Here is a 72,089-nt window from a genome sequence, read left to right on the forward strand (position 1 = left end):
GCACTTAATTCCCATTTAGGCTCTACTTTGAAGGCTGAATAGAGATGCAGGAGGAGTATATACTCCTCCTGCTGGCACTCTGCACAGGGGAAAACATCACTCAGTCTTATTGATTTCACAGAGTTGGGTACTACTCACTGTAAGTGAGGGTGATAGAACTGGGACCTTTAGCTTTTTTTTACTGACCCATTTAAAAATCCTGCTGAGATTTAGGTACATTATCTGTTCACGAGTGTGTAACAGCTGATTTGAACCCAAAAATCATACTCTGATTAGCTGGCTTAGTTTAGATCCACATTCCTTTTGAAAGGACAGCTTTACAAAAATGGCTATTGCATTTTATATTTTCAATCCATCTCTTGTGAGGAAAAACAGCACGGCGGGAAAAAAACAAATACTGGAAGCGGACCCAGGGCAAGCGGTTAGAGGAAGGGGAAGGGAGTCCAGGAGAGCTGGCTGTATTTCAAGGAATCCCTGTTGAGGTTACAGGGACAAACCATCCCGATGAGTCGAAAGAATAGTAAACATGGCAAGCGACCAGCTTGGCTTAATGGTGAAATCCTAGCGGATCTTAAACATAAAAAAGAAGCTTACAAGAAGTGGAAGGTTGGACATATGACCAGGGAAGAGTATAAAAATATTGCTCGGGCATGTAGGAAAGATATAAGGAGGGCCAAATCGCACCTGGAGCTGCAGCTAGCAAGAGATATCAAGAGTAACAAGAAGGGTTTCTTCAGGTATGTTGGCAACAAGAAGAAAGCCAAGGAAAGTGTGGGCCCCTTACTGAATGAGGGAGGCAACCTAGTGACAGAGGATGTGGAAAAAGCTAATGTACTCAATGCTTTTTTTGCCTCTGTTTTCACTAACAAGGTCAGCTCCCAGACTGCTGCGCTGGGCATCACAGAATGGGGAAGAGATGGCCAGCCCTCTGTGGAGATAGAGGTGGTTAGGGACTATTTAGAAAAGTTGGACGTGCACAAGTCCATGGGGCCGGACGAGTTACATCCGAGAGTGCTGAAGGAATTGGCGGCTGTGATTGCAGAGCCCTTGGCCATTATCTTTGAAAACTCGTGGCGAACGGGGGAAGTCCCGGATGACTGGAAAAAGGCTAATGTAGTGCCAATCTTTAAAAAAGGGAAGAAGGAGGATCCTGGGAACTACAGGCCAGTCAGCCTCACCTCAGTCCCTGGAAAAATCATGGAGCAGGTCCTCAAGGAATCAATCCTGAAGCACTTACATGAGAGGAAAGTGATCAGGAACAGTCAGCATGGATTCACCAAGGGAAGGTCATGCCTGACTAATCTAATCGCCTTTTATGATGAGATTACTGGTTCTGTGGATGAAGGGAAAGCAGTGGATGTATTGTTTCTTGACTTTAGCAAAGCTTTTGACACGGTCTCCCACAGTATTCTTGTCAGCAAGTTAAAGAAGTATGGGCTGGATGAATGCACTATAAGGTGGGTAGAAAGCTGGCTAGATTGTCGGGCTCAACGGGTAGTGATAAATGGCTCCATGTCTAGTTGGCAGCCGGTGTCAAGTGGAGTGCCCCAGGGGTTGGTCCTGGGGCCGGTTTTGTTCAATATCTTCATAAATGATCTGGAGGATGGTGTGGATTGCACTCTCAGCAAATTTACAGATGATACTAAACTGGGAGGAGTGGTAGATACGCTGGAGGGGAGGGATAGGATACAGAAGGACCTAGACAAATTGGAGGATTGGGCCAAAAGAAATCTGATGAGGTTCAATAAGGATAAGTGCAGGGTCCTGCACTTAGGATGGAAGAATCCAATGCACCGCTACAGACTAGGGACCGAATGGCTAGGCAGCAGTTCTGCGGAAAAGGACCTAGGGGTGACAGTGGACGAGAAGCTGGATATGAGTCAACAGTGTGCCCTTGTTGCCAAGAAGGCCAATGGCATTTTGGGATGTATAAGTAGGGGCATAGCCAGCAGATCGAGGGATGTGATCGTTCCCCTCTATTCGACACTGGTGAGGCCTCATCTGGAGTACTGTGTCCAGTTTTGGGCCCCACACTACAAGAAGGATGTGGATAAATTGGAGAGAGTCCAGCGAAGGGCAACAAAAATGATTAGGGGTCTAGAGCACATGACTTATGAGGAGAGGCTGAGGGAGCTGGGATTGTTTAGTCTGCAGAAGAGAAGAATGAGGGGGGATTTGATAGCTGCTTTCAACTACCTGAAAGGGGGTTCCAAAGAGGATGGCTCTAGACTGTTCTCAATGGTGGCAGATGACAGAACGAGGAGTAATGGTCTCAAGTTGCAATGGGGGAGGTTTAGATTGGATATTAGGAAAAACTTTTTCACTAAGAGGGTGGTGAAACACTGGAATGCGTTACCTATGGAGGTGGTAGAATCTCCTTCCTTAGAGGTTTTTAAGGTCAGGCTTGACAAAGCCCTGGCTGGGATGATTTAACTGGGAATTGGTCCTGCTTCGAGCAGGGGGTTGGACTAGATGACCTTCTGGGGTCCCTTCCAACCCTGATATTCTATGATTCTATGAAGGATGGTGCTGAAGGACACAGGGCTAATGGTAAAAGGATTGTTTTCACAATGTAATATTAGAAGGGGCCGGATTATTAGCTGGAGGAAAAAGGCGCCTAGGGACTGAGCTGCTAGATGGAAGCTGGAGGAAACTCGTATCAACAAGGAAGCTTGAGGGTTCCCAAGGCAGCAGGCTTGTGGCAGAGGTAGCCTTTCTTTGTAGGATGCTGGATGGGACCAAAAGCCAGATTGCTTGGAGGATCTCAGTACAGAAGACAAACTAGAAAGAGTCTGAGGATCAAAGAGTCACGTTAGTTCCCCTGCCCCAAGCTTTTAAAGAATCTTTTTTATATTGGCCATGGGCGTGGATATTGTAGTTACATTATTGAAGCTCTCTTTAGCTACAGGCTAGATATTCCGGTTACATTAACCATGTCCTCTTGATTGCGAGCTACTCTTTAGGCTTTCATTATAATCCTTTTTTTTTGTTTTGTTTCAGTTTTTCATCAAATCTAAAATATATAGGGACACATTCTGCTCTCAGCTGCCTAAGTGTAAATCTAGAGCAATGCCACTGATCTAAATGGAGTCAGTCCACATTTACCAGATGGTAGATAGAGTAGAACACCTGTCCAGATTAATTAACACACAGAGAATGGAGGAGAAATGACAAAGGACTAGACCTTTCCCTGGGGGAAGCTCATTGAAGTCAAGGGAGAAAACCAGGAATTAATTTTGTCCAAGGTCCATAAATCCAAAACAAATGGAAGCTGTATAGAGCCCAGTCCAAAGCCTCTTGAAGTCAATGGACAGACTCATTAACTTTGCAGGGCTTCATATCAGGCCCATAGTGAATTCAGGATGTACAATTGAGGAGTCAGTTAAAAATGACAGTAACAATGAAGCTGTAAATCTATCCTCTACCCACATAAGTCAGGGGCTAAATCTTGCTCTTACCTGCTTAATCCATATTGCAAAGTGCTGGTATGGTGCTAGTCGGGTGGTGTTTCCCAGAAGCCCAGGGAGCCTCAGGCAGATAGAAGAAATTATATGGGGCCCAGACAACTGGTCCTTCGAAAAGAGGAGTATTATCTGCTCCCAGATAATGGGTTAGTTCTTTGGGAGCTTGAGAGGCACCCCAGGTATGTGGTTACTTTCCACACTTGCAAGCTAGGTAGATATCCTCTTCTGCTACTGTGTGAGTGTACTGGGGGTAGGAAGAAGAGGATTCTTCTAACTTTCCCCGCCAAATGACCTGAGCATCCCTGTTTTGGTACAAGATCTACCATTAGGTAAGGGGTGTGTGTGTGTTTGTGTGTGTGTGTGTGTGTCAATGGCCAAGTTCCATTATGTTCTGTGAAGAACAAGAGCTGGCCAATGCACATGGTCTTGTATTGGGCTGCAGCATACAACAGGTAATGCCACAATCCAAGACTCGGAATTTGCCTCCCTGGCCAATCTGACAGTGTCACTGTGAAACAGTTATGCACCTTTACTCTGAACATAAAGATCTTCAAATCCTGCATCTATAAAAGACTAGAACAGAGCACAATATATTAAATGTGGGCTGGCGCTACTGTGTATTATTAAGGTTGCTCAACACATCTCATTATAAGAACCTGTTTTCAGTTGCTTATAACTTTGCCAGACTACCATTTGAGTAGACATTTTCCATGCTGGGTCACTTTTTCAGGCTGAACGTTTTGGGAAGATTTCGACTAAAACAGTTCAGCTGTTTTCTGAGAACAAGATGGGGGGGAAAATACATTGGTTTGCGTATGTTTAAAAAATTCTGGCAACCTTTCCTTTGAGAAGCTCTAGTGTTCCCATACTTTGAATCAGGGAGTAGAAATCTAACAGGAGGGTGGCCTTTGTATCAGGGATGTGTCTTTTGCTGTCTTCGTGAAAATCTACCCAAATTTGGCCAAATCAGCCTTTGAAAAATGAGTTTGCATATGCTCAGTTGAGACTTAGATTTTAGCAGCTAAATTCCCTTAAGATTCTGTCTGCACTGAGCATGCTTCTGCCTGAGGCTATGCAAAACTTTTCCTGCCATTACAGCTCTGGACTGCTGTGCACTATGCTGGGTCTAGGCACCTGAATTGAGAGCAGGGACCATTTCTCTCCTGTGCTGTCAGTGACTCTCCTGCCAGATGTAGGCAGCCTTGAGGAGGAAGCTGCCCAATGTGTATTACAGAGGCAGCACAAGCCAGACCTGAGGAAGAGTGAGGGGAGTAGACTGGGACATGAAGCTTGGGGGAGACTGGGACTTGGAGGCTACCCGGTGGAGGGGAGAGAGAAACTGGGACTAGAAGTTGTGGGTGAAGGGGGAGATAACCGGTAATGGGAGCCAGGCGATGGAGCTGGGACTGAGAGTGAAAAGAGATTGGGGTGAGGGACTTGGGAGCACTTTCTGAGTTCTGACTGCTTGATTTTGTAACCATAATGTTGTTTAACATAGTGCTTTGGGTGTAATTCACTAACCAAAGCAAGGTCTAACGCTCAACATGAGGGCATGTCTCCGTCTGTAACGTGATAACTTTGGAACATTGCATCTGATCAATTCCAAAGTTTCAGGGAATGTTCTAGTCATTAAAGGGCACAACCCTGTTGATTTTGGTGAAAATCCGAACCTCAGAAAAATCTGAATCACTGAAAAATTTAGGGTCCCCAGATTGCCTGGTTCTACAGGCAGAGGAATCTCTCAGCCATTTTTGCTGATGGCTACTCATAGCAGAGGCCACAGTCTGACTTGCTGTTTAGGGATTTATGCCACAGATTAATTTGACCCCTTGTCATTTCTTCATGTTTGCATTCTTTTCCCCCTCCAAGTGTTGTTTATTATGGGCTGGATTTTACTCTCCTCTACACTAGGATAAATCCAGAGGAATTCTGTTGAATTCAGTTGAGTTACTCCAGACTGATTCTGGTATAGTTGAGAACTGCCCACATATATTTTAGATTCAATTAAAAGTTTGAACACAGAAAAGATTTCTACATGTCATTATAAGAGTGGTCAGTTTTTTAAAAAAATTGCCTAACAATCTCAATTCAAGGATTCTTGTGCCCTTTTTCCCCAAGGAGCGCTTTCATTTTTCGCAGCGGGGAGAAAGCCCTTGGGCTAAGGAAGTGCCTTTTCTTCCATGAAATTCCCTTCAGGTTTAGCTGGGTTATAAACTGTTAAGTCACTTTTCCCTTCTGTTGCTTGCATTCCTCAGGAAGATTTTGGAGCCTGCCAAAGTAATACCTGAAACACAAACATCTTAAAGAACCAGACCTACACTACCACCAAAGCAGCAACAGCAGTATATACTGTGCTGGGGCCTGCAAGAGAGGCTGGAGCAACAGGGGTAGAGGGCAGATAGGCCAGGTTCCCCAACAAACACCCACCTCCCTACCCCCGATTCAGCACATAGTCCCAACAGCCCATCCCCGTCACCTTCACCTCCTACCAGCTGCACACTTAATCCTGTTCTTTGAGTGGTAGGTGTCTGTACTGCATTACTGGAGGCTCCGGGTTCAAACCCTGCTGTGGATTTTGTTAGTCAAACATAACAGAAATTGTACGTACCTGTTTCTTCAACCTAGGAAATTACATACAAAAATCTATGCTAAAGGAAGGTATTTAGATTGCAAAGGTAAGCACGTGAAAGTTAGGAAACAGCAGCTTTATGGTTTTCTGTGCAACTCCCTTTGCTTCTCTCGCTACACAGGCTGGATGGATGCACAAGGGGACAGAATGAAGGTTACACAGGCAACTGTAAATATGCCACTTGCTAGCTTTGGAGCACTTGACTTTGCAATCTAAACACCTTTCTTTTAACTTAGGATGTAACTACCTACTAACCGGGAGATGTGGTTCCCGGTATGGGTAGACATACAGGCGCTAGCTCTGCTTGAGCTAACATGCTAAAATAGCAATGTGACTGTGGCCACACTGCTAATTTTAAGTTCTAGCTCAAGCAGAGCTATGATGTGTGTGTCTACCCACACAGGCTATTCTACTTCCCAGCGGTTGTGTAGACAGTCTAGCCCATAGAATACTATGTACAGTCAGTGACTTCAGATGGAGATGAAGATCATCCAATGACTATTATACATTTCATATACTCTGTGGACCTGATTTTCATGTACAGAAAGGCTGCTATACATTGCTCTGGCAATGCAAAGGGGCCTTAGCACAATGGAGAATCAGGCATTGTATATTCCATGGAACTATGCCAGTCAACACCAATTGAGAATCTGGTCCTGTATTTCTTAGTTGTCGGTTTCTACTTTCTCCAGTTTCTAGAGATTTCCTTCAATCATAGGAAAGTGTTTGTGGGGTAAAGAAAATACATATTACCGATTGTTGCAGCCCTACAATTTAGACTGAACACAAAAGACCAACACATCGCACCTTGTAGCATAGAATCGTTTATGCTAAATTTAAGCCCACACTGAATGCTAATGGCCAATTTATAGCATATTTGACAATGGGTTTAGAATGGAAATGATGACACCTCCTAAATGTGGTGAGGCTATTCGTGCCAGGGTAATTATGTGGAATGTTGAAGCTAAACAAAAAGAATGAGCAATAGTTGACAAAGGGATGTCAGTTTTAATCCGCTTTGCTCCAGATTAAAAAAAACACAGTACATTTTCACCAGTGCTAAAATGTACCTTTTTATTGTTTAAGTCAATTAGGGCTATTGAGATCAATGGCCGCATCAGACAAAGAGTTAATCAGAAATTGATGTGCTAATAGATGGCTTTGTGACAGAGGAGCTCAGGGTAACAAATGTGCTGGGATTTCTGTGCCTGAGAATAGTTGCTGAGAGCTGAGCTCGACAGATAGATTGATTCAATTACTAAGAAGGCTGCTGGGCAGCAGGAGAACTGAAAAATTCTTTTAAAGTCTTTCTTTTAAAAACCCCCACAAATTTTTCAGCACAGTGGGATAGATAACTGATGGCAGAAGATGCTTGTTCTGTGTAAGAGCCAGGCAGTTTCAATGTGACCAGAATATTCTTGCTTGCACTACATGTAAAGATTAAATCAACTAACATTTAACTAATTCCTTCAAGCTCGTATTTTTTCCTTGGCATTTTAAAAGATGGGGGAAGGAGGCTCTGAGGTTTTTAAATTGCCTGCACTACTTGTGAAGGCTTATATTAAATTGTACTGCAGTATGCAGGGTATTTTTGTGATGTATATTTGTTATGTCAAATATGCCTAAAGCAGATGGGTGGACAGGTGCCCTTCTTAGCACATACATACATCTAAATAAATAAAAATAAGTAGTGACAGAAGAGGAGGAAATGACAGATTTGAATCTGGTATATTCCCGCCCCCCACGCCTGAAAATATCCATAAAAGTGGAATCTCTCTACAAACATTTTCAATTTTGAAATATTAACAAAACTTTGCAGATGGTCATGATTTTCTTGCCAGCACCTTCAGTATGTCACATGGCTTCCAGCTTTGCTCACATCCTGACTTGGAAAAAGCTGTTTTCACCTGGCGAAACTGCAAACCCATACTGGCAAAATATCAAAGAGCAGATCTATTACAGATACACAGTCACTTCTGTATGGAGAGTTATTACTGGTTCCAGTGTGATTTTAAATGTAGGGAACATCTCTGAAATCCATAGTCTTTCTCAAAATGGAAGACACTTTTAAGATAGCAATTCTATTTTTGAAATATTTGTACATATGGTTACAGAGCTAGCTACACCTCTTGCCCCTTTCTGGTCTTTCTGAATGCACCCAGTTCAGGTGCTAGGCCTCTAGCCTCAGGGTAGAATCATGTGATTCTATCACTCTTAGGCCATGTCTACACTCTGGGCACTGCAACAGAACAGATACAGCTCTGCACCTAGGGTTGCCAACTTTGTAATATTTAAAAATCAGACACTCCAGCAGGAGTGCCGGAACCTCCTGTTCACTCCTCTCCCCTCCTCTTCTGCCTGGGTCAGGAGGGATTTGCCTGTGGAGCTGGGGCAGGGAGCCGCAGCTGCCTGAGGTAGCCCCGACTGAATAGGGGCTGGCGCGGGTGATGACCCAGTGCCTCCTCCACCTACAGTAACTGGACTTTGGGTGTCTGATCTGCGGATCTGACTGGACACTGTCAGGTTCCATGTTCAACCAGAGTTCCTGGTTGAAAACCGGACCCCTGGCCACCCTGTTTGCAGCTGTACTGCAGTAGTGTAGGTGTTTCTTACAGCAATGTAAGGGGTGTTTTATGACTGTAGTTAATCCATCTCTCCAAGCAGCGGTAGCTAGGTCAATGGAATAAATGGAAGATACTATACAGAGTTGTACTGTAATGACTGTATCTCAATTGATTTTTTTTTCTGCCCTCCTGATTCATATGCAGGCATATCCCAACTTCAGTATTGCTCTTGCGGCGTTTGTTACAGGCTGGATTCTCAGCTGGAGTAAATCAGTGTAGCTACATCAAAGTCAATGGAGCTACACCAATTTCCAGTAGTTGTGGAATGGCCCATCATCTCTAATATCCGCATCTGCAGTTCACACAGGAACCCACTATTCCCAGAGGATGAATTGCTGCTGGATTAACAGTAGTTTTAGATCAATAGTACACTTTTTTAATGTTAACGTTATTCTTTCATAGTGCTTGAATATATATGTATATTAAATCTATTTAAAAAATGAATTAAATTACATCATTAATATATTCATATGTGCAATCTACTTGAAATTATATTGAAAATGTACTGCATGAGGCATACAAGTTCTGTGAGGAAAATTTTCCCTTTCAAGGTAAAAGTTAGCTGGCAGCAGTTCATTATTGGTAAACTCCACGCTGAACAAGACCATCCATGCTTCACACAGAACATTTTAATAATGATTACTGCATTTATTTAGGGCTTGATTGTTCACCCATTAAATATTACCATTGTTTCCAATGGCTGAAAATTCAAGCCCTTATAAAGCACTAAAATTCATTTGGCACTTTATATGAAGTTGAAGGATATACACAGCTCCTCAGCAGGTGTAAATTGAGGTAGTTTCACTCAGGTCAATAGAGCTACACAGATTTATATCTATTGAGCATCTGGCCCAAGATTCTTTCTCTTAGAGATTACGATCTAGAGATGCAACTACAAAGCACATGCTTAACTTTCCTCACATGGTAGTGGGACTACTCATATGAATAAAGCTATACCTGTGTGCTAATTTTTGTGTGCACAAGATCTGGTTCTAAACAGCCCAAACGCGCTTATTGTTGCTTTGGGTTTTTTTCACCCAAGGACACAAGAACAAAGTGTCTGGCAAACACTTTCTTAGTTCTAAAGGCTCTTTTTGGTTGTTATTGACTCTTATTATTAATGTGTTTCTCAAGAAGAGCCAGTCTATTGGAAGTTACCACAGATGAGTGTCAGAAAACTCACATCACTTTACAGACTCTACTGTAATGTTGAGAAGACAACCTGAAGAACTTCCTGCCAGCTCACTGATTTGAAAGAGACCGAGAATGAGGCTGGTCAGGACCTATCCTTTATGCAAGAGAGGAAGCGATTGGAGAAGAATCCAAGATGGTTTGAAAATGGACTATTTGCACACTGGCAAAAGATCCACATTAACTGGGATGAGGCATGAATAGCAATGAGTATCGGGTCAAAGTGGTGCCACCCAGTTAGATAAACAGCTATGATAAGAAGAAAGTGCAGATGGGTATTGCAGATTCTGGGAATAGAACAGAATCAGGTCTAAGGTGCCATGATGGAGATAGCAGCAAATTCTGAGACAGTATGTCGAGTGACTCTAATTAGTGGTAGAAATTCTATATTTCCTAGAATGACCATCTGCTGATAGTACAGTACTTTTATCTTGAAAGGAACCTGCTCTAAGCCATTTTCTCATCTCAGTGCAAGTATATCAAGGTTCTGTTTGCACTGTTGGCCATTTAGCTGAATACATACAGAAGAGAATAAAGCCTTCCATTCTGCCTCCTGTGAGATAGAAGAAATGGAAGACAATGATTTTCCTATTACAGCCATGTGAAACCTGTCAATTCTGCCTTGTATGCTGGGATTCGTGGGTTCTTGTGTTTTTCTTGACCTTAGTGCACATCCCATGAGTTTTTGTGTTTATTTAAACTCCAGTCTCAAAGGGAAACTTGCCTGTCCCCATGAAGTTTTCACTTCATTTTGCTTCACAGTTATACAGTGCCCTAGGTTCTCCTCTGACTAGTTGCAGGGTCATCTGAAAGCTCTATAAATATTATTAAAACTTTCAGTAAAGGTGGGCTGAATCTTAAGTTTCTAGCGAATCCATAACATTTACTCTAAGCATCCACATTTCCAAACATTTCCCATATACATTATTGATCAGAATTTTAAAATTTTTTTGAAGACTTCAATTTTTCCAAATCATCGTGACCGTAAATGCTAACGTATTTCACTGTCAAAAACCATTATGAATATTTGTACTGTATCTTTAGGAAAATATATATTCAGTGGATGTGATTTTTTTTTCAATAACTTTCCACAGAGCCTTAAGGGGTTATTCAATAGTACAGAATCATCCTCTTTTTTTACAATTAGATTTTGCTTAACTGTTGCTCCATGTTATGGAGTTCTACACACCTGGGAGAAATCTTGTTGGCTTTCCAAGCACTAATGCTATTGCAAGAGCCTGTCTTGGCAGAATGCATTTATAAACACATGATGCTAGAAGAAAGGAAAATGGCTCAATGAAGATAAAACACCTTGCCAAAAGGTCATTGCGAAGAGGGCTCTCCATTCTCCCTCACTGCACATACAATGTATTTTTATTAGCATATAATATTCATCATTCTTCTGGTTACCACTTATAGGAAAACTACTGAACAGGACAATGTTTATGTACTTATGAAAGATTGCTCAAGCAAGAGGTTTTTAATCCAAGTGACATGCATTCTGGCTGATGCAGCTACAGTAGAAGTTTCCATTTAATTTAAGATTCAGGGTTTCTAAGATTACAGGTGAAAACAGAAAATGAAAAGGTCATTTCAGTTTTAACCCTACCTCTTGCTACTGTGGTGCTACTTACCATAAGCTATCATTTATTATTATTTATTTTATTTTTTTCTTTGAAAAGGTGATATTTCCTGCATATCACAGCTCATTTATTTTGCGGATCTAGCATTCCAAATACTCAGCTGTAGATGCAGACTGTGGGCTGTATCAATAAGTCAGTACTTGAAACTCTGAGGTCTATTATAACTGCATACAAAACTAGAGGGAGATTTTTCAAAGAGAGGGGACAGGGGTGTTAAATTTCCATTGAAAGTGAAATGAGAGTTGGATGCCCAACTGATCATTGACTCCTTGCAAATCTCGCTCTCAGATAATTGATAAAAGATACTGAAATGTTGTAAGGGCCCAGTCCTTATGAGCATCCTACTCTGTACTGGCCTGATCCAAAGCCCATTGTAATGACAGAACAAGGAGTAACGGTCTCAAGTTGCAGTGGGGGAGGTTTAGGTTGGATATTAGGAAAAACTTTTTCACTAGGAGGGTGGTGAAACACTGGAATGCGTTACCTAGGGAGGTGGTGGAATCTCCTTCCTTAGAAGTTTTTAAGGTCAAGCTTGACAAAGCCCTGGCTGGGATGATTTAGTTGGGGATTGGCCCTGCTTTGAGCAGGGGGTTGGACTAGATGACCTCCTGAGGTCCCTTCCAACCCTGATATTCTATGATTCTATGAATTGAAAGATGCCTACTAACTTTAACATGCATAAACTTAGGTTAGCCACCACATGGCCTTATCTGACTGTCCATCATGTTTATAGTTTAAGTATTTCTGTGTGTGAAATTACACTTGAAATTACTCTGCTATAGTTTAGCCCACTGCAAAATACAACAAACCAAATTTAAGCCTAGTGGTGAGACACAAACATTTAATTTTCTTTAATGTGAGTTGCAACTGCCTAAGCTCATGGTGAATCTAGTTCAGTGTCTTTCAAGCTAAGTATATAAATCCAATGAAAATGGAAGCATTGCCTAATTCCATCTATATTTGTGAGACCTTAAATAAGAGTTAAATTTTGAAATTCAGAAATTTCCAACAAAATTTTTAAATGCAAGGGATATACACTGACAATATTCAACATACTGTAGGGCTAATCTTTTTTTTTTTAATTTTGAAAAATGTTCTGTAATGTTTAATTTCAAAAATTTAAAAGGGCAATTTAAAATAATTGCATAATTTCCTACTTCTTATCTCAACCAGCCCTGATAGAAGCATATATAATCATTTTTGTATCTGTTATTGTGCATTGTCATGTACTGCATTTACAATCCATTTTCTTAGTGGCTCTAAATTGGAGACAAAAATAAAACCCTAATCAAGGTCATGTGAATAATCTTTACTTATATGTGTAAGGGCTGCAGAACAGGAGCTGCTTATGATACTTTTACAAATGCCATTACCCCCACCCTTCCTAACAGAGACCAAATTTCACCAATAATTTACATGGGATGTTGTTTAGATACGAACATTGAAGGCTCCTGTGGTGGTGTGTTCATCCTACCCCAGCCTTGAAAGAGTGAAAAGGGCTAATTAATTTGATAGCCACACCTGAGGGAAATTTGACTGGATAAGCAACTCCTGACTGGGAATAGAGCGCAGTTGAGGATTAACAGGTAGGGGTATGAAAGAGCCAGGAAGCTGGCAGCAGAAAGGGGCTTCAGTTAGGGTTTCCAGGTGTCTGGTTTTTGCCGTGGTCGAAAAGGGACCCTGGCAACTCCGGTCAGTACTGCTGACTGGGCCGTTAAAAGTCCAGTCTGTGGCACAGCGGGACTAACGCAGACTCCCTGCCTGCCCTGGCTCTGCGCCGCTCCTGGAAGTGGCCATGTCCCTGCAGCTCTGGGAAACACGGCCAATGGGAGCTGCGGGGGCGGTGCCTGTGGGTGATGGCACAGATGCCTAGGGGCTGCAGGGACATGTGGCCGCTTCTGGGAATCACCTCAGGTAAGTGCCGCCTATAGCCCGCCCCGCACCCTGAACCCCCTCCCGCAGCCCTGAGCTCCCTCCTGCACCCCACCTTCTTCCCGGAGACTGCACTCCCTCCTGCACCCCAACCCCCCTGCCGCAGCTCTCAGCCCCCTCCTGCACTCTGAACCCCTTGGCCCCAGCCTGGAGCCCCTCCCCCACATCCCAACCTCCTGCCCCAGCTCAGAGCCCTTCCTGCACCCCACACCAGAGCCTGTGCCCCCAGCCAGAGTCCTCACCCCCTTGCCCCCCAACCTCCTGTCTCAGCCTGGAGCCCCCTCCTGAACCCTGAACCTCTCATTTCTGGCCCCACCCTGGAACCTGTACCCCCCGCCCAGAGCCCATACCACCTCCCACACCTCCAATCCCCTGCTTCAGCCCAGATCCCTCTCCCACACCTTGAACTCTTTATTTCTGGCTGCACCCTGGAGTCCACACCCCCAGCTGGAGCCTGCACCCCCTCCTGCAACCCAACTCCCTGAGCCAGCCTGGTGAAAGTGAGTGAGGGTGGGAAGAGTAAGTGACAGAGGGAGGGGGATGGAGTGAGTGGGGGCTGTGGCCTCAGAGAAGGGGTGGGGCAGAGCCAAAGAGAAGGGATGGGGCAAGGATGTTCAGTTTTGTGCGAGTAGAAAGTTGGCAACCCTAGTCCCTGGGCTGGAATCTCAAGTAGTGGGTGGACCTGGATTCCCCTACCAGCCACTGGGGAAGTGGCACAGTCAGGAAAGTGAATTTGGAGACTGCTCTGAATGGTTTGTCCTGTGGGACTTAGGTACCCTGGAAGGGGAGGACTGTGGTAACCTGGCTAGAGGGCCAACTGACAAAAACCGAGCACTCTGAGTTGCAGAGAGAGATGGCAAGGGGCATGAATGAGCAGCAGAAGAGGGTGTCAAATGTGAGTGTAGCTAACCCTGAGAGCAGCCAAGAGGAGGTGCCCCTAGGGGTGAGTGTATCCTGTGACCACTCCATGTTAAGTAAAGGGCTAAAGGAGAAAAAAAGTGCCCTATCCTAGATTTTGTTTTCTTGTAGTCAGGCCTTATATTCATAGAATATCAGGGTTGGAAGGGACCTCAGGAGGTCATCTAGTCCAGCCCCCTTCTCAAAACAGGACCAATCCCCAATTTTTGCCCCAGATCCCTAAATGGCCCCCTCAAGGATTAAACTCACAACCCTGGGTTTAGCAGGACAATGCTCAAACCACTGAGCTATCCCTCCCCCCTCTTGTCACTGGGACACTTGATCCTTGCTGAATTTTTTTTTTAAATCTAAAAAAAGATAAGGGAAAGGTGATGTTTTGGCATGTAGGTTGAGAAAGAAAGATCTGCCTGGCTGCTCTTCAGTGGAATTGTATGCTGACATGGAGAACATTTGCTTTGGGGATCAACCTCAAGCCTCTAGCTGTCCAAATAGTAAAAATCACGTTGTGTAAAAATGATATACAACTTCTCTCCATGGTGCTGGTGATTCCTGTTGGATGTCACTTTTCCCTTTGTGTAAGCACTAAGCAAATACCCTAGAACGGTGCTACAGGGAGCAGAAGTTTTGGATATGCTAGCATTTGACTGAGATGTACAACTAGACTTCTGACAACTTCTGTTATTTCAAGGTCCCATAGTATTTTTCACAAGAAAGGGATTTTAATCCCAGTGTCGTGGCCAAATTCTATAGGTAGCCAATTTCTGCCTCTCTGAAACTTTCTGAAACTCTCCTTTGAGTTTTGATTTGATGTGATCTTCTGTTGTCCCTCCTAAACTGTTAAATAGTGTAATTCAATGCTATTCTTTAGATTCTCCCTAGAGATGGCTCTACTTCAATGGTGGGTGAAGTGTTTTCTGCATGAAACCAGTAAATTCTTTAAAAAAAAAAAAAAAAAAAAAGCTTTCAGAACATTTTCAGGAATGAAGGCCTTGCATAAAGTATTATTCTCTGGATATTATTGTCATGGTACCAGCTGTATGAGTCCTTCAGCATCTTCAAGCCTCAGAGGATTAGTCTTTCAGTCTAGGATGTTTGCTGTTATGCAGTCATTAACTCAGTTATGTAGGACATTAAATTGTCATGCAATATATAGAATTCTCATGTTCAAACAAGCCTCATATTTAATTGAACTAGAGGCTGGTGTGTTTATTATTGCATACACAGATAAGCTTTCTTTGTCCTTTATCTCCTAATAGTAGCTAGGTTTGACTTGAACAATCGAAACTTGTGAGAATGAACATTATAAGAATTTGGAAAATATATATTCTAACTAGAGATCTCTATATTTATTCAGGTGATGTAGACTTGATACTGTTTGTGGGTTACCCAAGGACAACAATTTTCATTTTAACTGGGGAGAACTCTACGCAATAAACATCAGGAGTTCAGTTGCACAAAATAGATGTACGGCTTTAAAATATTTAGTTTGAAAATGACCTTGCTAAATCTTGCTAAAAAGTTATATTTCGTAGTGCAGCGATAAAATGCCATCGTCCTCCTGGAGGTTTTTGTATATAAATGACTTTTTTTCATTTGAGGAAAATACAATGCAAGTTCTATTCATATTAAACAATGAAAATGTAAAACAATGTGACAGAAATTCATTTCTGGTAAAAGGTTTCTTGCAATGCATAGGTCAGAGTCATCTGTAAAGATACAGCAGGAATTTAGCCCTCGTATATGTCAGCTTTCACATAGCTGGAGAAAATAACGAGGCAATCCCATTTTAAGTAAAACTATTCAATTGAATTGGATTCAATAAAGATATTAAAAATAATCCACCCAGTAATGCTTCAGATTTAAGACCATTCGCACTGGAATAGTTATAGTCCATGTAATGGAAAGCTTCTTTTTAGAAAAGACAAAGGAGCAAAATGCTAATTTATGAGTATTATCCAGTAAGATTTCATGTTTGGGATTAAAGACCCAACGGGCATAACACTTAACTTCTCAGATCAGAAAAGGCAACACCGAGTAACTACATGACTCACTGTGTGGTGGTATGTTTTCCAGATGTATTAAGAGCTCCATCACAGTGTGGGATGGTCCCTTTGAGGGAGTTAGACAAAGCCCTGCTTATGACTAACTAGGCTGCCTCCCAGGTCCTAAGACAAAGACCAACAAATAGCTTGGAGGGGAGAGGCATACTGGCGTTGGTCACCTTGGCCAGCAGCTCTGAGGTCAGGGAAAGGTTCTGGGAGTGGGGCTTACCACAGCAGGGAGGTGAAAGACCTGGCTGGGGATACTTGCTGCATAGGCAGCAGCAGGAGCCCTATGAGACAGAGGCTGGAGGTCAGACTTGGTCTGGTTTACCTGTCTTGATTGATGTAGAACTGTGTGTGTGAGCAACAAACAAATCCCTTGGAAAAGGGAATGAAATACCAACAGTGGCAGGAGCTTCATTAATGCACTGACTGGTGACTTGATCTCTTGGCTAAAGTGAAGATTGGGAAACTGAGGCAGGGGCCATGTCTGATGCTGGGTGTGGAAAGAAATTGTTCTGGGCCTGATTCTGCCATCTTTACTTGTGCTGAATTGTACCTTCAATTGGGCTCGATTTTTTGGGTGGGGGAGGGGTTACTTTTGTTTCCCCCCAATTACCCATTTCTTTCTTCCCCTGTTTTTCCCTGTTTTTGCCACTGGAAAGGAGAAAGACCATCCAGAAAAATGGAAAACATCTTAGGGTGGGGTTATTTGTTTTTTTTTTGTTTTTGGCAACCATTCACAATTTTGATTAAAATATCTTTTTAATCCAAAAATTTCCATGAAAGTCTCTCACCATTTGATGAACTCCAGTTACCACCTCTAAATCTGTTTCTAAGCCCTAATTTGTATTAATGTATTATAGAAGTAATAAACTGATTAAGGCTGGAAGGAAGGACACTTGCATGCTGTATTCTTTCCTGTAACACTCTCATATCTCAAAGGAAAATACCCCTCATACTCAAGCCTGAAGTCCAAACTAGCAAAGCCAAAACTTACATGCATGTAAGAGAAGTTTGGAGTCATAGGCAACATGATGAAAAAGCATTAGCAATATCTGTCTTCTATTGGTGTCTAACTGTTTACCTGTCTCTTGGTATAACCCACAGACAGGCATTTGAGTGAGCTGAATGAGAAGTGGAGCAGTTCATTGTAGGTGGTAAATCTGACTAAGGCTGATTTCAAGTTAACTGCTAAACAATTTTTTTAAAAAGGAATAATGAGCTATGAGTTGCAGGTCCTGAGACTTCAAAACCAAGCTGCTTAGCCAGATTTGTGCCTTTCTGTTTTATTCTTTGGACACAAATTAAGTCCGGATACAATCGTACAAAACCTGCATGTGGAACTGCTTCCTTTAGGGATGCCTTAGGGTACGCTTACACTGCAGCTGAGATCATGCTTCCTAGCTTGGGTAGATGGACGTGTGCTAGCTCTGCTCTAGCTAGAGTGCTAAAAATAGCAGCGTAGCCGGGGGTAGCTCAGGCTGAGTATGTTCCTTTGGGGTCTGGGTGGGTTTGTACTCGGGCGGCCAGCCTGAGCTGTTGCCCATGCTATCCCCACCTACACTGCTATGTTTAGTGCCCAAGCTAGCTCGTCTGTCTACCCAAGCTGGGAAGCACTATTCTGGCTGTTCCTTAGTGGCAGGTATCTTGTATATAAATTAATTCAGCCATGAGCATGCTAAACTTTATCTTTAATCTCACATTAAAATGACTTGCATTAATATGGCGCTTTGACCGCACTCCTGTCCCTGTTATTTCATTAGTTGTCCCCCCGTATTTATTTGGTATCCAGGTCTTGTGGATCCCCCTCTTAGGCTGGGGGGGGGATCCTTTTGCAGTGGACGGGCTTTGCCCGCCCACTTCCCGGATCCCAATAGGATTAATATAATCTCAGAGGGGTAGCCATGTTAGTCTGGATCTGTAAAAGTGGCAAAGAGTCCTGTGGCACCTTAGAGACTAACAGACGTATTGGAGCATAAGCTTTAGTGGGTGAATACCCACTTCGTCAGATGCATGTAGTGGAAATTTCCAGAGGCAGGTATTTTAAAGGTAGGTAGCCATCCTGCAGCAAAAAAACTTCAGGACCAGACTTCAACGAGAAACTGCTGAGCTTCAGTTCATTTGCAAATTTGACACCATCAGCTCAGGATTAAACAAGACTGTGAGTGGCTCGCCAACTACAAAAGCAGTTTCTCCTCCCTTGGTGTTCACACCTCAACTGCTAGAAGAGGGCCTCATCCTCCCTGATTGAACTAACCTCCTTATCCCTAGCCTGGTTCTTGCTTGCATATTTATACCTGCTTCTGGGAATTTCCACTACATGCATCCGACGAAGTGGGTATTCACCCACAAAAGCTTATGCTCCGATACGTCTGTTGGTCTATAAGGTGCCACAGGACTCTTTGCCGCTTTTATTAATATAATAGATATTTCAAATATCTGGTCGTGATTTCTGATGCACTCAGACTTCTACAAACAGTGCAGGGTTTGTTCTTCCACAAGTTTTATTGTAAGTTAATTTGGATCATATCAGCTCAAAAATGATTGGAATTTCAAGTCCGCGGTGCTTGTTCTGTAAGTGCTGATAGTAAAGTCTCATCTATGCTGTAGAAAATACTGGGCCAGGGGACTTGATTATATCACAGTGGTCTCTTGACAAGCTAAAGCCTTGCACAGTGTTGGGACAGAGGGTTTCTAACTGTGGGCCTGAATCTCCTAATTCTAGAGCAGCGGTAGTCAACAGGTGGACGGTGGGCCAAATCTGGATCTCCAGATGCTTTTGAACTGACCCCCAAACTTTTTATTTACTCAACATTATTGTGGTTTTTTTTATTATTATCTCTGGAGTGTGGACCTTGACCATATCTTGACCTAAAATTTGGACCTTGACAAATATAGGCTACCCCTGCTCTAGAGCTTTGGCCCAGAGCCATACTCACCCTGTCTGTTTCTGGTTTATAAAACACTGTCCTCCAGTAATCTAGCAGACAAAGGCACAACAAGATGCAATGGCTGGAAATTGTAGCTAGACAAATTCAGACTGGAAAGAAGTCTCAAATGTTTAACATTTTCGGGCTCATAGCTTCCATGAACATTGATTGTAGGAATGCTTCCTTACTTAGGACGTAATGGATCAAAAATTCAGTCTTGCCGGGAACAACTGAAATGAGAGGACCCAAGATTATTGGTTGGCTTCCCAAGAGGAGACAGTAGAAATAACTTTGATTCTCTCCGTTGTGCCAATTCTCCTTACTACGCGCTCTCCTCCCTTCTGGAGTCAAGTACTCCGTGAATGTCAGTGAGCATACCTGCCTCCAAATCACTCACACCAGCTGAGACTCTGGTCCTTAGTGTTCCAGAGAACTGGGGGAAGGGAGAAAAGATGAGGAGCCACAATATTGCTGCAAGAGATGGTGATACTCCTATTATAGCATAAACCCAGTGAACCCAAAAGTCTTCAATGGAGCAATCTGGCCCAGAGTATTTTAAAACATCTCCAGCAAAAGCCCTTGATCTGATTGTGCAGCATGAATCATGGCTGAGTCCAAGTCCAAGCGGCTTTTTAAACCTGTGTTTTGACAATGAGGTTCATAGTGCATTGACTTGTTAATGCGAATGAAAATGCTGGGACCAACTTCCTGAAACCTCAATTTTTCAACATTACAGCCCTGGTTATTTCAAAACCTATTGCCAGAATGTTTGTTCTCTTCCTCTCCATGTGATTAAATAACCATTCAGTTGGAAGGAAAAGCACTCTAGTTAGTTTATTGCAGAAAGATTAGCATAAACCGCCTTTAAATAATAATTTCCTCATACATTATAATCTAACTGTTCATTCTTTGGGGCCAAATAACTTCAAAACCTGTAGTTTTTGTAGGCTGCAACTTTCGGATCTGACCTCAGCAACGGGGACATGGTACTGTGAGATTATTGGCTGGCTTAATCACTGTCACAGTTCCTTCTAATTAATGGTACTGCACAGCCATGCATAATAATGCAGGGGTACCTACTGTAGTGTATTTAGGCATTAGAGGAAATTGGTAATTACTGCAGAGTGCACGGAGTCTGGATGTAGTGGGAGGAGTAGGATACAGTGGTTGTTCTGGCTTGTGATCAAACAAAATAGATTTTTGCATAGTAGTGATATCTGGAAGCTAAAATTATTCAAACTGAGGGGAGCGAATCGGTGAGTTCCCATCCCCATCATCCATTTCTATTAATGCCTCATTTGAATCTCATACTTAAGCGCGTTTAATAAGAAATCTGAGAAAGTACTGTGATCTTCAAAGGAGAATGTCAAAGGCACAAAGGGAAGTGGGTGGCCACCTCCCTCTGACTTTCACTGTCCTGAGCCCCTCTGAAAACATTCTCCTTCACTTACAGTTCTGTGAAAAGGAACGTGCCCATTGCACCGAGTCCAGTGGCCTTCTCCTCCACCTCCATATAGGGAGCAGCCGAGGGTAGCTGAGGGAAGTTTTTGCAACCTTTTGCCATAATTCACTCAGCTCTGAAATTTGGTCTTCTTGATAATTTGTTCAATGTTTCCTCTATTGCTACTGGTGACATTTTGCAATTGATCCCACCTCTCCTGCTTTGTGCTGCGTAGCTGGGCTCTCCTGGCCAGCTATGCTGCTGCTTAGAGCTGATTGGCAAAGGTTGGGGAGGAGGGAGATGCAAAAATTGTGATTCCTAGAGCACTACCACACGTGAGGAAATCTCCCAGCCCCGCACTGGTAATCTGAATAGGAAAGCATTGGTAATATTGCACCGGTCCAGACTGGATTAGTGAGCACTAACCAATTCAGAAGTAAGCGAATTGCTGCTAAATGATCTGGAACTGGTTTAGTAACAAATCTCTATTACACGTTACCAAATGCATTTTTCAATGAAGTGCTTGTGTTGATCGCTGCCATATTCGCTCATCTTTTATTTAATAGGAAAGTAAATATTTGCATAAAATCAACTCAGTCTTGCTGGGACTGAAGATCATTTATGCATGCTAGGCTTACAGGGATTTTTTTTTTAAATAAATACAAATACAGCCCTGGGTATATACAGGACCCATTGAGTCCTGAAACAACGTGTGCCTCTGGGAGTCCTCTGCTGCTTTGAGAAGATGGGCACGCTTTTGTATGGGGAGGAAACAGGTCAGGTAACACACAGACTACTTTTGCTCAAAATTAATTCACTCCAATGCTCAGGATAAGTGAGGAAGGGCTCTCCCCCACCCCCCGCCTCCCCGAGGAAAAAATAGGCATGTATCACTTTAAATTTTCACCAGGGAGCATTCATTGTTTAGTACAAGGCATGATGGAGCATTACACAAAGTGAGGACTACATGCTGTGATGTGGTGCCTTTTCTCTCTTTCCTTCAGCAATATTTTTGGCCATTTGGGTTCTCCAGATCAGGCTTATCTAATTTTGTAGTGTTTTCCCCCCACCGTCCCAAAGTTGGCTGGTCCATTGGGGGAAATGGGACCCTGGATGTTCATTCTGAGTCAGGTACTTTCTCATACAATGCTGACATTAGCTGAGTCACTGCACAGACAAAGCTTTATTGGCTTTATACAATGACTAGTGTCATGAATGGTAAGAAACATCCCGTGTTCCAGGATGGGGAACAGAGCTTGGGTGAAGGACCACCACTTCGCCCACACTCTTGATTGTTACAAGCTCTGTGTGGTGGTCTCAGACTCAATTCGTGCTTGGCAAGGCACTTTGCATGAAAGGTGTGATGTAAGTGTAAAGTATTGTAATCATCTTGTGATCAGGCCGGCTGTTTGAGTGACATTCCCAATCCAGAAAGGCCATTCGGTCAGACTGGGAGGCAGGACACAGTTCTTGGTTCTGTCATTGACGTGCTGGGTAACCTGGGTCAAGTCATTTCATCTCAGTGCCTCTGTTTCCCCTTATTATCAGTTTTCTGTCTAGACTGTAAATTCTTTGGGGGCATGGACTATGCTTCACTTAATGCATGCAGTGCCTTATAGGATGGAGCTCTGATCTTGAGTGGATCTCTCAGATGCTACTGCAAATTAATTAATTATAAAGTAAATGGTAAAGAACACTGTGAATACAGCATGTGGCTTGTGAGGGCCTGACTCCAAAGGAGCCGAACACCCACAGCTCCCATTGGCTTCAACTGGACACTTGAGTTCTCAGCACCTCTGAAAATCTGACCCTCCATATATAACTCTCCAATATTCCCTATTTGGAAAGAAAATCTAAGCTACCAATGGAAAGACCGCCACATTCAATGGAAAGAAACCCATTGCTTAGATTGTAAATTCCTTGGAGCAGGGGTCATCATTTGTTCCATGCTCGTACGGAACCGAACATAATGGGGTTCTGGTTCATGACCTAAATGCCACCACAATACTACTAAAAATTGACTCCCAAGGACTTTAGATCCAGCCCCCCAGTCCCCCGACAAAGCTCCAGATAAGATACATTCTTTACATTAGAATTCTTATTCGGGGATGGGCTTGCAAACTTGCACTGCTATCTGTAAATGCCTTTTAAAAATCCTCCCCAAACAATAAGTTTTTTGTTTCAAAGGCCAATTCAAAATAAAACCTTGCAAAAAGATGGTAGTGATAAGTGACTGCATTATGGATGCTGAGCAACTGCCATCTTCTTAATTCTTGCGGCTTCCACCTTCTTATTGCACTCCTAATATTTTTTTCCAGATGATTTATCAATAAATAAATCCCTCTTAAAGAGCTACTTCAGTGAACAACCTGTTTACAGTGGCATTAAATATTTTATCACTCCCTTTCCCGAGGTGCCTTGGAAATGGTATGAGGGAGCTAAGGCTTTTCAAGTTTCCTTGATAGAGATTCAGGTGATGCAATCCTTCTGTATACATTTATTGGACTAATTTTTTTTCCAGCTTGGAGCCTGGATGAAAGTGATACTTCAAATGCCATTTCTCAGGCAAATTGTCTCAGACTGGCAGTGGCTTAGTATTTTCTTTAGCTTTTAATAAATTGGCTGAGAAATATGATTCAAAAGGGAAGCCTCACAAAAGGGGACAACTGAGTGTGGATGGATAAGCAGACAAAAGTTTGGCCTAGTCAGAAGAGAGTTCAATACATTTGTTCTAGCTATAGACAGCCATTCCTAAATTCCATGTAAATTAGGGGGAGGAAGAGCCAGTGTTGGTTCTGATCATGTCCTGCCTGACTCTCCTCTCCTTCTTCCACCCCTATGGTCTGTGCAAAATTCTCGTTTCTTCAGTGGTGTCTTGAAGGTTTTGTATGCGTGCATCTGTATAAATAAGTTTGTGGCAATTTTTGGCCAAGTACTCTATGCTCTAAACTTAAAGGGAAATGATAATTTAAAAAAAACCCCTAAACTCTACTTGTTTGCAAATGTTACTTACTACTTCGATGTTCCAACCAAGATCAGGGCCCCGCTGTACATATATGTAGTGAGAGACAATCCCGGCAGCAAAGAGCTTGCAGTCTAAATAGATAAGACCCTTGTTATCATCCCCATTTTACAGATGAAGGGTGAAATCCTGGCCCAGTGACAATGACAAAGCTCCCAATGACTTCACTGAGGCTACTATTTCACCCTACATGACTTGCCTATGATCAGACAAGAAGTCTGTGGCCACACTGGGAGTTTGAACCCAGATTTCCTGAGTCATAGTGCAGTGTCTTAATTGTCTTTACTCTCACCCTTGCACTCGGAGTAACAACCAACATTGGGAAAAATGCAATGATTGAAAAAAGGCAAATATAGTGCCCGTCTTTAAAAAAGGGAAGAAGAAGAATCCAGGGAACTACAGACCGGTCAGCCTCACCTTAGTCCCTGGAAAAATCATGGAGCTGGTCCTCAAGGAATCTATTTTGAAGTGCTTGGAGGAGAGGAAGGTGATCAGGAACAGTCATCATGGATTCACCAAAGGCAAGTCATGCCTGACCAACCTGATTGCCTTCTATGATAAGATAACTGGCTCTGTGGATATGGGGAAAGTGATGGACATGATATATCTTGACTTTAGCAAAGCTTTTGATAAGGTCTCCCACAGTATTCTTGTCAGCAAGTTAAAAAAATATGGGTTGGATGAATGAACTATAAGGTGGATAGAAACCTGGCTAGATCGTTGGGCTCAACGGGTAGCGATCAATGGCTCGATGTCTAGTTTGCAGCTGGTATCAAGTGGAGTGCCCCAGGGGTCAGTCCTGGGGCCAGTTTTGTTCAACATCTTCATTAATGATCTGGATGATGGGATGGATTCCATCTTCAGCAAGTTCGTGGATGACACTAAGCTGTAGGGAGAGGTAGATACACTAGAGGGTAGGGATAGGGTCCAGAGTGACCTAGACAAATTGGAGGATTTGGACAAAATAAATCTGATGAGGTTTAACAAGGACAAGTGCAGAGTCCAGCACTTAGGACGGAAGAATCCCATGCACTGCTACAGGCTGGGGACCGACTGGCTAAGCGGCAGTTCTGCAGAAAAGGACCTGAGGATTACAGTATACGAGAAGCTGGATATGAGTGTGCCCTTGTCGCCAAGAAGGCTAACAGAATATTGGGCTGCTTAGTAGGAGCATTGCCAGCAGATCGAGGGAAGTGATTATTTCTATTTGACACTGGTGAGGCAATATATGGAGTATTGTATCCAGTTTTGGGCCTCCCACTACAGAAAGGATGTGGACATATTGGAGAGACTCCAGCGGAGGGCAATGAAAATGATTAGGGGGCTGGGGCACGTGACTCATGAGGAGAGGCTGAGGGAACTGAGCTTATTTAATCTGCAGAAGAGAAGAGTATGGTGAGGAGGGGACAGTGGATTTGATGGCAGCCTTCAACTACCTGAAGGGGGGTTCCAAAGAGGGTGGAGCTAGGCTGTTCTCAGTGGTGGCAGATGAGCAGAACAAGGATCAATGGTCTCAAGTTGCAGTGGGGGAGGTCTAGGTTGGATATGAGGAAACACTATTTCTCTAGGAGGGTGGTAAAGCACTGGAATGCATTACCTAGGGAGGTTGTGGAATCTCCATCCTTAGAGGGTTTTAAGGCCCAGCTTGACAAAGCTCTGGCTGGGATGATTTAGTTGGGATTGATCCAGCTCTGAGCAGGGGGTTGACTAGATGACCTCCTGAGGTCTCTTCGAACCCTAGTCTTCTATGATTGTAACCAAAAGGGACTAGAGAAAATAAATACTTGCTCTAGCCCTGTGGGAGTTTTCACTGCAGTATATGTAGGTCTTCCATGGAGAAGGGGTGGGGAGGGAGAGAGAACACACTTTCAAAAATAAGGTGGGTTAGTAAGACCACAATTTGGCTGAGGGACTCATTTCAGATTCTACACATGCCTCTGCTTTTAATTATTTCTTTAAACTAACTTTCTTTGGTTCCATACACAACCTTCCTTAAAGATGGATGGTGAGATCCTCCACAATGGGATGTAATGCAGCCTGGAGCTAATCATTTGAGCAGGGTTGGTGGGGGAAGTGGGATGATCCTCCCGCTACCTACAGTAATTCCCTAGGGCTGCCCTCTTTCCTTGCAACTATCATGACCACATGGAGGGGCTTATGTTTCTGCAGAGATGGAAGGGATGGGGCCACTGAAGTGCCTGTTCCCACTCCCTCCAACCTTCCACTCAGGGCATGGCAGATCCGGTGTATGGCCCTGTGTAGTGTCATCTGGTCCAGTTGGAGAGGACTGTTACAGTAAAGCTGCCAAAGCCTTTGTGTACAGCCTCTAGCCTCTAACTCTTCATACTGATTTTTTTAAAAAAGTGATTTTAACATGCTTGTGCTGTCAGTGCATTACTGTGCAAATGGACTTTGCATGTCTGGGTTTCATTTAGAAATCTTTGGAATTCTTCCTATTCCATCAGTCCCTTCTCTGGAGTTCAGCCTACCTGATTGTCCTACCCTTATCCTCCCCAAAAGCATGAAAAACTGTCCAGGTCACAGAATTCTTCTGACACAACACTCTCAATCATCTTGATTCCTGATTTTTCTCTACAAGTTGTATGCCAAAAGCAGTGCTTTGGGAATTGTAACTAGAACCCGGCAGGAATCTTTCAAGAAAATGTCAATTTGTCAAACAAAACTTACTTTCATCAGGCAGGTTTCTGAGGTCTATGATGGAATTTTGAGAGGGACTGAGCCCTATACCAGAACGGCCTAGTGGTCAGAGCACTCAGCTGGGATGTGGGAAAGCCAAGTCCCTATTCTGACTGATTTAGAACAGGGACACAAACATGAGTCTCTCAGGTGAGTGCTCTATTTAGCTGTTCTGAGGTGGATCTTTTGGGTTTTGAAGGGAAAATAATATCTAAAGATATCATTTGCCTTCTGCTGCGGAATGAAAACAAACTTGAAAACCTCAAACTTTTGTGAAACCGAATTCTTGTTTTCTGTTCAACCCTAATTGTCTTACTATGTACTTGCAGCATGGAAACTCATGAACTACATGTGAGAATTGTGTTGAGAAAATGTGGAAGATCAGCTCATTCAATTTCTTTTAAAGATAGAGTTTAAAAGACGCATACAAATTGATACACTGTATATGTGCATCCAAACTTAACACACTTGTAGTCATCTATATTCCACTCTTTTTTTTAGAAATATACAAGAATCTGCACATACATATGCATGACTTCTGATATCAAGATTCAAGTTAACACTGTTCAAAATCTTCCTATATAATTCTTTAGAACAAATTTTCTTCTGCTCCACTTCAGCTTTTAAAATGCACCATGGACTTGAGCCAAACCAACTTACGCACCATTTCTCCCTCTACTCATCTCCCTGCTCCTTCCACTAATTTAAGCACCACCGTTCTTCCTCTTTCCTTTCATGCAATTTTAACCACAGTTTGGTGCTAGAGTCTCTTTTTTTGCAACTCCTACCTTCTGGGGGAGCCTTCTGGACCTACTTCTTTTTATTTTTCCCCACTTTGAAAACATTTCTTCATTGTCTGTGTCCTTTAATTTCTGTACTTTTCCAATGGATTCTGTAACTTCATTTTTCACCTCTAAGATATTTTTTGAGATACAGCGTGCATGGACGATGCTATATCTAATATAACTGCATTGTTTCAGCAATCTTTTTCTCTTCTAAAGCAAAGCTTTGAATGGGCAAAATAATCCAAACTCTTTCTTGATCGGAAGGGTTTCAGAAATGGTAAAATTAATGACCAGTCGCATCCACAGAATATGTTCCCCAGGTGGTGCAGATGTTTGATATATTGACAAGTCAATATGCAGTGTGGGAATAGCATTCAAAGTGTAAGAACAAGAAACGTTATTCTTATAAAGCAATTTCAGGCACAAAGATTTCTCTGGCTATGTAACTGTGCAGTAGAAATTAGTTGTACTTTATCAGTTAACATTTTTAGGTCTGATTCTATTCAGTTATCATTCTTGTTTACCATATGTATAATGAATATGGTTCCCTCATTATGTTTGTTTTTTCTTGGGGACTGCAACAAGCAGATTAATCTACAGTAAAGGGGAGAAGTATGAAATAAAAGTCTTTATGGGCTGGGAATGTTTTTCTTTATCATTCAGCTATAATTTACATACTGAAATAATCAGCACAAAAGCCCTGAACAGTACATCGCATGTCACTCCGGCTAGAATGTGTGTAAGAGCAGCTGTGGAGACCTGTCATAGATTTTTGCAGTCACTGTAGTGTTCCTCTGTGTGGCTTGTTTGTTTGCCACAACCCTATCAATCAGTTCTATTTTCTCATTCTTCTTCCCTCTGTTCTAATGACTGTGACAATCATGAGGAAGCAGATGTAAACTGCAACATGACTATAGCTTTCCAGGATCTCTCTTTTTGACAGAAAATTAGACTTGGGTTTTCTTTTTGGTTGCAGAAAATTCATCAGACTCTAATGTCCAATTTATTATCATTTTTTGATGGGGAAAACCCCCAATTATTGGGAAAATTTTTTTTCAAAGAAAAGTAAAATGTGTTGAAGTTTTCAGCAGAAAACAAAATGTTCACTTTCATCTGAACCAATGCTAAGCGTGGGTTTGCCCTTCACCATGCACCCACTCACACCCCATTCTAGCTACCTCCGCATTCCATTTCTGAGTTCTGTCTGAGATGTAATTGCAGTTGGGTTTCCACTCTGCTTATCCAGAATACTTTGTCCAGTTCTGGAAGAACACTTCATCCAGTTCTCTGGGAGCTAAAAAACTCAGTTCGACTCCAGATTTCGTCACCCAAGTTCCTTTATTTGGCATACAGCAATGCTACACTGAGTTGGTCAGAATCAAGCATGGGGGGTGGGTATGGGGGTACCACACATCCAAAGTTGTGCAGAAAACCTTTTTATATACATTATATTGCATCACATGTTTTTGGCTTGGCTTGGTTACTTTGCAGGAATCGATCCCTGTTTAGCATGCTCTGTCCTTACACTGGTCATGTAGAACAAAATCTTTACATTCAACGTTTGTTTTGTCCATTGTCCTTAGCACCAGAGTGTTCCTGCTTATCTTAACTAGCACAGATATCCTGATTCTAGCATACTGCTTGTTTAAGCCCCTGTTTACAACTTAACCTTCCATTCACCTTCCCAGTCGTGCCCGCTAAGAAATGAGGCAAGTTACTTACATCAAGCCAGGCCTACAATTGCTAGCCTCTTTTTCCCAGGGTAGTTGTTTGGATGTCACTTTACATCCATTGTGACAATAGAACGCTGCAGTTGGCATAATCTGTAACATGCTCAGCAGGGTTCTCTAACTGTGATGGTTGAAATGGATGAAAGCAAAAAAATACTGAGATGTCGTACTCTACAAACTGTCAAAATGAATGAGGCTCCGACCTGATGAGTTAGACATGGCAGAGTGCCCCACATGAATGGTTGACTCTCATTAATGGCTAACCATGTACTAAAAGTGGTCTTTGTTCATATATTTGAACCTTGTTAGCAGGGATTCTGGATTTTTTTAGCATCCCTTTCTTGAATAAAACACCTTCCTAGTTTGCGAGCTGTTTGAATTGTCCACTGGACTTTAACATCAAGAATGAATTAACTAGCCTTGTTGGTAGTGGAAGCTACCACACCACCTTCTCTCTACTTTCTCAAGTGGCTCTTTCATTCTGGAAGCTCAGGATCCTAAATTCTTGTGCTGAGATAGGTTTCCTCCTCTTCCTTGGCCTGCCCCATCTGTTGGGAGTTTCGTTCCTTTTTCAGAGTTTCTCCCATACACTCAGTCGTATTACATAAAAGGCATACTGCAGTATATCAGATCACCTCTCTTCAGTGCTGCCTCTAATTATGATGCATGTTTAACTTCAGTCCACTCATTCTAAAATGAAAAAGTAGCATTAATTCGTTGTTTAAAACCATTCTCATTAGCTTCTCCTGGGAAACACAGGGGCATTTCAATGAAAATGTGGCTTCTTCAGTCACTGGTGATGCAATGCATTATCTGCCAACTCCCCTGAATTACTGCCCCCTCAAAAAGGATGTGATCTGGTAATTAGAATGTTGCATAATGTATATGCACAAGGGAGACAAATTAAGGTTCACAATCAACCTTAATTCTGGCATTCCCTAATTTTTTTCAGAACTTCACTTTGTAACATTAATGTTCTTCTAATGTAGTTTTTGTGTCCTATAAATACACCAATGAATGTATCCCTAATTCATGAATGTATACCAGACATCTGCAGAGTGAGATATTCAATTAGAATCCTCCTTTCCCTTTATCAGACATATTTTATAAATCCAATAAACAAAACTATAATGTTTTCTCTTAAATTTTAGCCATAGTTGTGAAAATAGCATTGTGGTCCATATAATACTCTGTGGACAAATTCTGAACTGGCGGGAATAGCAAACTGCATTCTGACATATCCTTAGCAGTGTAATATGACATTACATGCCATGAATGGATGTGCTGAAAGAGTGCTGAAATCCTTCTGCCTAATGAATATACTTGTCTTTGCTAGATTTATGGCTCTTTTTTAATAGCAATTACAGCATTTGAAATTATCCAGAACAGAGCCTACTTGTTTGAATTATTAATAGATAGCACAGCAATATTTCTTTTCTAGGATCTGAATTCAAAGCGTGTTGTAAAATATAGTATCTTTACAAATATTTTGTTTTGCCAGAATCAGGCTCAGAATCATAGTTGATCCCTGCAGTCAAGATGATTGAGGTGGGTAAATGTTGAATTCTTAGCCTGGTTTGTTCTGTTTCCCATTGGAACCACTTTTGCCACCACCAAAATCGTCACGAGCCCTCTAGCAGTATGCTTTGAATAGGATGATTAGATGCTATTTAGCCAGCAAAGTCATGAGTAGCAATGAAAAAGGGAGAGACCAGTAAAATGGAGAGGATACTCTGTTAATGGGAGGAGGTGGGAGAGGAAAAATGAGTTTTTTGCGTTTTGTCTCTAGTCTTTAAAGTTTCTTAAACCCATATGTTGGAGGGTTGCCAGTTACTTTTAACTTAATCTTCTAACATAGCAACAATATGTTGTTGTTGTTTTTGGGTGGGATTCTCAAAAGTACTCCCATCTTGAAATCAATGGTAGTCTTCCTATAGATACTATTGGGAGCAGTTAGGTTGGAATTTTCACAAGTGCTTAATTCTGGTGCAAGTTTGCTTATTAGCTCTCTAGTATATAGTATCACATTACATATCAATATTGTTAGACACTTTTATACTATGCCTTGTCCTCCTGTTTCTATCAAAGTCTCATGCAAATAGTTGTGATGTGTGGAAGAGTTCCAGAAAGCTTTGGCAGTGGTGCTATTTAGTGACAGTGAGAAATACCCTAGTGTAGGTGCTTTCTCTGGATCATTGAACACTTCTGAATCTACAAAATGTGGCTAAGATCCTGCAATTTGTTCCAGACAGGTAGACTCCTGCACCCATGAAAAGCATCAGTGAAACCTGGAGAGAACTGTAGAACTGAGGACCTAAGAATTTAATTTGGCAAGTCTAGGATTTCTGGCAAGATTTCTTTTCGGTCATTGGAAATACCCCAAGGACAGTAACTTTTTGTTTGTTTTTTTTGGCTAAATATGGAAATATTTTGAGTCAAATGTCAAAGTAATTACGAAACCTACCTTCCTTTTAAACCTCAAAAATTCACTTGGAGTTTTTGGTTGAGGCCAATTTCAATTTTACATTAACCTGTTCAACCATAAATACAGGTGTGAAGAATGAAATATTTCTTAGGTAGTCTGAGTCACTACCTGAAGCATGTTGCCGGACATACAACCATTTGGAATGTCTCAAATAACACACTAACATTTCTGTTAATTTGCACATGGTATATGCTGTTTATTACAATTTATTTTCTCTTGGATTCAGGACTTTGATAGCACACATCTGGAAACCTCCATTCAAGGAATGCATCACATCTAAAACTGAACTTTAATAACTGCCCCACAGAAGTAAGAACAACCCTTTGCTGTTACCTTAATACTCTTACTACTGAAATTCTGTATTTGAAGGGGATATTTCTAATCAGTTTACTTTAAAGCATGTCTATTGTTAAGCAAGCATAGAGCTTGACTATAAACAGAAATTGCAGTGGTTTAATGGGATGTGACATTACTCTAATTTAGTTAAAGCAATGCAACTTTATGTGTAGACCAAGCCATTGTAATTTCTCTTTGTTTGTAGCCGGACTTTTTCCTCACTTGCACAATTTGATCTCCACTCTGTGGCAGTATTTAGAGACAGAACTCCTCAGTTCCTGTGCAGTCCCTCAAGCCATCCTTACTCTGAGATCTGTTTCAGAAACTGAGCATGATCCTGCAGGAGTCTAGCGGGGACCTGTAGAGAGAGATCCCTCTGAATTTTTTATATAAAGTGAGACAGTTAAGTCTGGGGATGCCCCAAATAATCACCCTGTTGATCCTTCCCTAGATCTTAATCCTAGCCCCACACATAGCAATAGGACCATCATGGAGAGGAGTTGGTTACAGGACTCTTAGGGGAGAAGTTTATTTTGTAGACCCATCTTAATGCTAACGCTGGCTCAATTTCTAGCTATTAGTGATTTTCCCCAAGATCAGTGTACATCTTTCACCGTATCAACCTGTATCTAGAATCCTCCAGTTCTTTTGCCTTCCCCCCTAACCATGGATGCTTTGAAACTGGAATGAAAAAGTAGACCTACTCTGTTAGTGATCGAGACTGGGATTGAAATGATGGAAGAAGCCAAACTGCTCCTACTATTTCACTTAGCCTTAAGTTATACACATTTTCAAATGTATAGAAATAAATCCAAGTCATCTGATGTTAACATAACAATACACAATTGTAATAGAACAAACATCCTATCCTTAAATTGTTATTAAAGCTTATATTTTCAGTAAGCCAAACCAAGATGGTGTGGCTCCATCTAATGATTTTCAAAGGGAGTGCGTTCCAAACAGCCTTCCGGAGTCCTCCCAGGAGTTCTATTCTACCATAATATTTGTTAAAAATGCTTGGATTGAATTTATTCATGCTGCAACCTTAACTATTTTTCTCTACAGAAAGGTGAGAGATTTATCCTTGGGGGAGGGGGAAGATGTTTCCCATTCAGTTACGATATTTCTTTCTCCATTTAGATTTCATTCATTTTAGTCACACAGATCTAGAAGCTCTGAACTCGATAATTGCAGTTCATTATTGTAAAAATGTTTCTGGTTTAGACTTTGTGTGTGCAAACCAGAAATATTACTTCTGCCAATATTGCTGCTAGGTGGGATTTTATCACAAAGATTTATTTGTTTTCTATTCAAACAGCTGGCTTCTTGCTATTAATAAGAGAAAGAATTAGCCTAAGCTTTGTCTGATAAAGTGCCCAGGATAAACACTAGGGCCATTGGTTATAAAGCTACCTAATGCACTCAATCAACAATGACATGTTCATTTAGAAAAGGGCCCAGGCATTTCAGGTCTACTCAAATGATAAGTCCTGGCTTTATAGTGATATTAAATAATTCTCCTAATATGGTATGAAAGTAACTGAATCTCAGTCAAATTCTAATCACCAACTAAAGGGATGACAATTTTTAGGATTCTGGTCCTTAACCTTCATGCAGGGACCTTTCTTGATTGGTGAGGGAAGATGGAGGGCTTCCCAAAACCAGGCCAGCAGCAGGAAAGGAAGAAACATGATGTTATCATAAGTTTTTTAATCATTCTGTAGCCATATGTTCCCTCTGAGTCAGTAACGTGCCTGGATGGTGGTAGAGCTTGATTCAAAGCTCTTGAGCTCAAACTCCTTTTGACTTCAGTGGACTTGGATCGGGCCCATATAAAACAGATCCTGACTATTTGTGGTTGTTAATGATCCACTGACACTTTTCATAAGCATAGGATTGTTGTCCACAGAAGTCCTGGCGAATTTCCAACTTATAGTACTTGCATTCAGCCTTCTTAATGTCCCCCTGCAGTTTCAAGTAGTATTCTTTAGATTCTCTCAACCTGTGTTGTACGCTGTTAAGCAGCTCTTGAGTTTCACCCCAGAGACGGTCTGGTCTGACTAGCGTAAGCATTTCTAGCGCAGGCGCTGTGGTATCCAGGCACTGATGACCGCAATATAGCGGAGGGTGGCAGTGATTCCTGAAGGTAATTCACATACCATTTTAAGCATACAAAACATTGTGCAGGCCACAGTGACTGCTCTCTGGGTATGCACAAACCAGCAGCGCCGGTACCCAAGCAGGGGAGCAAGGGAACATCTATCGTCATAGTCCCCTGCATGAGTTAGCGACATAGAGCATGACAGAGCTACAACACACCAGTGACAATATCCAGGGGAGGAGACTTCTCCTGGCTTCACACCATTGCTCAAGTGTTATATTTTTGACAACATCTAGATCGGCTTTCTCAGTAGAGATTGGTAGGTGTTCAGTAAGTGTGTGCCCATTGCTTCTCCATTTTTCCATGCTACCCTCAGCGTCTGGTTAATACACACTAGATAGTGCATCTGCCTTGACTAAGGTTTTGCTCAGCACTTGGCTTAGGGTAACTGGTACCTTTGTAATCTCAATAGCCGTTTGTGTGTTCTGAGGGGAGCTCGAATCACAGGCTTTTTACAGAGTGGCTTCTATGGAGAGATGATCTCTTTGGAACTCAAATTAACAGCCATAATCTTTCATGCCCAGCTATGAGGAAAAGCTGCTTTCAAGAGCACTGAATTTGGAAAAAGCTACATCCAAATAGAAACACAGACCATTGAAGCACCAGCAGTGGTTAGTGCCCTTAGTGAGGCATCAACAACCAGTTTAGCTGGTTTGTTTGGATCAAAGCAGTGCAAAATTACTGACTAGCGCAGTGGGGATCTGATCTTTGATTTAGGCCCATTAATGACACTGCTGTAAATAATAGCAAAGGGAAAAGGGTGAACTGTTGGAAACAGAGATAAAGCAAAACATAATAAAGAGGAAAAGATGGATAAGGGACGCAGATAAGTAAATGTTTCCCTTAACGCCCTCTCCTCCGTCCTCTGATCTTTCCTATCGTTTCCGGTGCTCAAAGGAAGAGGCTGGTATCGCTGACTCTGCAATGTCAGTAGCAGTTGCAGAGACAGATGTAGCACAAGCTGTCAGCTGTCCCTAGTAACTTTCTGTGTCAGCAACGCATAAGCACAGTACTCATCCCCTGCCTAGGATGCTTGCCTGACTTGGCCTGAAAGACATCTCTTTAATGGCTCTGACGGAGCCACGGAGCCAAGTAATAGCATGTCTATAGGGGGACATTGAGGCTCCATTTACACATTGGAGATTAGACTGCCAGAGCTATGTCGGTTTAGCTCTGCTGGCATACCCCTGTAGTGTAGACACAGCCTACACCAATGGAAGGGGTTTCTCCATCTCTCTGAATGAAATTAGCTATGTTGATGGAAGCATTCTTCCGTCAACATAGCTCACTTTACACTGTGGGGTAGGTCAGCGTAGCTACCTCAACCTAATTTTTAAGTGTGGACCAAGCCACAGGAAAGTTAGGTTAATCAACTACAGGTGTGGAGTCAATGCATGCACATTAACTCCCCTCCCCCTGCACGGATGCTTTGATTCAGGGGTGGGGCTTGTATTTTAGTTCTCAAAACTAGTGACTTGGGTTTTGGCTTTTGCTCGCCCCACCACCGAGCGGATGATGTGGCCGCAGCCGTAGGTCCTCCAGCCGCAGCAGGGGAAGTGGGAGGAGAATGAAACCGAGCAACTACAGGAGCTGTTCTTGGAGCAGCTTCACATGCATCATTGTTTCTGGGCTCAGGAAACCAGTATTGATTGGTGGGAGAGGGTTGTTCTGCAGACCAGGGATGACTAGCCGTAGCGAGAGAATTTCAGGATGGCGAAGGCAACCTTTGTTGAGATGCGCTAAACCAGCCCTAGAGCGGGAGTGGCAGCATGCCAACATGCAGTGCCCCATCCCCACTGAGAAACAGGTCGTCACTACCCTCTGGAAGCTGGCTACCTCCAAATGTTACCAGTCCGTAGACAACCAATATGACATAGGGAGATCGACTGTTGGGGCCATTGTCAGGCAGGTATGTCGTGCCGTGCAGAAGGTACCATTGAACTGGATTATAAATCTTGGGAATGCACAGGTGATTATTGACAGCTTTGCACATACGGGGTTCCCAAACTGTACTGAGGCAATTGATGGGACCTATGTGCCTATCATTTGCCCCTGCATCAGGGCTCAGAATTTATAAACAGAAGTGATGTTTCTTAGTGGGTTCTCCAAGACCTGGCTGACCACAAACATAAATGCTGGGTGGTCTGGAAGGGTCCGTGGTGCTAGGATCTTTCACAACTTGGCTCTGTTGACCTGAATGAATAAAGGACAGTTTGCCCCAGAATCACTATGGACATGAATGGGGTGGCGATTGCTCTGGTTATCCTTGGAGACCCATCTGCCTCCCCAGTTAATGAATCCTTTCACAGGCTGCTTGGACAGAAGGAAGGAACTGTTTAACTACTGCCTCATAGTTACAGAATGACAGTGAAGTCTGTGACTGGCCGTCTGAAAGGAAGGTGGCACGGTTTGCGGAATGGGCTGGAAGCTGCAGGAAAAAAACTTGCCTGAGATTATGGCTGCGTGTTGTATTTTGCACAATATTTGTGAGAGTAAGGGAGAAAGCCTTGGCGATGGAGGGGTGGTTGAGTTGCAGCGATTTGGACAGTGGGTTGAGGCACCAGCAGTGTACCCACTGAAAAATAAAAACAGCCAGGGCCAAGTTCTTCTTCAAGTGCTTGTTCATGTCAATTCCAATCAGGTGTGTGCGCCCATGTGCACTGTAGCCGGAAGATTTTTCCCCTAGCAGCAATGGTAGGGTTGTCCTAGGTGCGCCCTGGAGTCGTGCCTTCGTGGCGTTCAATATAGAGTCCTGCCAACCCTGCACCGCCTCAGTTCCTTCTTACCACCAGTGACGGTAGCTGGAACTGCCCTTTCTCTTCTCTTGCTTTGGCAAGTGTATTAGCTGTACTCTATACGCTGTCCATAGTTAGTTTCCACCAGTTAGTATAGCTAGTTTAGTAGTGTAAGTTTTAGTCATGGGGGGTTCCACCCCCCGATTCATTACTGGGGAATGCCACGATTGCTGGGCTTTAAGACTTGCCAAGTCTGCTCTAAGTGCATGCCGAAAAGTGACCCCCCTGGCCCATACATCCTGCTTAAGGTGTCTTGGTGAGGGTCACCAGAAAGACGGCTGCAAGATCTATCAGGAGTTCTGACCGAGAACCATCAAGGTGAGGGAGCAGCATCTCAAAATCCTCCTTATGGAGGCAGCTCTCCGACCTCAGTCGGACCCAGGCACCGCGGATCATGCTCCCAGAGTGTTGTCTTCGGAGTGAAGCGCTCCGGCGCTGTCTTCAAAGGATCTGGCGCAAAGAAAGATGCCAGCAGGGAAGCTAGGCACAATCATGGAGCCTCTCGGGGGTCTTTTGAGCCTTTGGCACCAGTCCCAATCGCTGGCGCTTAAGAAAAAGAGGTCGGAGAGAGGTCGTTCTCCCTCGGCAAAACCCAGGGACCAGCCACCAGTGGCACCTCAGTCGGGCCGTGGCTTGGGGACTCAAAGTGGGGCCACGTTGACTCCTGCCCAAGCGAGGCAGTCAAGTCCAGGCCTGTCTCGCTCCGTGCACCCATCTGGGTCACCCAGGGTCTGGGCATTAAGTCAGAGGAAGTTGTGGATGATGCGGACCCTATGGTGGACATCCTGGCTCCCTTCGCCCCTGCCTGTATCGCCTTACCGTTAATAAAAACAATAACGGACATGAACAAGACCCTTTGGCAGATCCCGGCCAAGCACAATAAGTGCCAGTACTTTGTGCCCTCCAAGGGCTATGAACATCTCTCTTCCCACCCCGAGCCTGATTCCCTGGTGGTGGATGCTGCTAACCAGTGGGAGAGACAATGATTTCAAGGCCCTTCACCCAAGAATAGGGCCGCCAAAAAATTAGACCTTTTCAGGTGAAAGGTTTACTTCACAGGGGGACTGCAACTCCATATATCCAATCAAGAGGCCATCGTCAGCAGATACTCCTACAATGTTTCACATGGTCTCTCTGGCCTCCATCATTCCTTCATTGGATACAGCAGACTGGTATGCCGTCCTCGACTTGAAGGACGTGTACTTTCATATGGTAATCGCCCAACCCCACAGGAAGTACCTCAGGTTTGTGGTGAACAATACCCACTACCAACTTACAGTCCTCCCGTTTGGTCTGTCAGCAGCACCTTATTGCTGGCAAGTGCAGGCAGTCATCACTGTGTTTCTGCGCAGGCACTGGGTACAGGTGTATCCTTACCTTGATGACTCGCTGATCAAGGGCCACGCCAAGACACAAGTGGAAACTCAAGTCAGACTCATCAGAGCCACCTTTGACAGCCTGGGTCTTATTCTAAACGAATTAAAATCCACTCTGTCCCCGGTCCAGAGGATAGAATTTATAGTGGCAATATTGGACTCGCCCCAGGCCACGGCATACCTACCGCAAGTGAGAATTCAAGTCCTGACTGATGTTGGTCGAGGCCTCAGACAGTTTCTCACCACCACAGTAAGAAATTGCCTGAGGCTTTTCGGACACATGGCTGCCTGTACTTACGTGGTGCAGCATGCCAGTCTCAGGCTTTGACTTCTTCAGTCATGGCTTGCATCAGTGTACTGCCCAGCCATGGACAGCCTGGACAAGATAATGACCCTGCCATGCCTGAGCCTCGACTCCCTCCTGTGGTGGCTTGACCCTCAGGAGTTATGTTCAGGCATCCCCTTCTCCAGTCTGCACCTGTCTCCAACACTAGTGACGGGTGCATCAGACATGGGCTGGGGAGCACATCTCAGGACTCAAGACCTCTGGTCTCACGCGGATCTGGCTCTCCACATCAATGTCAGAGAGCTGAGAGTGGTGTGCCTGGCATGCCAGACCTTCCAAGCACACTTAATGAGACAATGTGTATTAGACATGATGGACAACACCACGGCAATGTTCTGTATCAACAGACTGGGGGGTGCACGCTCCTCTACTTTGTGTCAGGAAGCCCTCATGCTATGGGACTTCTGTGTAGAATATTCAATACACCGGCAGGTGTTGTACCTCTCCAAAGTACAGAACGAGCTGGCGGACCACCTCAGCAGGCCAATTCATGCCCACGAGTGGACCCCTTGCCCAGACGTTGAGATGTCGATCTTCCAGAGGTGGGGCTTTCCACAGATAGACCTGTTCACCACTTGATACAACAGGAAATGCCAGCAGTTCTGTTCCTTCCAAAATCACAGCCCGGGTTCCAGTGCAGACAAGTTCCTCCTCCCAGGGGGAGGGTGTCTCCTGTATGCCTTTCTGCCCATGCCACTTGTTCACAAGGTGCTACACAAGATCTGGAGGGAATGAGCTCAGGTCCTATTGATAGCACCAGCCTGGCCCCGTCAGCACTGGTACTCATCTCTCCTAGACATGTCCATAGAAGCCCCGAACACCCTGTCACTCTGCCTGGACCTTCTGTCACAAGATCACGGCCATCTTCCGCATCTAAACCTCAAGTTGCTTCACCTCACGGCGTGGAAGCTCCATGGTTAAACCTGATGAAGCTTTTCTGTTTAGGCCAGGTTAGACAAGTCCTCCTTGGCAGCAAAACACCCTCTACCAGAGCCACATACCTTGCCAAGTGGAAGAGATTTTCAATCTGGTCAGCACAGTGCCAGTCTCCCCCAACGCTCAGTGCCACTTATTCTGGACTACCTCCTCCATCTGAAGCAGCAGGGGCTTTCGTTATCATCAGTAAGAGTGCACTTAGCCACCATCTCGGCTTTTCACCCCGGTGAGGAGGGCCGATCTGTGTTTGCTAACCCGATGGTCAGCTGGTTCTTGAAAGGGCTCGACAGGCTATACCCTAACATCCATCAGCCAGTCCCCACCTGGGACCTCAACCTGATCCTTTCTTGACTCATGGGCCCCCACTTTGAACCGTTAGCGACTTGCTCCCTGCTCTACCTCTTACAAGGTGGTGTTCTTGGTAGCGATAACCTCGGCCAGGAGGGTGTCTGAGCGCAGGGCCCTAACATCAGATCCCCCTTTTACCGTGTTCTATAAGGACAAGGTTCAGCTCAGGCCCCATCCTGCTTTCCTCCCGAAGGTTGTGTCGCAGTTCCACAGTAACCAGGACATCTTCCCCCAGTATTCTACCCTAAAGCGCATTCTAGTGGCAGGGAGCAGAGGCTCCACTCACTAGATGTTCACAGGGCGTTGGCTTTCTACATCGAAAGAACAAATCCTTTGGAAAAAATCGGTCCAGCTGTTCGTGATGGTGGCAGACAGAATGAAGGGCCTACCCGTGTCCTCACAATGCATCTCATCATGGATCACGTCCTGCATATGCAAGTGCTGCAACCTGGCAGGGGTTCCTGCACCCCTGATCATTGCGGATTCCACCAGGGGGCAGGCTTCATCAACAGCGTTCCTGGCTCAGATCCCTACTCGGGAAATCAGCAGGACGGCGACGTTGTTCTCCATCCATACTTTTACCACGCTTTATGCAATTATGCAACAGGCCAGAGAAGACGCAGCCTTCAGACGAGCTGTGCTCCAATCAGTGGACGATTCCAACCCCACCTCCTGGACTTGAGTCACCTGACTGGAATGGACATGAACAAGCACCTGAAGAAGAAAAAACAGTTACTCACCTTCTCGTAACTTTTGTTCTTTGAGACGTGTTGTTCATGTCCATTCCAATACCCACCCTCCTACAGTAGCCGGCAAGAAGGAACTGAGAGGGTAGCAGGTCGGCAAAGCTCTATATTGTGTGCCATGAAGGTACGACTCCAGGGGGCGCCCAAGCTGACCCTAGGGTTGCTGCTAGGGGAAAAATCTTCCAGCTAATGTGCACGTGTGTGTGCGCACACACCGGATTCGAATGGACACAAACACCACATCTTGAAGAACAAGTTACGAGAATGTGAGTAACCATTTTTTGTCAAGGGCAGTAGATGGCTCAAGGGACCTGGGTTCCCAGGTGCAACTCTTTTCACTGCCTGGAGCTGGGCCTGGGGAGGGGAATGGCCTCTGGGATCTCGGCTGACGGGCTACAGAAGGTAGCTGGTGCTCCCAGTACTCTTCGTTGTCCAGGGGCTGCAGGACATGGCTGGGCCCTGGTTTTGGGCCCTGGATTGTGGGCCTGCTAACAGCAAGTGGTACAGCTGAGCATTCTGGTCTGTGACTTGGTAATGCTTTCTCTGGCCACTCCAACACTGTCTCTGGATAGCTCCATTTCTTTTTCCTTCTCTGACCTCAAGCTCAGCCTCTCCATTGTTTCCAGGGTTTGGAGGAATCTGCAGTGAGGTCTGCAAACATTTCACCCTAAGTTTTCCATTTCATCTCTCTCAAGTTAGCAGCTGCTCAGCTTCTGAGAAAAGACCTTGTCCTTGTAGTTCTGGCCACTGCAGGTGCTGTGGCTGTGGGAGTAGGAACAGAAATCAACCACAGAATGGCAGTGCCATCATTTTGTTAAATATATTTCTGATTTTTTTCCCCCCCTCTCTGAGATTCTTCCCAGGGCTGTTTGATCTTTATCCATCAGCATCCATGTTGTGACCCCTTCCGGGCAGCTGCTCTGTAGTGTTCACAAACAGATCATTATTCCGGTGGCTGGCCGAAAGAGCATCCTGCACAGATGCTTCTCCCCGAACGCCGATTAGCGCCAGGGTGTGGGCACAGCTCCAGGCGGCTGCTGCCGGTGTGTTTAAGGTTTCTGAAATAATATTGCAACAATACTGATATATTTGAACTCCGGTGCAGCTGGCCAAAGTCTGGCTCCTTGCCAATTTTTAAACACAGGGAGGGGACATCCACTCAAGTTGACCCCAGAGCGTTGTAGAGCATGCAGGTAACCTCCAGTCCGTAATGGACAGCCACAAAGCAGTGTGGGATGGTGGTTGGAAGACTGACAAAGCAGTGTGCTGCAGCATTGCATGCATGTGAACAACAGACCAAACTAACTTAACTTACATCAAGCTTAATGCACAGTGTGCCCCTCACAAGACACAGCCGAGGAGGAGACAATGTGGTCTGTGGTCCATGTGTCTCAGTGGTTAGAGCACTCGCGCAGGAGGTGGGAGACCTGGGTTCAAATCCCCATACTGCCTGATTCACAGCAGGGACCTGAAACCAGGTCTCCCTCCTCTCAGCTGAGTGCCCTAGCCACTGGGCTAGAGAAGCGTATGCTGGGATGGGTGTCTCAATCTCTCCTGGTCCACTTTGTACAAAGTACATCATTGTTCCGGGGGCCAAAAGACAGATGGGAGACCTGGTTTCTAGTCCTTGCTGTGAATCGGGCAGAATAGGCACTTGAACCCAGATCTCCCACTTCTGGGTGACACTAAGCTATAGGGGCACAGGGATCAACAACTCCTCCTTCTTGGCTGTGTCTTATGCAGTAGGTGTTCCAAGACACCTCCTGGATAGGGCAGGATAGGTCGGGGAACACCTGAGGCATGTCCACACTGCAGCTGCCCTGCATGTTTCTTCCAGCCTGGGTAAACTGACATGTGCTGGCATCGCTTGAGCTAGTGCACTGGTAATAGCCGTGTGGACGCTGCAGCATGTGTTACTCACCCACGCACAAGCCTGACTGACCCCCTGGCTCCCAGCTGCAGCGTTGACATGTACCTGGTTTGTAAATTCCACTGGGGCTGAGCTGTGCGTCAAGCACTGAGCTGCTCAGCAGTGTTGAGACTAAAGTAGCTGTTTGTGCCTACTGGCAGAAAAATAAGCACCTGGGGGACTTTGCGATGGAAACTTAGGAGTGTGAGGAATTTAGGCACCTACAGGGTTAGGCAGCTGAGAGGTAGCTTTGTGAATGCCAGTGGGACCTAATGTTGGAGTTAGGTGCCTTAGGCCCCCTTGCGAATCAAGACCATGCTTGGCTTTGTACTGAAACTTTTCTGGGGTTGACTTTAGAGTGTAATGTCTTTCTTTTCTCATATCAGATTTTGTTCTGTCTCCGTTTATCTTTATCAGTTATCCCTCAGTAAAGATCATTCTGAGACGTGTTTTGATCTGTATATTAATAATAATTTTAAAAATAGCAACACGCAAGGAGGGCACTGTGTTTATATTCTGTCAAAAAATTACCAATTTGCATTCATGTGGAACCATTTTATCTGAAACCAGATCTGCAAAATATTCAGGATTGATTGGCAGGGTAGGCTTTATCCGCCTTGATCCCTTTATCAAAGAAACCAGTAAATCTTTAGGTTTCTACAGTAAGCTATCTCTAAAGAGCCTCCTGGGGAAAAACTGATTGAATATAATATACTCTTAAGGAAAAATATATGAAATGTAAGATGCTTTAAAGAGGTGGTTTACTCAGTGGCTCTTGAACAGGGGATTCTAAATACCTTATTGTAGAAAGAGATTGGTAGGAAAATGCTGAAGTGTTAAACATTTGCAAACCTATTAGTGCTAGATGTTGTTAAAATTCTTTGCCACAATTGCTAATTTCAGTCCCCTGTGGTTATATTTTACATCAGTGCGATTTACCTTTTATTTGGAGGTGCACTATTAATAATGCACCCTAGTTCCATCTATCTCCTCAAATATACCTACAACTTCCTACTGAGGATTCTGGAACTCTAGTCCGGCAGAGATTTTTATGGTGCTGAAAAGCATAATTTTAATGAATGCTGGATTGCAGGACAAGGCTTGCATGAAAATGTCACTCTTTAGTTGTTGGGTTTCAATATTTGAAACTGACAAAACGTGTAGGGTTTTCCTGAGTTTCACTTTGATCTTCAGTTCACACAAACCTAATGTTCAAAGTGAAATTCAGGAGACAAGGAAAAGTATGAACTGAACCTACCAAAAAGATTAGTGAAAGCTGTGTGCAACCCAAACCTGGCTTTCACAATATCGAACAGATATGGCAGGTAATACCTTTGCAATGTCAGGCCTCTGTCCTGCAATTAAATATACAAGAGTATACTTGTACGTCCACTGAAATCAGTGGGGTCCCATACAACACAATGGTCCACCCCATGGATCTGATTTGCAGCATCAGGACCACAGGGATCACTAAAGTGGTTCACTGCCATTAAGTTCCTTACCATCGGGGTTACTACTTCTTAAACAGCATGAGCTTTGGTCTGTCCTGCATGACAGCTCACTTAATAATCAGTGTGTGTGTGTGGAAGTATCTGACTTGAGATGTACATTCAGTGTTCACTTCTCACAAATTATTAACTGCCTTAGGGGATTGGGAAGCCACTTTTATGTTAATGCTTGATAAAAATCAACCATGGGAGGGAGGCAAAGAATGGCTACAAACTCGTGAAGAACAGAGACAACAACAAAGTTGATTCCTGTGGTTACCTTTTTGTGCATTATTTAGTGACTTTTGTAGAATGATGAAAATTTAAACAGCTACCTACCTATTTTTGAATAAGCAAGGGAGAGGTAAGTTTTCCTAGGTGAAAACTCATATTCCTCTCTAAATGGAATACCAATTTGCACCCTGCAAATACTGACCTGCAGCATCCATTTGCTTGTTGTCATTTTAATCTAAATTACAGCACAAATGATATTGTAAGACTGTGTTTTGGACCGTTATTACTATAGAATACTGTTATACTTTATTAAAGGACTGTATATATTTTAATTCAGTATGATACTCTTTCATGACAAAATTTTGTGTCTTCCTCAAAAAATGTGAGGACTCACAGAAGGAGGCTTGTCTTGTTCTACTTCTCAGTATTTATATCCCATATATTCTAAAAATCCTTAAAATAGCCAGGGAAAAAAAAGACCCACAACTTTAGCTTGCATAATGGTAAAGCTGCTAATGTGTAGACATAACTTATTCTTTCAATTGTAATGTATGTTTTATGCAAATATTTGGTTTGCTATTTAATTAAAACATGAGTGATTACTCTAGCAATTGCTAGAAGGACTTTAATAAAGACATACACTCTTGACAATATTTAGTTCTTGTTTGGTAGCTAACCTTTATTGTATCAAGTGGTTTTACAGCATTTCAGCTGGCTTTAAAATGTAGACCATCCACTATGACAGGGAAAAGTAAAGTTCAGTATTGCCTGATTTACCTTGCCCTATTTTCTGTTTTCCCAGGGTGAAATCCATCCCTGTGCAGTTAGCCAGTATGATGTCTATACATCAGTTTATCCTAGGGGGCCCAATTGAGCAATCCATCCCTAGTTAGGAAGTACCTGCTCAAGTCCTGCTGACATCACATTCTTAGTACTCTGCTGAATAGGTATGGATTTGAGATCTTACTTAACTAGTTTGTTGAATGGGGGCTTATAATCATAATGTAAAAAATACATTTTATGCAGGGCGAGGAATTTGGAGATGGGACTCCACAAAAAACTTATCTCCTCCCAGTGCTCAGCTAATGGGAATACAGATATATAATAGGGGTGGAAGTTACTTTCTACACTTTTCAAGTCATTGACTACAAACAGAGCTAAGCAAAATCCAGAATTTCCATCTCATAGGAAATTCCAATTTTTCAAAATTTGTTTTCAGCCCAAATCAGAAAGAAAAGTTGAAATGGCTTTTTTTTCCCCAGAAATGATCTGAAATTTTGATTTGGAATGTTGAAATATTTTTATGATAACACCTGATGACAATGAAATATTCTGACCATTCCAAAATTGAAATATTTAACTTGTGTTGGAGTCAGTTCAACATTGCCTTATGGGAACTGTAGTTCAGGAACCTGATATCCCCATGTAAATCCATGGTAGAGATCATCCTCAAATCAAGGGATTGCCAATCAATCAATCCCCATTCTCAACTATGGGTGGGACTCCTTAGCTGGACTACATCTCCCATGATGCACCACACAGCTTGGTTGGAAGGGAATCTATAGTGCATTATGGGAGACTTAGTCCTCCAAGGATCCCAATCCATAGAGAAGGGGGGCAGTGCAGAGGTAGAACTCCCACAAGGCAATGTGCCACAACAGAAAATGCAGTTTAATGTTGAAGTGGCTCAAAACACTTCAGATCGGTTCAACAAAAAGAAATATTCCAGTTCACTTTGAACCATCCAAAACAAAATATTTCAGTTTTCCCACAGGAAATTTTAATTTTTGTGGAAACTGCCTCTTCCATTGGAAAATCATTTCCGTGGAAAACCCACAACCAGGTCTAATCACAAAGGAGAATGTTGTAACTTCTACTCAGGTAGGGCCCCTGTCTCGCTACCGTTTGGGCAAATGAAGGGCATACGCAGTTTCAATGATTAGGGTGCAAACTGATCTATAGCAAATGAGGTTCTTCTTTCACATTGGCTTTACACTGGCTTCAGTGGAATTACTCCTGACTTACATCTGTGCAACAGAGAGAACCAGGCAAAATATTTTTAGAGTATGGGGACAAAGATGTGTATGTGGCCTCTGTGTGGAAGGTGGTGTATTGGGGGCTGCATAATATAATATCCCTTTGTTTTCTGTAGCTGACCTAGGGAAAGACTCCAATTTCTCCCTACTGTGGGAAAAAGATCAGAACCAGTGAGTAACAAGGTGTTCCAACTCAAATGGTGACATGCTCATGCTGTTTTACACAAACAGTCAGACTTCGACCTGCTATTGCTTGCTTTAGGGAACAATTCTGTCCACCTCCTATTGTGATGTCACTGATCCTGTTTCAGTGATATCCTGGAGTGGGCTTTGGGGTCTCCTAGAAGCCCCTGGTTAAAATATTTCTACCAAGCTCATACTGAGAATATTACCATAAATTCTCTACCTCTGTGGGAGTCACCTCTTCTGCAGCCTGCTGACCTACCACTGTGAGAGCTAGCTTATCCCTTGGGCTCATGGAAACATTTCTTACAAGCAAACGTTTGCCTTTGGATTGGCCATGATTGCACAAAATGTCAGGGATTAAAGATGTCCAGGGAATATATGCCCACCCCCTTGGAAAGGTGCATGTGCTACTCTACAGCCAGTCTGCTCCACTGGCCAGCATAGAGGCTTTGGTAGTGCTATAGGCCTGCCTCACTCTGACTCTCCCCTTCTTCCGAAGCTAGGTCCAACAGGAGCATTGGCCCTGCACAGTCTTTGCATTCAGGGGCGTGCAAGGGCTGCTGTGGCAACTAGTGTCTGTGCTGAGAACAAAATGGGCGTGCTCTTTGGATGGTTTTGTATAGGGTGACCAGACAGCAAATGTGAAAAATTGGGATGGGGTGGGGGTTAATAGGAGCCTATATAAGAAAAAGATCCCAAAATCTGGACTGTCCCTATAAAATCAGGACATCTGGTCACCCTAGTTTTGTAACATGCTGCTGGGGATACTCAGAGCTGTGAGACCCTGTGTTACCTTTCTCCATCAGCAAGAGTGAGCTTTGGTAGAAACTACACCGTGGAGTTATTTCCTGCAGCCTGCCATAGGTGCCGACTCCACAGGCAGCCAAGATCCCCCCCAACCCCAAGCCTCCCCTCCTCCACCGCCAAGTACGCTGCCGCCTCCCCACTCCTCAGCCTACCTCCCAGTGCTTCCCGCTGCCAAACAGCTGTTTGTAAAAAATACCGTTTTAAAAAAGTTAATACATTGACTTTTAATAGCATACTATATTACTCTTCATTTTTTACTATACTTTTGTATCATTGTATGAAAAGTTTTCAGTGATGCGGCCATCAGGCCAATGTACTGGTCCTCATGTGGCCCTCTTGGTGATTTGAGTTTAAGATCCCTGAACTAGACTGTGTGTCAGCTCCCTTTCCACACCAGTCTGTCTTCCCCACCAGTAGACTCCTCGAGGCTCTCCCAGCCCAAACCTTGCTTAGCAGGTAACAGTCAGTAAACTCCAGCTCCCGCCCCCCAACTCCTCAGATGTTTCCCTGCAATGCACCGCACCTATCACTGTGCATCATAGAAGATGCTAAGTTTGCTGCTCTGTTAGAGTCAGTATAATATAGTTTGTTATTTTTTAATGGGGATGTATTTACCCTTCCCTTCAAACACAGCACTGAATTAGTCAACAGTAAAAGTAAAACAAGTTGTTTAACAGAAGAACATGGATTAAATGGTACCAAGTAAAAGGGATAAAGGCAGAGATGGTTAAAGCAAATAAAGGGGACAATGCACATCTAAAAGACTAAAACTTATCCTAGATAGTCTTTGGTCAAGATGGTCTATCTCACCTCCAATTGCCTTTCTAGTTTTTTACTCTCTGGCCTGGCCGTGACACATCACAGATATCAAAATTATTGGTTTCTTTGTCTCCTAAAGTGTAGGCTAAAAATGGACTCTCTCTCTGTTCCTTATATTCCCAAAGTCAGGAAGGCCTCCTGGGGATTCAGTCACCTGTGTCTCTCTGGGGAGCAGGAGCCATGTTAATTCTGTCTTTCGAGTTCAGGATCAGGATAACCCCTTCCGGTTTAGCTGAGTGGTTTTGTTTCCTGCTAATTATGGTAAACACACATTCCTTTGCCTAGAATAGACCTGTTTATTATACAATAATCCCTAGGATAAACCTGTTTATCACCTTTACGTAGGCTGGGCTTTCTGGTCTTCAACATGTTTGAGTAACATCACACAGAGGGAATTCATATTTTCACATATAATATGTATTTTACAATGCTATTAATAACAAGCATGCTATTATCTTTCCTATAGTACATCACAAGACATGTTTTGTACATATTAGTAGAATGGTGTGTAAGATGTGAATACAGAGGTACCTAGGGTTACAGGTTTCTTCCTCATACCAGTGCAGGTGTTGGCCACAATCTGGCCCAATGTTTGTTAGGAAATATGACTGATTAAAAATTAAAATGGCATATAGATAGCCACATGTATAGTCAAGTCATAAATGCAGAAGATTTTGCATCCCCTTGTTTGTATGGGTATACTTTCTGTAAAGACTGAAAAATGACACTACAAACACTCAACAGGGAGGATGGACTTATAGTCTCTGTTACTGAGGAGAATTTTACGGTGACCTCTGTCTGTCCCAGAAGATTTGCTGGGCAGCTTTATGTATAAGCCTAGATCCTCAGCGTGTGTAAATCTGCATAACTTCTATGGACATCAGGTGAGTTACTCTAACACCATCTGAGGATCTGGCCAACCATCTTCATCAGTGTGAGTCTCAGGGCTGAACATTCTCATGAGTGAGAGAGGATGGCATTGGGAATCAAGATGTATCAACTGGAGTTGGTGAGAAATGTTCCAGTCAAACTGTTCAGCTGGAAAATGCTGGTTTGTGGAACCAGAAATTTATGCTGAGAGTAAGTTGGGTTTGAACTTTTGCCTAATCACAAGCAGGATTGCAGGGAAACCCTTGCCTGCAGCCAGTTTGCCCTTGAGCATTGGGGCAGCCCTACCACGCAAATCACTCCAGGACTGGGGCCCCATGTTTCTAGGGTCAATGACTCCAGTGCAGCCCGACCCAAATGTCAAAATTAATGAAATTTCCCACAGACTGGCAATGCTGCAGTTCAGCAAGCTCTACACTCATGTTCTAATCTTCACGTGGTCGCTTCCTTGCAGAATGGCTTTGGGCAATCACATTGTCCTTCTCTGCCTTATCCTGCCTTTATAGATGAGGTACTAACTTACCCACCTATTTTGCAAGGTGTTGTATGGACTAACTCGCTGATGTTTGCACAGTGGTCCGAGCACGCAAAACACCACAGAAAAGATTCAAAGATTGTCACATCTGGTGGCAATATGTTTCATTGCTTCTGCATTGGGTAGTGCTTGCCAAAGCATCATTAATAGGCCCCTACCAATTTCGTGGCCATGAAAAACATGTCACGGCCTGTGAAATTAGCCCTTCCCTGTGAAATCTGATCTCCCCTGCTGCTTGGAGCCTGGGGCTCCTAGCTGCTAGTCAAGACACCCTGGGGCGGGACAGGACTGGTCCTTGCCCTGCATGGCTGCTCTTGGTGGGGAGATCAGACCCAGCTCCAGAGGCAGTGCAGAAATGAGGGTGGTACACCCGCACTTCTGTGCTGCAGCAGCCTGGGAGCTGGGCTCTGGGCTTCCGTCTACCCTTCCTCCCCCCACGGCTCCTGCTGTGGCTCTGGGCGCTGAGCTCTGGGCTTCCTCCCCCAGTGGCTCCTGCTCCTGCCAGCTGCACCCAGGGCAGCCTGGGCTCAGGGCTTCTGCCCCTCCCCCCCTATTCGAGCTGGGGATCGGGGCAGCCCAGGCTCTGGGCTTCTGCCCCCTGCCGCTCCAGCTGGAACTCAGGGTGCCCCCTGCGACTCCAGCCTGAGATCAGGGTTTCTGCCCCTCCCAGAGGCTCCTGCCAGCTGCTTCTGTCCCTTGCCGCTCCAGCTGCGGCTTGGGGCAGCCCGGGCTTGGGGCTTCATCCAGGACTCGGGGTGCCTAGGCTCAGCTCCGAAGGCAGCACAGAAGTGAGTGTGGCAATCTTGGGACTCTCCCTACAAAAACTCTGCAACCCCCACCACAATCCCATTCTGGGGGGGACCCCCACAGTTACAACAGCGTGAAGTTTCAGATGTAAACATCTTGAAATCGTAAAACTGACCAATTTTAAAACCCTGTGGCTATGAAATTGACCAGAATGGCCAGTGAATTTGGTAGGGCCCTAATCATGAACATGTGACTGTCAATAGCTTCGGCATCATCCTATCTTTGGTTTGTGTCTTTTGCATCTCTTTATTTAGCTTTTATATAACTGCTGCTTCCCATCTTTCTAGAAGCTGATATTGTTTTCTCTGTTTTAACTGTCCCTGCTGCTTTGTTGGATTAGTTAATAATTACTAGTCTGATAAAATAAATGCATGTTTATACACTTGTAATTGACAGCTAAATGTATATGGATCTGTGATTTATGTAATAAAAAATATACCTGATCTCACTTACCTACATTTTATATTTGAAATATTATCAATAGCTGATTATTGTTTTGTGGTGAATCATTAAGGTTGACTGACTACAGGTCACAAGGCAGGGGGTCATGTATGAATGTGGAGCTGGAGATCCTCCCATTTTGGAGAAGAGCAGCTCCTAAATTGTATGGAGAGGCAGCTGTCTGCCATCTAAATGCCCAGATAGAGTTAATTTTCCGAGATGAGAGGGTAGCATTCGGACTGAAGTAATTATCATTTAAAAATCTATCCAAAGTGTGTGTTAGAGAACTCCATGGGATGGTTTACAATGTAATTGGCCTATGGTGCCTGGCATTCTAGGCACCTTCACGGAAGCTGTTGAACACCTAACACCATCTTGGTAATGCAGGTTATAACGTGGGCGCTGTCCGCCAAAGAGGTGGCTGCTGATTTTCCCCCTGCTTCCACTGTCGCTTTGACCGGGCTCTGGGAGGAGTTCTGGTTCATTCGTTTGTATTTCTGGTTATTGTTTTTTCTGCCCACTGTGTATTACTGTACATTTGTCAACATTACATTTTATTTGCTGTATGTCAGGCCATTTACAGAGCAATTCCAAATCCTTAAGGATTTTATTTGCAGCTGTCTCCATGTTCAGATCTTTGCTCACTCCCCACACGTTCCTTGGAGGTCATTTATATAGAATAAAACAGCAAGAGCCTTAATACTTGACCCAGGACCTATATTAATACTTTCCTTGGATGGAAGGCTCACTCACTATCACACTGGTTTCTATTTTGCGAACCATTACTTTATCCAGCCCTTTTAACTGGGGTGCCTACAGCTTAGAGTGATGTAGATATTTGGCATAAAGCTAAACTTTGACAAATCGAAAATATGTAATCACATGGAGCAAACTGTTGTTTATCAGTCTTGTTCGTATTAGCATTGATATAATTTCTTCTTACAGTTTTTTTTCTTAAACCTGTTTCCCAGTTTATTAATCTAAGCTGAAAGAAACCTGGTTTAAGCCACAGTAGTGCTAAGTCTACACTATAAACCAGTGGCGCAATTCCCAACTCCAGTAAGGGCTTGTCTATACTACCTGCCGGATCAGCAGTCAGTGATCGATCCAGCGGGGGTTGATTTATCTAGTCTAGATGCGATAAATCGACCGCCGAGTGCTCTCCCGTCAACTCCAGTATTCCATCGGCACGAGAGGCGCATGCGGAGTCGATGCGGGAGCGGCAGCAGTTGACTCACCGCAGTGAAGACACTGCAGTGAGTAGATCTAAGTACATTGACTTCAGCTAAGTTATTCACATAGCTGAAGTTGCATAACTTAGCTTGATTTCCTCTTCCCCCGAGTGTAGACCAGGCCTAGATATACTTGTAGTAGCTCTCAATCAAAAAAATGTAATGTAACCATGGTAGCATGGTCAGCAGCAACACTGGCTAGCTACCCTGAGAACAATCCTGCCTGAACCCTATGGGTATGTTCTTGGGGTGGACTAGCTGGTACATATGCTTTTTGCACTGGGATGACTAAGTTATTTACAACAACACTGTTAGTTAATCCAGTGCCACACTGCACATATACCAGCCCATAGAAAGAGCTGGTCAAAAATCATTTGGATGGAAAAATGCCCCTTTCATAAAACTAAAGTTTTCTCAGTGGAAGCTTCAGTTCTCTCTATATATCTATATGTATGTATATATAAAAATTTTACCCATGAGGAAAATAGGAATGAGGACAGCTGGCCACCTGGAAGTCCTGGGAACTCCAGCAGAAGCCAAGGCTCTCATGGCTTCCAAACCTCCTGCTGCAGAGTCAGGAACTTAACTATTTTGAGCAATTTCATAACCTCTGCAAATTTTGTCACCTCACTATTTACCCCTTTTTCCAGATTATTTATGAATATGTTGAATAGGACTGGGTCCAGTACAGACCCCTGGGGGACACCACTATTTACCTCTCTCCATTCTGAAAACTGACCATTTATTCCTACCCTTTGTTTCCTATCTTTTAACTAGTTACCAATCCATGAGAGCACCTTCCCTCTTATCCCATGACAGCTTTCTTTGCTTAAGAGCCTTTGGTGAGGGACCTTGTCAAAGGCTTTCTGAATATCTAAGTACACTATATCCACTGGATCCCCCTTGTCAACATGCTTGTTGACCCCATCAAAGAATTATAGTAGATGGGTGAGGCATGATTTACCTTTACAAAAACCATGTTGACTCTTCCCCAACAAATTATGTTCATCTGCGTGTCTGAAATTTTGTACTTTATTATAGTTTCAACCAGTTCAATGCCCACTGAAGAACAGGAATCTATCCATTGTCTTCACTGGGCTTTGGATCAGTCTCATAGTATCTTTTAAGTAACTTAGCTGAATTCAAGTCACATTATGGTTAGATTCAGTGGAAAATACAGTGGGGAGATTTATATACATAGAGAACATGAAACAATGGGTGTTACCATACACCCATTGTTTCATGTTCTCTATGTATATAAATCTCCCCACTGTATTTTCCACTGAATGCATCCGATGAAGTGAGCTGTAGCTCATGAAAGCTTATGCTCAAATAAATTTGTTAGTCTCCAAGGTGCCATAAGTACTCCTTTTCTTTTTGCGAATACAGACTAACACGGCTGCTACTTTGAAACCTCTCATTATGGTTAGGGTGACCAGATAGCAATTGTGAAAAAATGGGACAGGTAGTGGGGGGTAATAGGCACCTATATAAGAAAAAGTTCCAAAAAACTGGACTGTCCCTATAAAAACAGGACATCTGGTCACCCTAATTATGGTTGCACTTATAGAAAAGTAGGTATATTACTGCAATGCCCATTTATGTAGAGCAAAAATAAGGAATATCTGATCCAAAATATTGCATGGATAAAAGTTAACGTAAGTACATAAAAATGGCCATACTGGGTCAGACCAACAGTCCACCTCGCTCAGCAGTCTGTCTTCGGTCAGTGGCCAGTGCTTCAGAGAGAATGAACAGAATAGGACATTATCGAGTGATCCATCCCATCATCCAGTCCCAGCATCAGTTAGTCATTTATTTGAAGATTTTCAAAAACAGATTATGACTGAGCGTATCAGTCCCACACTGGTACAGCAGGAGTTAACCCTTCTCCCTTAGCTGAGGAGACCATGCCCCCCATTACGTTAAAACAATGTAAAACCTACAAGTCCACTCAGTCCTACTTCACCCAATCGCCCAGACAAACAAGTTTGGTTACAATTTGCAGGAGACAAAGCTGCCCACATCTTGTTTACAATGTCACCTGAAAGTAAGAACAGGTGTTTGCATGGCACTGTTGTAGCCGGCATCACAAGATATTTACATGCCAGATCCGCTAAAGATTCATATGTCCCTTCATGCTTCAAACACCGTTCCAGGGGACATGCATTCATGCTGATGACGGGTTCTTCTCGATAATGATCCAAAGCAGAGCGGACCGACGCATGTTCCTTTTCATCATCTGAGTCAGATGCCACCAGCAGAAGGTTGATTTTCTTTTTTGGTGGTTCGGGTTCTGTAGTTTTCGCATCAGAGTGTTGCTCTTTTAAGACTTCTGAAAGCATGCTCCACGCCTCGTCCCTCTCAGATTTTGGACGGCACTTCAGATTCTTAAACCTTAGGTCGAATGCTGTAGCTATTTTTAGAAGGCTCACACTGGTACTTCTTTGCGTTTTGTCAAATCTGCTGTGAAAAAGTGTTCTTAAAACGAACATATGCTGGGTCATCATCCGAGACTTCTACAAAATGAAATATATGGCAGAATGTGGGTAAAACAGAACAGGAGACATACAATTCTCCCCCAAGGAGTTCAGTCATAAATGTAATTAACACATTGTTTAACGAGCATCAGCAGCATGGAAGCATGTCCTCTGGAACGGTGGCCGAAGCCTGAAGGGGCAGATGCATGTTTAGCATGTCTGGCATGTAAATACCTTGCAATGCAAGCTGCAAAAGTGCCACACAAATGTCTGTTCTCACTTTGAGGTGACATTGTAAATAAGAAGCAGTCAGCAGTATCTCCCATAAATGTAAACAAACTTGTTTGTCTTAGTGATTGGCTGAACAAGAAGTAGGACTGAGTGGACTTGTAGGCTCTAAAGTTTTACTTTGTTTTGTTTTTGAGTGCAGTTATGTAACAAAAAATCTACATTTGTAAGTTACACTTTCACGATAAAGAGATTGCACCACGGTACTTGTATCAGGTGAACTGAAAAATACTATTTCTTTTCTTTATCATTTTTACAGTGCAAATATCTGTAATAAAAAAATATAAAGTGAGCATTGTACACTTTGTATTCTATGTTGTAATAGAAATCAATATTCTTGAAAATGTAGAAAAACATCAAAAATATTTAATTTCTATTGGTATTCTATTGTTTAATCATGATTAATTTTTTAAATCATGATTAATTTTTGAGTTAATCATGTGAGTTAACTGTGATTATTTGACAGCCCTAGTAGGAATACGATAGTTAGATAATATGTTGTATTTAATACCATATAGCATTTAATAATACACCCTCGCAGAAACTGACTGCTTGCTCTTTACTATATTCTTTTTTAGGAACCCAACTTCAGAGCCTTCTACAGAGTCCCAACAGCAATGTCTGTTGATTGATGGAAGTAAACCTTTGAACACATCACAGCTATACAAGTGACAGTAGTTCCATTCTTTTGGCAGATGTCCCTAAAGCCATCTTGTTTAATCTCTGTTTTAAGTTCTTGAGTAAACATATTGATTGCCACCAAGGCAAAGAAAATGCACTAATGTTACAGCCCTTTTATCTCTTGTTATTGACTATATTCATATGTTGTGAACTTGATGTAAGTTCCAAGATGGCTATGCAGAGGAGGGGAAAGGAGTCTGCTTTAGATAAGTACTTTGAGAACCTGTACAAACTTTTAGCTGGTCAGTTGCAAACTGGCTAGCCTTGTAGGTGAGACACTGGACTGGGAGTCGGGAAAGTTGGATCAATGTCCAGCTCTGCACCTCTGATGAGCCCCATCTTACAGATATGGAATGTACAACCTGCGAATAGTGAGGATTAATGTTTAAGGTGCTCAGATACTGCAGTGATGGATGTTATAAGAAGATAGATGGAAACATCAGTGTGTTTAACATGGAACGGCCTGTACTGAAATTCACATAGCTGCCTACAGCAACAAGGGAAGACTCAGAGCTCAGTACACACCCTCAAGAAAGTCTGGCAGAACATAGCATTACTTTTAGCACCCACCACCGTAGTATCAACGTGCTCCAGAGCAATATTTCACAAACTCTCCTGAGGAGATGGGCTGACGCTGAGTCCGCCAGTGGCACGGAAGAGTTGAAGGCTGGGATTTTCAAAGAAGCCTAAAGGAGTTGGTCACCCAACCCTCATTTAATGCAGTCGTAACCCGAACTCGTCTCGGCTTCTTTGGCAATCCCAACCTACGCAGATAAAGCTGGTATGTGGAAAATTCCTAACCCCTAACTAAACACAGTTATAACTGCATGCTGGGGAGGATATGCTTGTGCCGTAGCCTGACGGCCCGGGCCTGCCAGAGAAGGAACTTTGCTGGACAAATGGACAGTCTAGCCAACTGGTGGCCAAGGTGATGTGAACATCATGCCCTTAGCATAACAGGGGCCCAGATCTCAGCTGGGGCCTCTAGGTACTGTTGTAATACACAACACAACTACTCTGCCCTGGGCCCTGCACTGCCCTAGGGACAGCCCTGCTTCTATCCTAAACTTTCTTAAATACTGCTGTTAGGTGCCTGTCTTGCTAAATTCCTCTCTTCCAGGCCCTTGGGACATGGGTGACTTGGGGGGGGCCACAGTCAGAGGCAATACATAAGGGGAATGTAAGTTTCATGTTGATAAGTAAGTTTGAAAACCCATATTCTGCAACCCTTACTGCCACTCAATGGTGCTTAACCAAGGAAATGTATCGTACTTCATTGAAACCAAAGGGACTAATCATGCAGTATGAATAAGGGTGGCATATTAGGGACCTAAGGGAATCTACAAAGAGTTAAAATTAGTGGGGAGCTAAAAAAAAAAAGGAGCATACATTAAACTTAGACTCATCAAAGAGACTCATTTCTGAATGTGGCCCAAGATTTTTAAGACAAACAAAGCTGGAATATTTTAGGACTATTCTATGCATAAGAAACTTTCCATGAAAACCCCTTTAAGCCCTCCTCCCAATTATGTGTTGAACAAAACAATATTTGTGTCAATAAAAAGATAACAGTGAGAACAGAAATCAGTTCTGCTCAAATAAACTGAGGAAATATTTAACACACCTAACAGAATGTGATCAATAAAATGTAGACTTTTTTGGGGAGGCGGGGGAGAAAAAGAAGAGTCCAAAGAGTTTAGCAAAATAACAGTGTGTTAAATAAGACTGGTGAAACTTGACTGTCATAGCTTTCCTTTTAAACATACCTACTGGGAATACTTAATAGATATGTATAGTTCTCTATTAAATGCAGATCTCCAACATCTTGTTTTAATCAAAGGGTTAGGAAGTGAAAAAGGAGTAAGGATCTGCCTTATGCCCTTATGTGGGCTAGCCAGATTTTGTGTCAAGTAGATGCAATCTGGCATGGAATGGGCAGTCTTGGCTTTAACTCAAGCCGCCTCAAGTTAATTGGAAGTCAGTTTATTTGAGCTTCAATTCCTTTTGTGGCTTCTTGCAAGATGGGCTTCGGTATTCTTGCACCCAATTTGTGCATTTAGGGCCAGATTCTGGTTCCGCTATTCTTACTCCCATTGAATAAAGCCTAACCATTGCAACTATTGTGATGGGTTGGACCCCCTTGTCCGGGATGCCACCCGATGTGCTGGAGTCCCCACTGGTTCCACCCATTCCACCAGCTTGGGCTTTCTCACCCTGTCTTTGTTGTGCCAAGCCCTCAAGCCTTCTCTAGCATGCACGCACATAGATAAGGCCACACCCAGCTGCAGACACAGACTGAAATCAGCTCTGTGTGGGAAGAATCAGCTCAGGGATTTACTCAGCACTCAAGTGCACACTCCCTTTGGGGAGTAAACCCAAAATAATAATGTTTTGCGCTATATAGAAAAATCTGCACAGTGCAAGCTCATAAAAATCGCCCTCTCCCTCAATGTGAAGAGAGATATGGATAGGGTTTGCCCCCTCCCCCACATATGAATTGCACAAACTGGATTTTGAAATGAACAAAAGGTAAATTTTAAGTTATTATAAGGGAGAGCAAACAGAACAACACAGATTACTGAGCAAATAAAACAAAACATGCAAACTAGGCTTAATACTCTCAAGAAACAAGTTACAAAATGTAATTTCTCATCCTTAATGTTGTTTTGGCAAATTGCAGAGTTTCTGTAGCTTAGCGGTCCAGTTATGTCTCTTCACAGACTGGACCCCTGTCTCAGCCTGGACTCAACCCCACCATTCCCTCCAGGTGTTTTTAGCAATCTTCTTTCCTGGGCAGGAAAAGGAGGAGAGTCAAGGTTAACCCCCTCCCCAACCTTAAAAAGGATTTACTTAAGGCAGGAACCCTTTGTTTGATCCCCATGTCCCTACGGTGGAAAAGTACCAGCAAGTTAAGACATTGTCCAGTACCAGGTGACACGGTCACCTGACCCTGCTGTGTCAATGCAGCATCCCAGTAAACTTCTCAGGAAGGAGTTTCAAAGTTCTATTGTTCTCTTTAATGGCTCATCCAGGCTCTTTGCCTACTGTCCGGTGGGCGTTTCCCACGTGAAAACAGTTGCAATTGTTACATAGTTAAAATTCCTAACTCCAGATACAGAAATGATACATTCAGCAAATCATACCCATTCCAGTGATATCTCACATGACCCATCTTGCATAAAACATCTTAGTTAGGCCATATTCGTATCATAACCATATTTCTGTGAAGAATATGGAGTGTAACATCACAGCTACTACCTGGGGCATAATCTAGCCATCACTGTGAATACGGATGGCCTTCCTGAAGCCGTAAGCGTAACCTAGAACATGACCCAGAGTAGGCCTTGGCAGTACAGTAACACACCAGGTATTGGTTAATCAAGTAAGCACATTCCTGACTGGAGATGATGGTACAAGAATATCCAGAGTTCTCAAGTAACAACAAAAAAACAAATTCCCAGGACATTATACAGGAACGCACCAACCCCTCGCAAGATAAGGCTGGGATGACAGGAGGATGTATGAGGATGTTTTGATCAAACTAGCAGGTACAAGGTACTATCTGGAGTGTAATCCCTAATTTATTTCTATCAATGTATGAAAGGAGAAGTCACAGGAGGCACCTCTTAGTGTTGGCGGTGGGGGCGGCATCCTGTTATGTTGACTGGGCATGGGTTTAGTGTCCCATGCCCCACAGGACAGGGCACTAGTACTGTCCTTTGTCGACAGTAAACCCGGCTGAGTGCCTTCACTCCTGAACTGAGCCTGTGGTCTTTCTTTATCGAGGTCTGCTGAATCAACACGCTGCGCGCTCTGTTAGCACTGCTAACACCGGAGCTCCAAGAATAGCCTCATTAACAACTCCGCAGCATTAGCAACGCTTCGTAGCGCTAACAACAGAGGACAGAATCTGGTCCTGCAGTGTATGTTCACCGCTAAAGTACAAAATGCTACTAAAGCTTCACTGGACTCATTAGGATTACCTACCTAGGGGAGAAAATGTTTCAACTGCTGGGAACTGTCCAGCTTCCCCACCATGAAGCCAAACAGTGCATGGGTTCCGTGAAGCTAACACTGAGCCTTACATGCAGGGCAGGCTCATAGGGACTGGACACTCAGGCTGCTCCCTGACTGTGTCCCCCAGCCTGAGCTGAGACTCTCGGCCTGCTGTGTCCCTGCAGCAGCGTGCCCTCTCCTATAACCCACACAGTGCTTTCTTGAGTGGCATCCAAACCCGAGGAAAGCTGACAGCAGGAAGGAGGGGCTAGACTGCCATCTCAGACTTTAGGGAGATGGGGGTTGAGGAGGCCAGATTCTCCAGTCTGCCCATCCCCAGCCAGCCAATCAGAGCCCTGGGGCAGGACCAGATCTGTGGAACTGGGGTTCTACATGCAACATCCTTTTTGACAACGAGAAGCATGTGGAAAACCAAGGGTCTGACTGGAACACCTCCTACCAAGCACAGCGTTTCCTGCTTTGAGCGGCTCTTTGCAAACCAGTCTCACATGGTGAGAGGGAAAACAAACAACAACAACAACAAAATCAAGCCCATCTGCCAAATTCAATCCTAACAGAACTCCACTAGAGTCCAAGGCGTTACATCAGAAATGGAAGCTTAACCGTTTGTAAATACTGGTGCAAACTGAAGCAAGGAGTATGGGTTGAAGTTGCTTATGGGCTCATACTTATCATTGTGTTTGGATGGCTGCTGGGTACTTGTGAAAGTGTTTGTAAATCAGAAGTTTTAGCACAAGTAATTATTTGTCTGGTTGTGTGCTGTCTGATTTGCCATTATTCATCATTCATTATTCACCTGTTTAAAAATGCTCCAGGCACCCCAGTAAGAGAGCAGGGACAATAAAGTGAACAACGCACCCTTGAAATCCGTTCACAGAAGGCTTGGTCCTGCAAAGGGCTGAGCACCGGCCTCACTCCGGCAAAGCAGCAATGCACACGCTTTTCTTGAAGCATGTGTGTTTTGCCGTTGAAATCAACGGACTACCCATGTAGTGGAATCAGAGCCAGAGTGCTCACAGGATCAAGCACACATGGGATTTGGCAAATGCGGTCAAAAAAATAAGGATCAGTTTGCAAACGATTCACGAACAGGAAAAAGCTATATTCATGACAGCTGTTAATTGCCACGAATAATTTGGCCACCTCTGCATGCTGACTGTTAGCAGATCATGGAAGATAGAAAAACTTAACCTAAGATAGGGCTCCGTGGCAGTAAAATGGAATTTAGATTTGAGTAAGGTGTTTGTGCTACGCACTGTGTACGGAACAATGAGCCCCATAGCTGGGGCTTCCAGGTGCGATGATAAGACACATAATATAACTACATCAATTTCCACAGGCTTCTACAACTAGATTGTAACTAAACAGAGAATTCTGTCCTTGTTTATAAAAGCTCGTCAAGACTAATTCAGTTATGGGAAGATGAGACCGATATGCTAGAAATAGAAACAAGGTATACAAGGGTTAGCTTTTTAACTAGTCAAATTAAAAGAGACAAAAGGAGGGATTCGTTTGTCTTGGAATGCTTATTTAGAACTTTTACTTGTGTATTTAACAATCAAGTTTGTTCTAATTCCCTGTTCTTTAACTCCTCCTTTGGAAAGGTTAAGCCATTCCAAAAGGGTTATTTTTTAGAGAGATTAGATCTGTCTGGCAAACTGTTCTTTTACTAACTTGGCTTTAAAAAAAAAACAAAACCGAGATGTTATGGATTGGATATTTTCTTCTGTGGCTTACAATCACCTCTTTGATAGGAATCAGTTAGTAGAAATCTTTATCAATATATGGCCTAAAAAGGATTTGAATTTATGACCACTGAAACATGAAATAGACACATTTCTCCACTAGGCTACAGAGTATTTTATTACCCTTATAGGATTTTGTAAGATTAAAAGTATTAAGAGGAAAGCTTGTCTAACGTTGTGGGACTTAGCAGCCCTGAGTTCAAGTCCTTGCTCTGCCACAGATTTTCTGTGGGACCTTGGAAGAGTCACGTAGCCTCTTCATGCCTCAGTTTCCCATCCTCCCAAACTTGCAGGGGTGTTGAGGATAAATACATTAAGATTGTAAGGTGCTCAGGTACTAGGATGATGGCATCCCTATACAATGCCTAAGTAGCACAGACAAGACCTTGTGCATGTCCAGTGAATTCAATGTTCCTAGAAGTCTGAAAAGACTGAGTGAGCTGGGGGCTTGTGTAGTTAATAAAAAATTATATTTCGCTGACGCATCTGACATCTTAGTTCTTATTGAGCATTACACACTGAGGCCCAGCTCCTCAAAGGTACCTCTCTCTCTCTCTCAGTGGAAGTTAAGTACCCAAATACCTTTAAGGATATGGGCCTAGGCACACAAGAAGCCATGAGTGATTTGTCCAGATCATTTTGAATGTTAATCCTATCCTCCAAAGCATTTGCAACCCCTCCCAGCTTGGTATTGTCCACAAACTTTACAGGTGGATTCTCTGTGCCATTATCTAAATCAGTGGTTCCCAAACTTGTTCCGCCGCTTCCCACAGCCTCTGTTGGCCTGGAGCAGTGAACCGCAGCCACTGGGAGCCGCCATCGGCCGCACCTGCGGACGCGGCAGGTAAACAAACCGGCCCGGCCCGCCGGGGCTTTCCCTGCACAAGCGGCGGAACGAGTTTGGGAACCGCTGCTCTAAATCATTGATGAAGATATTGAACAGAACTGGACCCAGAACTGATCCCTGTGGGATCCCACTCGATATGCACTTCCAGCTTGACTGTGAACCACTGAAAACTACTCTCTGGGAACAGTTTTCCAACTAGCTACGCACCCACCTTATAGTAGCTCCATCTAGGTTGTATTTCCCTAGTTTGTGAGAAGGTCATGCAAAGCAGTATCAAAGCTTTACTAAAGTCAACCAATAACACATCTACCACTTCCCCCCATCCATAAGGCTTGTTAGCCTGTCAAAGAAAGCTATTAGGTTGATTTGACATTATTTGTCCTTGACATCAGGCCCTGGTGACTTGAAGACATCTAAATTGTCTAAGTAACTAAGATAATATATAATATTTGATGATTAATCTTATCCCATATTCAGCCTGTTCTAGTTAGGAATGTAATCTGTATCCCATTTACTGTGTTCCCGATCGACCTGATTTTAATATTCCCACATGCTGCATTTCCCACCTGCGCATCACCGAGAAAAGAAGTCTAGAGTTGAGTGGCAAGCATGATGGTGGCAGAATTTTTTTGTATAGCATAGAAACCACTAATTGACAAAATTCACATGAGAATTTCTCTACATATTTTTTTTTATCTATATCATGTAGAACGCAAAGGCTGCCTCTGAAATGTCACCTGATCAGGGAACAGATTCCAAGGTGTAACAAATTAAAAATGATCTTTCTTCTGTTCAGTGGAACAATAATATGACTGGGAAAGTGCTTCAGGGAAGTATCTCCCATTTATTGCTTCCTGATTGATTAGTTATTAGGGGAAAATAACCCACAGCACACCATTAAAAGCTTGCCAATTTGGCCACTGATAAGGTTCCATGCCTTAATTTTTATATATTTTTGACTTTTATTATAGTAACACCTAGAGGCCCCAACAGAGATCAGGATCCCATTTTGATAAGCAGTGGACATACAGTCTGAGGCAGACAGTCCCTGCCCCAAAGAGCTTACAACCTCAATAGGAAAGACAAAGGGTGTGAGGGGGAATAGTCACAGAGAGAAGAATTGACTAGCCAAGGTCCCACAGTGGGTCAGGGGCAGAACATAGCCTATTAGATCATACAGTTTCCCCCATTTTCATATTCCATATACCACCATCTACTTTCTAAAATGCCTGGGGAATACTACAGCTATAAGGTAATGTTTAGAGGTGATTTAAATAGGAAAACCAATTTTTAAATTGTTTTCTTTTCATAGGCTTTTCATTAATTTAAAGTAATCCATTTTCCTCTGAACCCTGTGGCATCCATGAATTTGTAAAGCCAATTTTTAAATTGTTTTCATTGCTCACGGCTCAACCCCTGGCCCTGCCACAGGGCCTGCCCCCACTCCATCCCTTCCCGGCCCCTCCCCTGAACCTGCCATGCCCTCGCTCCTCCCCCTCCTCACAGCTTTTCCTCTCTTGGATGAGTTACACCTAAATGGGGGCAAATGGGGCCATGAAATTAATATAAAATTACCAGCTGTGTGGCCCTTATTTAATCCCTAATTCATCAAAGGATTTAGATGCATGATGAAGCCTCATTTCCTTCAGTGGGAACTAAGTCTGCACTTAAGCGTGTTGTTTACTCAGTCTGGCCTCAACCTGCAGCCCCTGTTTTTCTAGAATTAATTATCTGTTAATGCAGTGTTCACGTATTACTCTGAAACAAGATGGAAGGACAGCAAGGTAAGATGGTTGATTAGCTATCTACAGTCAAAAAGGAAACACTCCATTTGTTGGCCAGAACAAAGCAGTGTTAGAGCTAATTTATGAAGAAGCTGACAGCCCATGCAACAGTCAAAGAGAAGAAAATCCCGTTTCTCCTTTAATTAGCTCCTTAATGTTTTCTTCCCATCTTGCCCATGTGAATACAACAACCTGTTTCTTTTAAAACTTGCCTATGTGCATGAATTCTAATATTTTGTCTTAATCAGAAAAGACTTCATCATAAAAAACTCATTTTCCCGCGGCTTGCTTGTTTTTGGTATTTATCATTCAAGTACAGCCAGAGGCACTTCATCTTTCTAAAATTTCCAACCCCCGTTTCTCTGTTGGATTTGTTTTTTTCCCACGCTAGAATTCAATAAGCGCTTTGACTGATCCCTGTGACAGAAATCAAAATCGGGTTAGCAACAAGGAGTTTCTTTTATAAATAAGGCTCTGAGTTTAAAGTCACATTTTTTCCAACTCTGGATGGAAAATCTTAGTGTAAAAGCAATGGACACCCAAAGCGCTTTTTGAACTAACGAGCATCTCTCTTATAATGCTCGAGGAAAAGATTTCCTGAGAGCTGTACGGTATAAATAAGAGACACTTTGGCAAATGTTCTTTTAAATACACAAGTGCTGCTATCTGAAACCCTCTATTACTTTATAGCTTTTTGACATAAATTCTACTTGTGCACGTCAGAAAAATATTAGTTACTGGGAAGTGCTTAGTCACAGTTCCATGAATAGCAGACTAGAGGCCAAATCTTGTTCACTTGACTAAATGTGAGAAGTCCCAGTCAGCCCTAGTTTAATCTGAAGTGTACAGAGGCATTGGTTAAGCATCAGATATGAATAAAGTTTTACTTATTAATGGATTATAGTGGAAGTGGCAGCAACCGCTGTAGTTAAGGTCACATGGGCATTTCCACTCCAGCCTGCTCTTTCAGTTGCTCATAACTTTCAGAATGACGCTTTCCAGCCCTGGTTAGTGCACAAAGGAGTTGCTTTTGCGGGGAGTGGAGGAGAAAAATCACTTTTTAACTGACTCTACGTTAGAGCTGTATAGGGAGGGGGAAATCACACGTTCACTGTTATAAAAAACCTTTGGACAGAAATAGAAAAAACGGATGGTAAGAAGTCTGAGTTCTGCTAGAACTCAAGTCTTGTACTGCCTCGCTGTCTGGAGTGGCTCACAACTGTGAGTGCCAGCCCCGGCGAAGACTGTCAAAAAACAGGCCAGAAATCCCAAACGGGTTGTATGTTGTGTAATTAGATTTCACCAACCCCGTCAAAAAGGTGAACTCCTAAAGCACCAGACCAGTCTTACCATGAAGTCACACACAGTCCCCTTGGTCATGCCAGTCTAGCTTGCCACCCAGACAAGCTGGACTGTGTGATAGATGGTCAGTTTACACCAAAAATCACAATAATAGTCAGATTACTTTCAATCCCAAAGGACAAGGTCAGCTGTACTCAGATCTCAAATGAAAGACATCACCTGTAGCTCATCCTGTCATAAACTAACTACAGATTTAACTAAGAAAAGAAATAGTTATTTACAAGTTAAAGCAGGAAATAGACACACAGAAATGAGTTACAGTCTGAGATTTTAAAAGGTAGTATTAGCTTCTAGAATAAGCAGCTCCAGCTGTTCTTAAGGGCTGTCCCATGCAAGCAGCATGGGGATCTCTTGCTTATGTTTAGGCATCTTTGCCCCCCAGCATAAAGCTCCCAGTTTCTCCCTATCACGGATTTTTATCCCCCTCACTTCAGAATCCAAGCGGGTGGGATGAGTTCATGCTTAGGCCTCCCCTTCTTGGAGGGAGTGAGGAATGCAGTCAACAATGGCTCTGTCCTTTGATGCCACACAATGCCTCATTTGCCTTCAATGGGCCACCCTGTGCGAGCACTTTACCTTAATTAAAGCTTCTTTTCCTGTGTGCATTGTAAACCTCTGTAACTGTGTAACTCAAACACTTTATACAATGGGCTATGGAGGTTGTAAGTGAGATCAATAGAGACAGCATCCTACACTAGTTGTGAGGTCTAGACACTGAACACATTCTTAGAACTCTACTATTGATCTTAACACTAACACACAGGTGAACCAGACTGGTTTCCAGCCATGCATTTGTCAATGTTCAGTGAGGCCTGGGGTCTTGGCATGAGCTGGCAACTGGTCTGCCAGCATCACGGGCACTTTTATGATGTTCCCCCACATGCTGTCAGCAGGTTTGAACTACACTCAGTAGGCCAGATCCTCAACAGCAATAATCATTTACCACAGCTGTGGATCTGGACCTGTCATGCTAGTTTCTTCTCATGTGGGGCGGGTGAACTGCAGGCTTGCGGCGGGGGGAGGCTAGCCCCTGGCCTGGCCTGGCCTGGCCCAGCCCGCCCCTCCCACCACCCTTCCCTGGCTGGAGCCCAGAATGCCCCTCCCCCAGCCCAGCCCACCCGAGCACCTGGTGAGGCCCCCGGCCCCAGAGCACTAGGCTGGTGGGCAGCCCAAGGACGGGCTCCAGCTGCCCGGAGTTCCTGGCTACAAGCGAGCCTCCACTAGCCCCAGTCCCAGCCTGGGGCCCTGGGGGGAAGAGCCGCAGCAGAGCGTGGCAGGAAGCAGGAGGGGACCTGGGGGTGGAGCATGGGCGGGGCGACTCAGGGTGGTCTTTGATAACCACCGCCCATGGTTCTTCTATGGCCCTCATTACAGTAGCATCTGAACCTATGATCTTCAGCACCAAAGCACAGACTTCTTCTACCACGTGAGCTAAAGAACTGTTTCCATTAGCCAGTAGCAGTAGTAGGCTGTTATGCTCTAGTAGTTAATAGGCTAATAGAGGAAAATGCAAAACATTGCCAGTATATTATATAAGAAAGTCAAGTTATTAGGCTGCACGATCATTTTGCGCACAAACCCACTTTTAGGCCTGCGGTTACGCAATTTCCACGTGCAAAGAGAGTTGTGCACAGACATGTTGTGAGTGCAAACTGACGTGACGTTATTTGAAAGTCTGGCCTATTAACTTACAACTAGATTTCATGAATAAGGTTTTTATTAATGCAGGCTAGATCCGGTTTCTGGCTGAAACTGGGTGAAAGTGAAAGGGTTTCTTGAAATTCAGACTGCAGTACCTTTTATACAGCGGGATTTTTGAATATCAGCTCTGTTGTAATGAGCATTTGGAGTTGCATCTATAATCATCCATTCCATATTTACGGTATTATTTCAGCATGTGAACAGTCTCATGCTTCGCCATTGTGACGGACTATTTATTTTTGCCCTGGGCTGGTACCACAGTACCTGTGTTCCAAAAGAGACGGTCAGGAAAGCAGATTTGTCACAATGTAGAATATAAATGATGCATATGAACAGTTAAACTGCACGAGGCTAATGAAAGCTGCTTAATACCAGCACACTAAGCCTGTTTTTAAGGCCTGATTTGACAAATCATCTGACAGACAAAAAAAGAGCGGGAAATAAAAAAATGGAGACAATTGTTATCCTATTAAAATACAACAGTGTATTAGAACAGCATTAGAATACGCCTATTACTTTCCATGGCATGATTTTCTCTTCAGATTTTTTTTCTGTTATTAATGGCAGTTATATTTTTAGTGTCTTGTTCCTTATTAGAAAGCTTTTCGATACTGAGCCGATTTCACAGCCTCGTCATAAAGTACAGGTTTCATGGTTAAATTCCTAACCAAAATTTTTAAACAGATTAAAAAAGAGGGAAGTTACATATGATAAAAAAATCATTACTAATTCTGCATCACTTTTCTAAACATTTAGAAATTAAAAATGATTCATTGCAACAATGGTCTACATCGGGGTGGGCAAACGCCAGCCTGTGGGACACATCCGGCCTGTCAGACCTTTTAATCCGGCCCTCAGCTCCCGCCAAGGAGCAGGGTCAGGGGTTTGCCATGCTCCAGCCGAGGAGTAGGGTCGGGCGCTTGCCCTGCTCCACTTGGCTCCCAGGAAGCAGCCAGCATGACTCCCCTCCGGCGCCCATGTAGTATGCGGATGCATGGCCAGGTGGCTCTGCACACTGCCGTCCACAGGCGCCGCCCCCGCAGCTCCCATTGGCTGTGGTTCCAAGCCAATGGGAGCTGCAGGGGTGGTGCCTGCGGACAGGGCAGCGTGCAGAGCCACCTGGCCATGCCTCCGTGTAAGAGGCGGACGGGGGGACATGCTTCCGGGAGCTGCTTGCGGTAAGCGCCACCCGGAGCCTGCATTCCTGAGCCCCACCCCATGCTCCAGTCCCCTGCCACAGCCCTGATTCCCCTCTCACCCTCTGCACCCCTCGATCCCAGCTGGGAGCCCCCTTATGTACCCCAAACCCTCATCCCCAGCCCCACCCCAGAGCCCGTGACATCAGCCAGAAACCTCTTCCCCCACCTCCCATCCCCCAACAGCCTGCCCCATCCCTGATCCCCCTCCTGCCCTCTGAACCCATTGGTCCCAGCCTGGAGCACCCTCCTGTACCCCACCCCCTCATCCCCAGCCTCACCCCAGGGCCTGCACCCCCAGCTGGAGCCCTCAAACTCCTCCCCTCATACCCCAAATCCCTGCCCCAGCCCTGATCCCCCTCCCGCCCTCCAAACCTCTCAGTCCCAGCCTGGAGCACCCTCCCGCACTCTGAACTCCTCATTTCTGGCCCCACCCCAGAGCCCGCACCCCCATCTGGAGCCCTCACCCCCTCCTGCACCCCTACCCCCAATTTTGTGAGCATTCATGGCCCGCCATACAATTTCCATACCCCGATGTGGCCCTCGGGCCAAACGGTTTGCCCACCACTAATCTACATGATCATATTTTAATCAGATAACATCACAGGACCGTATTTCTGTTCTGTGTTTGTACAGCACTGAGCACAATGGGGTCCATGACTGGGGCTGTTCTTAGGGGCCCCTGCAATACAAATAAGAATAAAAATCTGAAGCAGGGGAAGAAACTCTGCTCTCTATCCCCAGATCACAGTCTCCAATCAAGTCCGTTAATAAAGACAGATTTCAATGGACTAGTCCTCTCTCTGCTGGAATGCGGTCAAGACTCTGGGCCAGATGCTCAGGTGGCAAAAGTCAACATGGCACCATAGAAATTAGCACTGATTTACTGTTGAAGATTCATCTGAGGATCTGTCCCGGTGGACATTGCACTGGCTTTTTGTGGCACACCCCACAAAAGCTTTCCCAGATTAATTCTGGCAACATCTCAAAGTCACGTGCCTCCTAGTGACACTGCAAGGAACATATAATTTATTAACAGGTGATTGGATTGAGCAGCCCTTAGTTATTGGGTCTGTGGTGTTAGGCATAGCATTAGTAGCCAATCATGTACTTGTTGCAGGTCCATTTTCCGAGAGGGGGTTATAATAATCCTTAACTAGGGAAATTTCAAGATGCCACTCAAAAATTATATATATATATATATATATATATATATAGGCAACGAGATTTTCCACACAGCGGGATACAATATTGAATGTGTTCATAAACTATAAAAATAGGATGGAAGAATGCAGGCTGGCATGGTGCTGAAAAAGGGATGTTATTGCCTAATACATGGAAGGATTTGTTCGAAGACAGCTCATCATTGTGGAGCTGGGATCTCGCAACAACAACAACAAAGTGGATTTTTGCAAGGGCTAAAGAATGGAGAGAAAAAGCCATCCAACTCTGGGAAACTTCAAATTGCAAGGAGAAATTTTCCAAACTGGAGACCCTTTTTCTACGTAAGAATGACACTGAAATGTGTGGACTGCTTAAGGAGTGAGTCTACTCAGAAAAGAGGCTATAAAAAAAGGCCCCTTCTCACTCATCAGATGTATTCCTTTTTGTGTGTTCAGAGCCAGAGCTGCTGATTTAAGTGCCAGAAATAAGTTTTTTCTTACTCTTTGTTAGCCATAGAGCGCAAACACAGCTAAGAGTTGGAACTGAGGTATTTTGTTCCTTCTTCTGCATTGTCAGCAGAATTGTTTATTAAATGCCAACCATTTACATACCGCTAAGGGCACCACAATGCATATGTAGTGAGCCGGTGTGGCTCCCCGCCGCCCCGGAGAGGGATGAGCCCCGGCTAGCCTCTTTACACCATACTAGGATGTGCCTCCTGGCACCTGAACACCTGTTTGCTCAGAGTCAGGCAGGGTGGCAGCTTTCGTTCACTTTGACAACCGCCAAATGAACAGCTTCTCTCTTGGCCTTAGTAAATAGTTCAAATATCCTCCACTTGCTTGCGGTAACCACGTTTCCTCTGCCATCTGCAGAGCTATAAAGTTATGGAGGAGAGGAAGGGGAGCTCCAGCTTTTGCCTATGCATTGCCCTCCTCAGAAATGAGAGAGAAGTCTGTTTGGTTAATGTAATATCGTATCCCTCTGTCGTGGGCCTAATCACCAGAACTCACTGTCTGAGCTCCCTCTGGACACCCCTCAAAGCAGCAGAACCCAGAGAAGAGGAGGATATGCATTCTCCCCCTTCCCTAAGTGTTGTAGTATTTATTTCAGAGTTCTAAAAATCAGGAATTTATTTCTTGGACCTGATGCTGCTTTGCATTTGAATTTCTCCCCGCCGCCTGGGATTATAAGCACTCTCAGGTGTACATACCATTCAGTGATTTTCAAGCCCCTCTGTAACTTCCATCTCTGGGCCAGATCCTGTGACGTATCATGTGACTTCAACTGCCACTGGGGTCAGTGAGATTAGAGGGCACTCTGCACCAATACGAGATGAGGGCTAAGATCCTTATTTCTTTAGCTATTCAGAAAGCAAAAGTATCTATAAGGAAAGAAACTATGTAATAATGTAAGCAAGCCTGGAACTGCTAGAGGGTCAGATAGTTTCTCAAGGGCCCTGTCTTTTTCTATCTAAACAAATAATGTCACTTTACAAACAAAAGGGCACACAATAAACCTAGTGATATGACCCTGTTGTCCTAATTGCTCAAGATCCTGTACTAACACTGCCCTACATCCCCTGTGGGCAGGTTTGCATGGCATGACTGATTGTTACGAGGCAAATGGTTGCCTAAGGATGATAATCTAGTATTTATCTTGATTGTCATTTTTCTCCTGAAGCTATTCTTTTCTTCAAGCTGATATTAGTTTTGAGTATTCTACATCTGTAACTCCCTAATATTATTTTGCGTGTTTTGTTGATATTGGTGTCTTTGTTCTTGCATGAGGTAATGTGTACAGAAAATGAGGAGCCCACGTGTAGATTTCAGAATCTTTTAGAGATATTTAAATAGATGGAAGGAGAAGGACAAGGTATAAACACGCATTGACTAGACTGGAACCACCAAAATACTTTTAGCTATGACCGTCTCCAAACTTGAGTACAGAGGCCTTGACATGCTGAAGCAGATCAACCATCCATATAGTTCTCTCCTGCCTTGTATAATGAATGCTACAAAGAACACAATGTTTATTACCATGGACCATTCAGAGGCCCAGCATTCCTCTAACTGCTTCTCAAGCCCCTTCACTGCTGTTTAGGGAGAATCCACTAGTGCTGACTTCTGTCAAAGTCCTTCCTGGATCACCTTGTGTCAGTGCCACAGACAGCACTAAAGGGGAGGGGAAGGGTAATCTCTTATTAAGGGGCCTGAAGATCTGCTCCTGCCAACCATCTCAGCCAGTGCTCATTCCACTCTCCCTGCCTGCTTCCCTCTTGTGGCTGAAATTGACAAGGTTCCTATTTTCAGAGCAGAATCCCTGTCAATTTCACTCCCCTGTTGGCTCTACTATAAACTTCTATACCTGAAGATCTTTGATGTTTGGAATCTGGATCCAGAGTGTGAATAAGGCTTGGGCCCCTCTCTCATTTTTAAACAAGACAGAAACAGAAACAAACATCCTGAAATTAGAGCATTCTGAAATACTCGAGCAGCCCAAAAGTGCTCATGAAAAATTAAACCCTGTACAAATGGGTAACAATTTCATAGCACTCAGGGCTTTTTAAAGTTTTATCAATGTTAGGATCCTAAAATGTTTTACTATAAAATACGTGAAAAGTTATGAAGGATGCATACATCCGTATTTCATCTATTTACATGAATACATTTCACAGCATTTAGTGTAAAAAACAAGAATCCCTTAACCATGATCAGAAATTCATTATGATTTTGCAAAAGCGAGCATTATCTTTAATACTGGATTGCATGGGAGAAAATGGGGTTAACATTAAAATACACACAAGGAAGTTTTTTACTGGTATAAAAGTGAAAGTGCTGGGTTTTCAAAGTAATTCTTTTTA

This window comes from Natator depressus, chromosome 5 (genome assembly GCF_965152275.1).
Source record: "Natator depressus isolate rNatDep1 chromosome 5, rNatDep2.hap1, whole genome shotgun sequence".
NCBI lineage: Eukaryota > Metazoa > Chordata > Testudines > Cheloniidae > Natator > Natator depressus.